Genomic DNA, 72,089 nt, shown 5'->3' on the forward strand with positions numbered 1-72,089 from the left:
AAAAAACACGCGACCACGGGGAGAGAAACACCGCAAATTCCAAATACACAGCAGGCGTCTGGGTCGGCATCGAGCCCACGACCTCCTGTCTACCAGGCGATGTAAAACATCTCGCGACCGTGACGTGGATGGCCGATCACCAGGCTACCAGCGGGCTACGTTGTCAGCCGAGGAAAGTAAATATATTTATCACAATCCATTGTACTGTACTTCCCCCCCTCCCTCCAACATCCATGACTCCCCCTGACTGCTTACACCGCCACTGACTATCCCTTGGTGAGAAATGAGAAAATTACCCCCGACCCCACCGCGATCCGAGCGGCGTGGAGAAGCCTTGTTAGGCAGTGGATTGATAGAGGTGGGCGGACGGACGGGTGGGTGGGTGGGTGGTGGCACGTGTATAGGGACAGACAAAGCCTCTCGTCAAGGGACATAAACCATCACGCGAACTCCGGCCATCCTCGCAGTGGCTGAGCCATCGAACAAAGACGGTGGCCGCTGCATCGCGCAGCGCTTTCAGTTGCGCTTCTGCGGCCGTCTGGAACGCTCTGCCTCCCGATATGAGGAAGCCACTGGAGCTACGCACTTTTAAATCGTCTAGATTGAAAGCTCATTTCTTTAGAACCGCTTTTTGTAGTTTAGTTTCTTGTCCTTCCCCCGCCACCTCCGATTCGCACGGTTGGCTACGTACGGTGCGAAAGAAGTTCAACACTGGTACACACATAAGCATCGCTTGATGCGATAGGCTCCTCTCTAGTAGCTACACTCATAGGCGTGCGTGGCGACTCGAGCTGTCCCACGCGTGACTAAATAATAATAATACGAGGGCAACGATTATAATTTAATAGCAATAATAATTATGTGTTGGTCATGGTGGGAGATGTTTGACCACTATGTGGGGAACAGCCGCGTAGCAGTTAGTGGCGATTATCTGAACCGGTCCTGGAGAAGTAAAAATGAGTTTAACACGTTAGGCTTTCGCGACCAATATTATTCGTAATAAAGGTTTTTTTGGGTTAGATCGCGTTATTTATAAATGTGTCGAAACCCTCCACCACCCGACACGGCCAATCAGCAAAATAAAGTGTCACGTTGACAAAAGACAATTAGTTCACTACTTTAGCCCACCGGTGTGTTGAAGAGTGAATCCACAATATTTACAGTTTGGATACGACGTTTCGCTGGTAATTACATCCAGCATCATCGGGCAATTCGAGTGAATCCACAATATTTACAGTTTGAAAACGACGTTTCGCTGGTAATTACATCCAGCATCATCGGGCAATTCGAGTGAATCCACAATATTTACAGTTCGAATACGACGTTTCGCTGGTAATTACATCCAGCATCATCGGGCAATTCGAGTGAATCCACAATATTTACAGTTTGAAAACGACGTTTCGCTGGTAATTACATCCAGCATCATCGGGCAATTAGAGTGAATCCACAATATTTACAGTTCGAATACGACGTTTCGCTGGTAATTACATCCAGCATCATCGGGCAATTCGCATCATCGGGCAATTCGCCCGATAATGCTGGATGTAATTACCAGCGAAACGTCGTATTCAAACTGTAAATATTGTGGATTCACTCTTCAACACACCGGTGGGCTAAAGTAGTGAACTATTTGTCTTTTGTCAACGTGACACTTTATTTTGCTGATTGGCCGTGTCGGGTGGTGGAAGGTTTCGACACAATTATAAATAACGCGATCTAACCCAAAAACCTTTATTATGAAGAAGTAAATGACTCGGATGCCTGTAGATTTAGAGTTTGTGTCTTTCTCTTTGCCCGTGGTCGCGTGGATTTTTTTCCGAGTGTTCCTGTTTTTCCCTCCACGTTTAGAATCAACGTCACGCGTTTAGAGTATTTGGCTGCAATACATTTCCTACGCGATGATAAGCCACTTTCGTTGAGCTATCATTTGTGGCCAGGTCGCTTCTGCAAAAGAGCTATTGTAGCTCAGTGAGCCTTACCTGGTAAAATGAATAAAAGTTTGTGTTAGTTTTAAATGAGTATCTGGTGCGATGTGTAGAACGTTGCCGCTAGGGAGACAAAGGCGGCCGGGCGTGGTGCTGACACACCCCACTCCCTCGCTTGCCGTGGCGGCTTTCAAAGGCGCTACTCGCTTCACAGCACTTTTCCCAACAGTCTGATAAGGCTATACGGGGGGATCTTTGTTTGACCATACTTCACCACTTTGACGGTCCAGCCAGAGGCACAGAGAGAGAGAGAGAGAGGAGGCACCACAAAGGAGTTGGAGCGCCGCGGTGCTCAGTCCCGTGCACCACACACGGGGAGTGATGATGTGAGAACGCCTCCCTATCGTCATCATCATCATTGTGCTGCTGGCACAAACCCCGACAATGTTTTTTTTTTTTAAATGCGTGGCGGCCACTCACACTGATGATGTCTTACCGGCGAAAGTGCCCCCCCCCCCTCCCCTCTGTAAATTAGTGAAGAAAACTGCCGAAGCGTAAGCACGAGAGGGTTGTGGGCAGGCCTTTAATCCAGCAGTGGATAAACCATGCCGTCCCCCCGCCCCCCTCCCCCGTTTATATAATGTATAAACAACATCGGAGCCATATCGGCGGTCGACGTGAAATGAGCAATTACGTCTGAGTGATAGCTTCATTACCCTCGCAGCTGACCAGTTATTTGGTGCCATCAATAAGTACAGCAATCATCATTAGCGCCTTGAAATTTAAAGTGCGAGGAATGCTCCTCCCGCCAAACCCGTTCCAGTTGGGTTATTTTTTTTTAGTGAACTTCGCAACGTTCACAAAACGACCTCTCGTCACCAGCCACTGGTCTACGCCGCTCTGGGGGTGATGCAACACGTGGCAGCTGACGACGATGAGCCGTGCTTGGACAGCGCTACGCACAAATACGTCTGCGTGAAATTGAAACGACAACAAAAGCTCGCGTTTCCAAAAAAAAATTAAAAAATTTCCGCCTTCAGTTTTTTTTCATGTTTTTAAAAGTTACGTTCCAATTGCGCTGCTATTTGGTGGCCACGTGATGAGACGGAGAATGCGTTCCCATCGAGAACTCGACTCGGGAGGGCAGTTACATCGGTGGCCGTGCTGCTGCACGTGGCTTGCCTGGAATCCAGCGCTGTGGAGGCAGCAGCGAGCGTTGAATGGATCACCGCACAGATGTCCCGCAATGCCCTTCCTTTCACCCGTGGGTGGTCGTGCTCCTTAACTGAGCTCGCCAGGAAGAAGGCAGTACGTTATTCCCTCGTTCTTCGCCAACTTGCTGTCCGCTGTGTTGGCTTTCCGCGAATCGCACCTGGAACGCTCTTACACGACCTGCATTGATGAGAGAGAATGTAATTTGAGAAAGTGGTGATATAAAGTGACGAGACATTTTTCATGTATTTAATAGCTTATTTTACGTATTCATTCAAGGTAATTCATGAAAAAGATGGGTGTTCGTAGGCCAATATCATTCACCGCGAAATGTACTATTCACGAGCATCTCGAGAACGTATCCCCTCGCGAATAACGGAGGGATGCCGTACAGCACAGACGTGTGGACTCCACGTGTTCCTCCTCTCAGCGCGTGGGGGTTTTCCCCACGTGCTGAGAGTATTCGTCTGCTCACAATGTCCACTCGATGAAGTCACTTCGCTGAGCTATATAGCTCAGTGGACCTTACCTGATTAAAAATATATATAGCAGTTAATTAATACCACGACGTTACGATTGACAGTCACTGGAGCCCTAAGGGCTGCTTTGTCTGAGTGCACGATCGCCACTGGGGGGGACACGTGGCAAGCCTCTCCTTCACGACTTGCGAGGGTTCACTCTGACAACAACACCCGACGCCTTTTTTTGTTCATATCGCTTCGCAAACCCGTGGGAAAGAGTGAAACAGCAGCAGTAGCAGCAGTTGCAGCAACAGAGGCAGTAGCAGCAGCATCAGGCGCAGCATCTGCACCTCGATTGACCCCACACTTTGGCGAGAGCGTCAGCACGGTACATTTCGCTGCTCTGACCTCTGAACTGGGCAGCCATCGTTGGCAATGGTCACGTGTTATAATTGAGTACGGTTCTCATATTTTGGAAACTTTATATTAGTATTGTCAAGGGGGGTCATCTCATTCCCACGAGTGTTCGTCTCCTTGAGCACATTCCCACATTCCTATTTACATCCCCTTGAGTGGTCCCGTATTTTATCAACCATGGAGAGAGTATGAGCTGCGTTATGCTCAGGTTGAAGGTCACAATCATCACAAACAACTGGATGAAGGCTTCCCTAAGCTGAGCATTTCTCGTGATTCTGTGTGACCATCTTTCATGGTCAATCCACTGCTGGATGAAGGCTACTGCCACCATCTCTCACGACCCTGCGATGTAATAAAAAGATTTCAACCCATACAGCCTTCCAATTGTGAGCGGGGCTATATAATTACGTGCATTTATGTGCGTGCTAACGGCCCGTTCAAGCCTTTACGTGGTTGAGAATACACCATCAGTGACGAGCGATAGAGTGAGACCAAAACAAGTCATGCGCCTTCCCTAGGTCGGCTCAGCCTTAAACAAGTAACCCACCGTGGTGTGTGCAAATCAGCATCGGAATCTCTACTTGGACTGGATGAATCCGATGAGCTGCGAAGCTCTTTTTGTTCACAGATGTCCAATAAATATCAGCACCGGGAGGGGGGGGAGACAAAGGTGACCGGGTGTGTATTTGCCCTCACCCCCCCCGCCCCGGCCTACATGTGCTGTTCCCACCTGAATGAGCCGCTCGCCCCAGCCCTCTGCGAGGGCCGCAACTGGGAGTGGATGTCTCTTCGTCTCACCGTGGCTTGGGGGAATCCCGAGCCGGAGCGCCGCTTTGTTCGGGGCCACGAGAGATGCCTCGGAGGACGCCTCGGAGGACGCCTGCGCGCGTGTGACAGCGGGCGGATTGAGACGCGGCACGCAGCTCCCTATTAAACGAAGGTTCCGTCTCTTCCCGTGCACAACGAAGCAGCTCGCACTGCCATATCGGGAATATCGGAGGCAGAAGCCAAATTAGACCTCCCCCCCCCCCCCTGATTCCCCTTCTCTCTCCACGCGACGAGCCCCCGGCCACACCGTCACGCCGCGGCCCCTCTGGGCCACCTCGGGTGCTCATTGAATAGAAATGAACTCTCGTGCCCGCGTGTGTCCGCGTGTGTCTGTGTGTGTCTGCATGTGTGTGGGCGTGTGTCCGTGTGTGTCTGTGTGTGTCTGCATGTGTGTCTGCGTGTGTGTGCGCGTGTGCCCGTGTGTGTCTGCGTGTGTGTCCGCGTGTGTCCGCGTGTGTCTGCGCGTGTGTCCGCGTGTGTCTGCGCGTGCGTCCGTGTGTGTCTGCGTATGTCTGCGCGTGTACGTGTGCGTCTGCGTGTGTGTCTGCGTGTGTGTCTGCGTGTGTCTGCGCGTGTGTCCGTGTGTGTCTGCGTGTGTCTGCGCGTGTATCCGTGTGTGTCTGCGTGTGTCTGCGCGTGTATCCGGGTGTGTCTGCGTGTGTCTGCGTGTGTGTCCGTGTGTGTCTGCGTGTGTGTGCGTGTGTGTCCGTGTGTGTCGGCTTGTGTCTGCGCGTGTGTCCGCGTGTGCCGTGTGTGTCTGCGTGTGTGTGCGCGCGTGCGTGGGGAGCGGTGGCGCAGCGGTTAGCGCGCTGCGCGACGAACCCTCAGCGACCCGAATTTGATGATTCCCGTCCACGGCCGCCACCAACGCCGGTGACGATCAAATATGAACTGGTCTTGGCTCTCCCCTAGGTCGACTCAGCCACAAATGAGCACCTGGTGCGGTGTGCAGTAAACATCGCCACTCGGGAGACAAAGGCGTTCGGGCGTGGTGCTGGTCATCCACCGGCTCGTGTACCGTTCCGGCCTTCACAGGTGCTCGCTAACAGCACTTGCCCCAACAGTTTGTTAAGTCTACACGGGGGATCGTTGTCTTTGTGTGTGTAGAGGTTAGCAAGCTGCGCCATGAACCCGGCGACCCGAGTTCGATTCCCGCTGACGACCAATAACAACGGCGACGATTTGCAACCGGTCCTGGGCCTTCAGCCACGAGGTCGACTCAGCCTCAAATGAGTACCCTGGCAACGATGCAGTAAACATCGCCACTCGGGAGACAAACGCGGACGTGCGGGCGTGGTGGCGGCCTTCTTCGTCGCGAGTCGGGGCCGTTCGTATTCCCCTGCTGCTAAGCCAGGAGTCGCGGAATCAGCGGATTTCATTAGCATCGACCCGCACTGGTTGACAAGGCGACACCCAGCAAGAAAAAGGGCAGTCGCACCACCGCCACCACCTCAAGATTAAACAGAAACCAAAGACGTCGGGAGAGGTGCGCGGGGGTGGAGGCACAAATAACCCAACCCCAACAACCACACAAAAACAATCCCCGCAGCCTCGCTAGAAGGAAATTCACTGAACCGCCACCCCACCACCTCCTCCTCCTCCAGGACCCACGCCCCCGCCATCACACCGCGTTTATTGAATTCCGAGCAGGGAGCCCGACGCGCGCGGACGGAATTGCATCGCGCGGCAGAGTTCCCGCGATAAGAGGGCAATTTCACAATCCTGGGCCCCCACACCGCGCACACCGTACACCCACCGCTCGCCCAACCCAGGCACAGGCATTTCCAATGATTCCAATTCGATTCTGACTGGGATCCCACCACCGGCACGAGCTCCACAAGAATCACCGCCGTGCATCTGTCCCTCCTCTATCGCTCCGTTGAGCTACCCCGGAAAGGAAGGTGGCATTTGGGCGTGCACCGGTACACGGGAGAAGACAAACGAGCGGCGAGCGATTCGCTCGCGGCTTCCTTTCAGCCTGGTCAGTGCGGGTCGGCATCCCGAGAAACGTGTCTCGTTGGGCACCCTGCACGCCACATCAAGTGTGCCTCTCGCTATCGGCTCTGGATGTTCATCACATGCCTACCCACTCCTTTTGCGCTAGCAACCCAGAACATATTTCCCCGTACCCTGCATACCACATCAAGTATACCTCTCGTTATTTCTATGGCTAGTTGCCGTTCACTTGCCTAGCGTGGTCGACATGAAAGCGACTCAGAAAACATTCAGTGGGAAATGAAGCTGTGTCGGGTAAGGGCATTGTGTGGCGCTCTGCTCTCCCCTCCATCTCCCTCCCTCCCTCTCTCCCTCTTGTTATCCTTCTCCCCAGCACCTCCGACTTGCACGGTTGGCTACGTAACGGTGCGAAAGTAATTCACCGTACGTACACAGATACACGCGTACATCTCTCCAGGTGCAAGATGGAGCACTGCGAGAAGTCATTGACCAGGATCTAATTGCAGCGGTGTTTACCTTTAATTAAATATTCCGCGAGTCAACGGCTCCGGTTCAGAGGATCGAACGCAGATACCGCGCGTGTGTGTGTGTGTGTAAATCGCGAACATTATTGGTCGTGAAATTGTGTAGAATAAACGAAACGTGATGGAAAGAGAAATGTTTTTACGTACATTTGCTTTGTTTTCATCTTTGCAATCGTTTTTTTTCCTTTCGGCGTGGCACAAGTGTGTAATTACGAAAAAAATTGACAAGATCGACGCAGCATTTTATCCCACATGAGACCCATCAGAACCCTTCCAGATGCATACAAATGCTAAACCCAGTCAGTTCCCAGGGAGCAATTGTCAATTATAAGCAGCATCATCCTTCAACCAATTTAGGTTTTTTTTGTAAGTGCCGAATAGAATCTCAGATGCGTACTACTGATGCAGTTTTAAAATATATATGAAGACATCACATGTCGGTTGTAGATTAAATTATAACTCTAAGACCCTGGTGGCGTGACCATCAACCGCATGAGAACGTCATCACCAGCAGACTGATGCGCACATCTCCAGCGTGAGTGGAAAATAAATTACGCGAGCCACAGTAGTGCGATTGTGGCCATGCAACGCGAACTATGGGCCACATAATAAACCCATGAAGATACACAGGAGACCCCGTAGAGATACATAGAGACCCATAGAGATACGTAGAGACTCATACAGTTACACAGTTACTCATAGAGATGCATGAAGACCCATAGAGATGCATTGACGACAAGCCACAGTAGTGCGATTGTGGCCATGAAACACAAAATATGAACCGCGTAGTAAAATCCAGTTGCAGTCTGTGCTCCTTTGGTGAAGTAGAAATAGCGTAACATCACGAACTCTCTCTCTCCCTCTCTTCTGAAGCCCTCTCGTTGTGGCATGCAGACCCTGGGATTGGCATTCGGCTCCTGAGCATATTGCTCCCATATGTAAGAGCAGAATTCAATTGCGATGTTGCTGCTTCATTGAGAGGAATCATTAAAAAGGACGCACAATCTTTCGAGAAAGAGACGCCTTTGCAAAGATTAAATTTGAACTCCGTAAGCATCATTGTCTCACGCCTCGCATGGCAAAAAAACACGCTTTGACCTTTTGACAAATGTCAAAACAAACCCAACATTACCATCTGCTATTTGATATGCCCCATACTTGCATGAGCTCGAGACTTGTCATTATTCTGAAACCTCCAGTAGATCTACAATTATACCATAACCCATATAGCACTTCGCACAGAATAGCGTTTATAAATAAAAGTAACATTACCCCAGGGCGATTAAAACTAAAATCCTTGAACATTCTAATTTTTTAAAAAGAGAGAAATAAATTACGGACGAACACCATAGCACTCTTCCTCCCCCACCCCCTCTCGCGGAGCTATCTGGGTCCACGACAGAGGCAGGGGTGGTGGTGGCGGTGGTGGCGCCGTCGAAACGACAGAGCCAACACCGCCCCCGAGAACGACGCTGCTCTTAAGCACGAGCACACGAGGATACCTTTGAACCCAATGGGCTCCCTGCTGGGGCCAAATCTCGTGGCACGAGTGGGATGATTGGCGGCGGCTCCTCGCGATGCTGCTGATGCTGCTGCTGCTGGGCAGAGTTGGTGATGGGTGATCGTTTTGGCCACGGAGATGGGCCCCCATACAAACACCGAGGAGTCTCATTACCCGCCTGCACCTGGACGCCTGCTGAGAATGATGTCTCCGCAATACAGTCCTGTGTGTATATATGTGTGTATATGTGTGTGTGTATATGTGTGTGTGTATATGTGTGTGTGTATATGTGTGTGTGTATATGTGTGTGTATATGTGTGTGTATATGTGTGTGTGTATATGTGTGTGTGTATATGTGTGTGTATATGTGTGTGTGTATATAACAAAACAACCCCCTACCTCCTCGCGGTGCCGGACGGGCAACTCTGTCGTGGACAGTGCTGTGGGGGGAGATCCAATTTTGATTGGCTCCTCCCCTCATGGCATATGTGTCCACCACAGGGGCTAAACGGGGGCTCTGGACGGGTGCGAGGGGCTGGTAACCCCTCCACCGTCAATTAATTACCACGAAACCACGAGTTAAACTTGGGTGTGGGTCTTCTTTTGAACAAATAAATGAAGGGGGCGTGGGAGCGTGGCGGTGAGGTGTGGGAAGCTGTAAGCCCCAGGCTACTTTGGGCTCGCCTTCCCATCAACCGGAGGCGAGGAATGGTGGTCGTGGTTACTTATGCCCCCACCGAAGATGAACATCCGTGGAGGGATGCAGGCAAAGCCGATGAGTCAGATGCCTTCTATGACCTCCTGTCACAGGTGCTGGCTAAAGTGGCCCCTCGGGATAGAGTCATCATGTTGGGTGACTTCAATGCCCGAGTTGGTCATGATACTGGCACCTGGTCTGGAGTGATTGGAGGGCATGGGCCAGATCAGCTCAATAACAACGGTAGGAGGCTGCTAGATTTTTGTGCAGCCCATGGGCTTGTAATTACCAACACGCTGTTCCGGTATCGGCGCATCCACACAACAACATGGATGCATGCCGGATCCAAGCAAGAACATCTGCTGGACTACATAGTGACGGACCAGCGAATGCGAGCCCATGTCCTTGAAACCAGGACCTACCGTGGAGCTGATCTGCCCTCTGACCATCGACTAGTCATCTGTAAGATGCGCCTGCCATTTTTCCACTCCGGTGGTGGGTGTACACCCAGGACCCCATCCCAACCTAAAGTGGCCTGGTCTCAGTTATCTGATTAAAGTTGCAAGCGAGAATTTCATCATCGCTTGCGGCTGGGATTGGCATCGTCCCCGACTCCTCCTGATGTCGAGGGTAAATGGGCGAGGTTTAGGACTGTGACTCATGCAGCTGCAATGGCTGCTTTGGGTACGCGGTCCAGACCTCCCCAGAGACCGTGGCTGACAGAGGCGGTGTTCAGGATGGTTGAGAAAAAGCGACAGGCCCACTGTCATCGGCTACAGAATTCCAACGTCAGAGAATGAGGAGGCTTACCGCAGCCTTCGCTCGGAGGTTCGGAGAGCTGTGAGGCGCTGCAAGGATGGGTGGTGGTCGCGGGTTGCTGAGGAGATGGAGTCTGCCTCAGTGGCCCGTGATCACAAATCTCTATTTAACTCCATCAAAAAAGTAACCTGCAGCGCCACACCTATTACCATCATTAAGGGAAAAAACGGTGATCCAATCTCCGACCCCCAGGAACAGGTTTGCAGATTTGCTGAGCATTTCTGTGAGGTCCTGGGGGAGGGAAAATCCCTCAGCCAGGAAAACATCGTGGCACAAAGTGAGGATGACCCTGCTGAGGCTGCGGTGCCTCAAATATTGGAAGAAGTCACCCCCTGTGAGTGGCTGGCTGAGGTGCCATCTGCTGAGGAAGTATTGAAGGTGATCCGGAGTCTGAGACTAGGAAAGGCAGCGGGCAGAGATGATCTCCCAAGCGAAATGCTGAGGGAGGGTGGCGTTTGTGCACAGACTGCCCTATATGACATCATAACAACAGTCTGGACCACTGGACGGGTTCCGCAGGATTGGCAGGATGCCCTGGTGGTCCCCCTTTTTAGGAAGGGGGACCGCACAGACTGTAACAACTACAGGGGCATCTCACTCCTCAGTGTGCCGGGAAAAGTCCTGGCAAGGATTATTCAGCATCGCCTTGCCAGGCACGCTGAGGAGAGGCTTGCGGAGCCCCAATGCGGTTTCAGGAAAGGGCGGTCCTGCACAGATGCCATATTTTCTGTCCGTCTGCTACAGCAGAGGTGTAGGGAATTCCAACAAGACCTACATCTCTGCTTTATTGACCTGGTCAAGGCCTATGATACCATCAGTAGGCCTGGGCTCTGGGTCGTTCTTCGTGCTTTTGGAGTACCTGACCCTCTGCTCATGATCATTAAGGACCTTCATGATGGTGAGCGGGCCCGGGTAAAACTACGTGGCCGGGAGTCAGAGCCATTCCCTGTACACCTTGGGGTGCGACAGGGATGTCCTCTGGCTCCCACATTATTTCACATCTATTTTGACCACGTAGTTCGTGAAGCCTTCAATAGCTGTACCGGGGGAATCTCCATATGGTACAGATATAATGGGAGGCTGATCGATGCCCGGGTGCGGTCAAGGGATGGCTCCCTATTGCTCAAACACGTTATGTATGCTGATGATTTGGTAATAGCTGCTCAGTCAGAGGAGGAGTTGGAGACGCTGCTGCTGAGACTGGAGCGTGCCACTAAGAGGTGGGGCTTTACCATCAGCCCCACCAAAACTAAGCACCTGCCTGGGTATTTTATACCATCGGACACTCCACCCCCACAACTCCCAATCGGTGATGGGGCAGTTGTGGAGAGAGTGGAGAGTTTCCCATACCTGGGCAGTGTGCTTATGACTGGCTCCAGTTTAACAGCAGAGGTCTCACTCCGAAACAGTCGAGCGGCAATATCTTTTCATCGGTTGCGTAACGCTGTGTGGAAGCTACCTGGTCTGTCGCTCCGCACTAAGCTTCAGGTTTTCTCGGCCACGATCATTCCCTCCCTTCTCTACGCTTGCGAAACGTGGACCCCCCTAATGGAACATCTTCGCTGGTTAGAAACACTTAGGCTGGCCTGCCTATGATCCATCCTGGGTTTAACCAGACTGGATTGTGTGAGGAGCTCACAAATCCTTGAAAGATCTGGGCAGGGTCCCATCGGTGAGCTCCTCCGGCAGGCAAGGCTGCGATGGCTGGGTCATGTAGCCCGCATGCCCAGCCACCGCATGCCGAAACAGCTTTTGTTTGGCCGGATTGAGGGGGCTAAGCGGGCGCGGCACGGGCTAGAGAAGAGATGGAGTGATGTGGTACAGGAGGACGTGGAGCTGAGTGGACTTGCCGATGACTGGTACCAGCGGTGTCAAGATCGGCCTCTGTGGAGGAGGCTCGTGAAGGATGCTACTGGGCAGTTGGAGGCAGTCGCCCTCCAACAACAACGGAGGGCGGAGGAGCGACGCTCAGAACAACGAGCGGAGCGCGGGTGGCTAAAGCACAGCAGGTTGACACAGTAGGGGGCACAGGTGGTGCATCAGCCAGTCATCTCAGTCAGTCGACCCGTGGCACCTGGGTCTGCCCCGTGACCTCCTGCCAGCGGGCGTTCGACACTTCACGTGGCCTCAGGGTGCACATAGCCTGGCACAAGCGTCGTGGTGACGTCACCGCCACTTAGTGGCGAATGGCGGTTGTTGTTGTTGTGTGTATATGTGTGTGTATATGTGTGTGTATATATGTGTGTGTGTATATATGTGTGTGTATATGTGTGTGTGTATATGTGTGTGTATATGTGTGTGTGTATATGTGTGTGTGTATATGTGTGTGTCTATATATGTGTGTGTATATGTGTGTGTGTGTATATATGTGTGTGTATATGTGTGTGTATATGTGTGTGTGTATATGTGTGTGTGCGTGCGTATTTGTATTGTTCTGCTGCCTTCCCATTTATAAGTGCTGTTGGCGAGCACCTACGAAGGCTTGCGCTGTGGCACACGAGGGGGTGGGTGGCCAACACCAGGCCCAGCCGCCTTTGTCTCCCCAGCGGCGTTGTTTAAACACACCGCGCCAGGTACTTATTTGAGGCTGAGTCGACCTAGGGGAGGCCCAGGATCGGTTCAGATAATCCGTCACTGGTGCTGGCCGTGAGCGGGAATCGAACTCTTGATGACTGGTGTAGGGTAGGGGGCGGCAAGGAAATGGTTTCCAGAGCTCAGCCCCGGACAGCTATACCTTAAATTACCCCCCGCCCCCCCCCCCCCGAGTATTAATATTGACGCACTCCTTCCAAATTCCATTAAGAAGAATGTGTGTAAAACTTCTTTCACACCGTACGCAGCCTACCGTGCTAATCGGAGGTGTGGGGGAAGGACAACAAATGAAATACAAAAAGCAGTTCTCACCAAATGAGTTTTCAATCAAGATGATGATTTAAAAGTGCAAAGCTCCAGTGGCTTCCTAATATTGGAAGGAAGAGCGTTCCAGACGGCCGCAGAAGCACATGGTGGCTTATGCTCCTGGACGAGATCAGCAATGTTTTTGTGGTTCAATTTGTCCCGCAGCAGACATTCACGTCGCATAGACGTGAAGGGATTCCCGTTCGGAACTCTGGAGCGAGTAGTGCATCCCCCTGCCGTATCTGAGAACGCCCCCAGAATTCAACGGCAGCCATTACTGAACCCTGACCCCTGCTTGCGAGGTCACATCAACAGGCCTCGGTATCCACACTAGGGGCACGCAGACCTTGCATTGCCCTGTCATTGCCCCTGAAAAGGTGGTCACAAGTCAAACCAATATTATACGTTATTATTATTTTCATAATTGTGTAGTGACATGCGACTTCACTTCTGTGTCGGGACAGTACGAGCGTAGGGACATATGATGCCACTACTGTGTTTTCTCGGTATGGATGCTGTAGGCGGGTGTCACGGAGGTCATGTCAGGCCGTGACACTCTGCATGAACCTAACAGGACACGTGACCAGACAAAGGGGGGGGGCTAGGGGCCCCAGGGGGGAGCTTGGGGGTCACGTGGTTGGGGGCCCATTACCTTCCCGAAGGATCGAGAAGGGGGGCGTGGCCTGGGGCGGAGCCGGCCACGCCACGGGAGTTATAAGCGGGGTGTGAACCGAGAGCTGGGCTGTTCTACTCCGGGATGAAGACGACATCAGCAGTCCTCGAGTCTCCGATCGTCGTTCGTGACCAGGCAGCCCGTCTCCTGCCTTGGTCACGCTGTGTAGTATTCCCCGGGTGTTAGTGAGATTAGGAACGGTGGTCACCACCCTGTATATAATGTTCATGTTGGTTGTTATGTGTTAATAAATAGCGTTTGCCTCCAAGTTGAGTGTGCGCCTCAATTGAACCCACTACATTTGTAAAAGCTGGAATTCAACCACATTACAACGCTATGCCAGAGAGCCCGGTCGAATCATTGACATCTCTGACATCCACATTGGAGGCCCAGGATCTCATTTTATTTCATGCCGTCATTCGGTGACGGGCGCTGAGACCGACCGATTACTCACAATGCTTGCAGAGAGCTCAGTTTGAACCACGGGGCGGTTGACATTCAGATTCAAACCCCAGGATCTCTGCGATGCTGGCTGGGGGCAACCCTGACTTCTATCCCACCCAGCCACCTCCTGGATTACTGTTTTTACGATTGGCAGCCACTGGTGCCCTGAGGGCGGGCTGGTTTGTCTGGACGCACGAGGCCTCGTCCGGCCACGTGGCAAGCCTCCATTTTCCCCCTCGCCCCGCCACGGTTTTGCACGACGGTCCGCTCTGCCGACACTCGCCGCGCCTTCACATCGCTCGCAAACTAATTTTGCAACCCGTGGGATGAGCAGCAGCAGCAGCAGTCGCAGGAGCAGCAGCACCTCTATTGGCCTGCTCCGTAACGTTTGTCCGTAGCTACCACACCTGTCCCGCGCCGTTGTTCCACGCTTGGTTATTCATATATATATAACTGATTTGTTATTGAATGCCCATTCCCCGTAGAAACAAGTTCCCTCTTTGCCTGCTGAAGGTGAAACGTGACCGGCACGAGAGAAACGCGAGGTACGTATCTACAGTGAGGGAAAAAAGAATTTGATCCCCTGCTGATTTTGTACGTTTGCCGACAGACAAAGAAATGATCAGTCTATAATTTTAATGGTAGGTTTATTTGAACAGTGAGAGACAGAATCACAACAAAAAAATCCAGAAAAACGCATGTAAAAAATGTTATAAATTGATTTGCATTTTAATGAGGGAAATAAGTATTTGACCCCCTCTCAATCAGAAAGATTTCTGGCTCCCAGGTGTTTTTTTTATACAGGTAACGAGCTGAGATTAGGAGCACACTCTTAAAGGGAGTGCTCCTAATCTCAGCTTGTTATCTGTATAAAAGGTACCTGTCCACAGAAGCAATCAATCAATCAGATTCCAAACTCTCCACCATGGCCAAGACCAAAGAGCTCTCAAAGGATGTCAGGGAGAAGATTGTAGACATACACAAGGCTAGAATTGGCTACAAGACCATTGCCAAGCAGCTTGGTGAGAAGGTGACAACAGTTGGTGCGATTATTCGCAAATGGAAGAAACACAAAATAACTGTCAATCTTCCTCAGCCTGGGGCTCCATGCAAGATCTCACCTCGTGGAGTTGCAATGATCATGAGAACGGTGAGGAATTAGCCCAGAACTACACGGGAGGATCGTGTCAATGATCTCAAGGCAGCTTGGACCATAATCACCAAGAAAACAATTGGTAACACACTACGCCGTGAAGGACTGAAATCCTGCAGCGCCCGCAAGGTCCCCCTGCTCAAGAAAACACATATACATGCCCATCTGAAGTTTGCCAATGAACATCTGAATGATTCAGAGGACAACTGGGTGAAAGTGTTGTGGTCAGATGAGACCAAAATGGAGCTCTTTGGCATCAACTCAACTCGCCGTGTTTGGAGGAGGAGGAATGCTGCCTATGACCCCAAGAACACCATCCCCACCGCCAAACATGGGGGTGGAAATATTATGCTTTGGGGGTGTTTTTCTGCTAAGGGGACAGGACAACTTCACCGCATCAAAGGGACGATGGACGGGGCCATGTACCGTCCAATCTTGGGTGAGAACCTCCTTCCCTCAGCCAGGGCATTGAAAATGGGTCGTGAATGGGTATTCCAGCATGACAATGACCCAAAACACACGGCCAAGGCAACAAAGGAGTGGCTCAAGAAGAAGCACATTAAGGTCCTGGAGTGGCCTAGCCAGTCTCCAGACCTTAATCCCATAGAAAATCTGTGGAGGGAGCTGAAGGTTTGAGTTGCCAAACGTCAGCCTCGAAACCTTAATGACTTGGAGAAGATCTGCAACGAGGAGTGGGACAAAATCCCTCCTGAGATGTGTGCAAACCTGCTGGCCAACTACAAGAAACGTCTGACCTCTGATTGCCAACAAGGGTTTTGCCACCAAGTACTAAGTCATGTTTTGCAGAGGGGTCAAATACTTATTTCCCTCATTAAAATGCAAATCAATTTATAACATTTTGACATGCGTTTTTCTGGATTTTTTGTCGTTGTTATTCTGCCTCTCACTGTTCAAATAAACCTACCATTAAAATTATATACTGATCATTTCTTTGTCAGTGGGCAAACGTACAAAATCAGCAGGGGATCAAATACTGTTTTCCCTCATTCTATGTATAACTTCTTTCGCACAGTACGTAGCCAATTGTGCTCATCGGAGGCGTGCTGAGATTGGCGCTTTCGTGCGGTGAGATCTCCGCACGGCTTCTGGAGCGTGGGAATTTCTGCAGTGGACGAGGTCACACGGGAGGACAGTCCAAGCAAACTCAAATACAATTCGTGGGTTCAATCCCAGGTCACTGGTCCAACCAGAAACAAAGAGTTATTCCAATATAGCAGGCCGCACTTCCTTTTGACGTGACCGCCCCTCCCGCTGTCCAGACAGACGGCCAGCCAGCGAGCAAAACGTGATTTTACTCATGTAGCGTAAAGTAGTATGATAAGTACGAGAGCGTGCGCGATACGTACGGTGCGAAAGAAGTTCAACAAACATACACGGCCGATGTGGAGGGTGGGAGGGGAACTCGCCACTGTGGGATGTGGGTGACGTCACAGCGCAGGTGCGCGCGCTGTGACGTCACAGCGCAGGTGCGTGCGCTGTGACGTCACAGCGCAGGTGTGTGCGCGGTGACGTCACTGCCGCGAACTTGGCCAGGCAAACATGAATCCAGTGAGGAAAACTGATTTTCTTTCTTTCTACTATCGCATAGGTAATGCGAATGCTAAAGCTCCGTAATTGTTTTTTTTTATTTCGATGTTAGCCTCTCGTAAATTAAACGCTCTTCGTCTATTATTAATAGCGATTACTGGGCGAAACATCAAAACGCATCGTTAATAAAACTCGTAATGAGTGGGTGTATGGATCACTGGGGAACTCTATGAGTAATTGGAGATGTAAACATGGTTAGCATTTTGATGATTGTTGTTAATTGTGTATGCATGTCCTTGCACACATCCGCTACCCGATAGAATTGTAATACAAGGCGGTTTGAGGTCAAGTTGACGATGCAGTGCGCAGCGGATCGTCGCTTCCTGCCACGCTCTTCTATTGTTAGTAGTAACATGCAGTGCCGGATCATCCTCGTAGCAAGAGTAGCTTCACGGCGACGGGCCCCGCACTTTCAAGAGCCACGCGCTAAATGCTTCCAAGCTATCAATCCCGGTTCAGTGATTGTGCACTTGCTCTATCATTATAGTACTATACCGCCTTCAACTTTTATGAACGACCGGGTGTTTAAGGTTAGCGATTTTTCGTATTATCTGGCTGTATAGCAAATGAAAAAAACATACAATAACTTTACTATGCAAGTTAAAAATGTGTTTTTATATTTACGTTTATTTTTATGTAGGGCCTCTTTATAACTTATGCTACAGGCCCCGCACTAGCTTCATCCGGCACTGGTACCATGGTTAAGGTTCACGTGACTTCACTCATTCATTCCTTCACCTATGTTGAGGACTCGGTGTGCCAGATATTGACTGTTTCGTATCATCCACACACTGCGTTCAACCACCACGCCTTCAAGGGAAAGCAACACTCACTCACTCACCCACTCACTCACCCACCCGCCCACTCACTCACTCACTTACTCACTCACTCACCCACTCACTCACCCACTCACTCACTCACCCACTCACTCACTCACCCACTCACTCACTCACCCACTCACTCACCTACTCACTCACTCACTCACCCACTCACTCACTCACTCACCTACTCACTCACCCACTCACTCACCCACTCACTCACCCACCCACTCACTCACCCACTCACTTACTCACTCACTCACTCACCCACTCACTCACCCACTCACTCACCCACTCACTCACCCACCCACCCACTCACTCACTCACCCAATCACTTACTCACTCACTCACTCACCCACTCACTCACTCACCCACTCACTCACTCACCTACTCACTCACTCACTCACCCACTCACTCACTCACCCACTCACTCACTCACTCACCCACTCACTCACTCACTCACCCACTCACTCACCCACTCACTCACCCACTCACCTACTCACTCACCCACTCACTCACCCACTCACTCACTCACCCACTCACTCACTCACCTACTCACTCACCCACTCACTCACCCACTCACTCACCCACTCACTCACTCACTGACTCACCCACTCACCTACTCACTCACCCACTCACTCACCCACTCACTCACCCACTCACTCACTCACCCACTCACTCACTCACCCACTCACTCACTCACTCACCCACTCACTCACTCACTCACCCACTCACCCACTCACCCACTCACTCACCCACTCACTCACCCACTCACTTACTCACTCACTCACTCACCCACTCACTCACTCACCCACTCACTCACCCACCCACTCACTCACCCACTCACTTACTCACTCACTCACTCACCCACTCACTCACCCACTCACTCACTCACCCACTCACTCACCCACTCACTCACTCACCCACTCACTCACTCACCCACTCACTCACTCACTCACCCACCCACTCACCCACTCACTCACCCACTCACTTACTCACTCACTCACTCATCCACTCACTCACCCACTCACTCACTCACCCACTCACCCACTCACTCACTCACTCATCCACTCACTCACCCACTCACTCACCCACCCACTTACTCACCACACTGCAGATCAAAACAACACTCACTTACCCACTCACTCACCCACCCACTCACCCACTCACTCACCCACTCACTCACCCACTCACTCACTCACTCACCCACCCACTCACCCACTCACTCACCCACTCACTCACTCACCCACTCACCCACTCACTCACTCACTCACCCACTCACTCACCCACCGACTCACTCACTCACCCACTCACTCACCCACTCACTCACTCACTCACCCACTCACCCACTCACTCACCCACTTACTCAACCACTCACAACACTGCAGGTCAAAACAACTCACTCACCCACTCATTCACCCACTCACTCACTCACTCACCCACTCACTCACTCACCCACTCACCCACTCACTCATCCACTCACTCACCCACTCACTCACCCACCCACTTACTCACCACACTGCAGATCAAAACAACACTCACTCACCCACTCACTCACCCACACACTCACCCACTCACTCACCCACTCACTCACTCACCCACTCACTCACCCACTCACTCACTCACCCACTCACTCACTCACCCACTCACTCACTCACCCACTTACTCAACCACTCACAACACTGCAGGTCAAAACAACACTCACTCACCCACTCACTCACCCACTCACTCACTCACCCACTCACTCACTCACCCACTCACTCATCGACTCACTCATCCACTCACTCACTCACTTACCCACTCACTCATCCACTCACTCACTCACTCACCCACTTACAACACTGCAGGTCAAAACAACACTCACTCACCCACTCACTCACCCACCCACTCACTCACCACACTGTAGGTCAAAACAACACTTACTCACCCACTCACTCACCCACCCACTCACTCACACACCCACTCACTCACCCACTCACCCACTCACTCACCCACTCACTCACTCACCCACTTACAACACTGCAGGTCAAAACAACACTCACTCACCCACTCACTCACCCACCCACTCGCCCACTCACTCACCCACTCGCTCACCCACTCACTCACTCACTCACCCACTCACTCACTCACTCACCCACTCACCCACTCACTCACCCACCCACTCACCCACCCACTTACTCACCCACTCACTTACCCACTCACTCACTCACCCACTCACTCACTCACCCACCCACTTATTCACCACACTGCAGGTCAAAACAACACTCACTCACCCACTCACTCACCCACTCACTCACCCACTCACTCACTCACTCACCCACTCACTCACTCACTCACCCACTCACTCACCCACTCACTCACTCACTCACCCACTCACCCACTCACTCACCCACCCACTCACCCACCCACTTACTCACCCACTCACTCACCCACTCACTCACTCACTCACCCACTCACTCACTCACCCACCCACTTATTCACCACACTGCAGGTCAAAACAACACTCACTCACCCACTCACTCACCCACTCACTCACCCACTCACTCACTCACTCACCCACTCACTCACTCACCCACTCACTCACCCACTCACTCACTCACCCACCCACTTATTCACCACACTGCAGGTCAAAACAACACTCACTCACCCACTCACTCACCCACTCACTCACCCACTCACTCACTCACTCACCCACTCACTCACTCATTCACCCACTCACTCACCCACTCACTCACTCACCCACTCACTCACTCACTCACCCACTCACTCACTCACTCACCCACTTACTCAACCACTCACAACACTGCAGGTCAAAACAACACTCACTCACCCACTCACTCACTCACCCACTCACTCACTCACTCACCCACTCACTCACTCACTCACCCACTCACTCATCAACTCTCTCACCCACTCACTCACTTACCCACTCACTCATCCACTCACTCACTCACTCACCCACTTACAACACTGCAGGTCAAAACAACACTCACTCACCCACTCACTCACTCACCCACCCACTCACTCACCACACTGTAGGTCAAAACAACACTCGCTCACCCACTCACTCACCCACCCACTCACTCACTCACTCACCCACTCACTCACCCACTCACCCACTCACTCACTCACTCACCCACTTACAACACTGCAGGTCAAAACAACACTCACTCACCCACTCACTCACCCACTCACCCACTCGCTCACCCACTCACTCACCCACTCACTCACTCACCCACTCACTCACCCACTCACTCACTCACCCACTCACCCACTCACCCACTCACCCACCCACTCACTCACCCACTCACTCACCCACTCACTCACCCACCCACTTATTCACCACACTGCAGGTCAAAACAACACTCACTCACCCACTCACTCACCCACTCACTCACTCACCCACTCACTCACCCACTCACTCACTCACCCACCCACTCACCACACTGCAGATCAAACAACACTCACTCACCCACCCACTTACTCATCCACTCACTCAACCACTCACCCGCTCACTCACTCACTCACCCACTCACTCAACCACTCACGACACTGCAGGTCAAAACAACACTCACTCACCCACTTACTCACCCACTCACTCAACCACTCACCCACTCACTCACTCACCCACTCACTCAACCACTCACGACCCTGCAGGTCTTCCCTCTCTCTGCTCGACTTCGGCAACCCCCCCCTCCCATCATAGTCTCTGTCCCCAATAATGACCTTGACTCAAAAAAGGCGTTCACTCCTCATCCATTACGACTTCGACGGCGCTGTTTGTTGCTGCCCGTCTCCCGTTGCGGGCCTCGCCCGCATGCGCTGCTCAAAAAACTGTTGGAACAAAAAACGGCGTGGTTGTGTCTGTTAATCCTCACGTATAAGGGGGCTGGGCGATGAAGGGGAGGTGTGGGTGCTCTTGGGGGAAATTGACGATTTAATGCGCCGCGATTTGAAATTCAGACGCGCGCGATCGAGACCCGTTCCTGGGAGTCCCCACAGACTCCGCAGCCCCCGTGTTTGCCCAATGTAGTTCCCACCGCCGTTTACCGCCGTCTCTTTATTTGATGCAGGGTGCCGCGTGTCTCCGTGCGTGCGCGTGCGTGTGTGCATTACTTTGCTGATGCTGCTGTTTATTGTTGTTGTTGTTGCTGTCCCTAAACCTACTCAGAGGGCACGCTCATTGAGCGCGTGCGGAAGCGCTCGCGCGCCTGCAATGGAATACGCGCGCTCTCGGTGTGCGTGTGTGCATCATCATCGTCGTCGTCATGGTCCTCGTCGTGGTCAGCGTCGAGAGCCACGTTCGATCCACTGCTGGACGAAGGCCTCTCTCTCTCTCTTTCTCCAAGACGCCGCAGCAGCTCGCCATCCTGCGATGTAATAATAATCGACGATCTCATGCTCCATCTCCCCTCGCGGACATCCTCTTGAGCGCGCTTCCTTCGACTTCGAACGACTTCGTACGACGTCCTTCGCGGAGCGGCAGGAAGAGGAATCGGATCCACGGATGAGGGAAGACGCCGAGGTGCGTGCGCGTTCGCTTAGCTCCAGGGGTCGGCAACATGAAATTACCACCGAGAGGAGTAATTTTTCTGTTAGGATTCGGTACACAGAAAAAACTCAACATTTCAAGAGCCGCAATGCACGTAAATGCAGTGCGTACGTACATTACGTCACGAAGCAGGCGGTGAACTGGATGGACTTCCACGTTCAGGGGGTCGGCATCCGAAACGACACAAGAAGAGCCGCGCGTGGCTCAGGAGTCGCAGGTGTGCCGCCCGGTCCGGGCTCATCTCGAGCGCTTCCTCCGTGCCTTTAATTCCACATCTAAACTATCGCGAGTGGTCGCTCCACTGCTGGACGAGTGCCTCTGCCACGCCGTGCGGGAACTTAAGGATCATTTGACCGTGGCTCACCGCGGCAGTCACTGCGGGATTGGTAAAAAAATTTAAAAAAATAAAAATCGGAGGATAGATGCGCGTTACTGCCTCGCCCACCATTGTTCATCGCAGGCCTCCAATCCTGTGGCGACCTGTTGGTGCGTGGCAGTCGCCCCCAATGAGAGCACCTCCAGCTAGCACGGTTGGCTACGTGCGGTGCGCACGAAGTTCAGCGCACGTGCTTGCCGACGAGATATAATGAGGCAAGACGCATTAAAGGGGTCATTGGGTCATAGGCACAATTTACTCGGGCATCGGAAGCCGCCAATACGCATGGTCCCAAGAGTAAATGCTGCATCCCTTCAGCAACAATGCCCCCCAACATAACGTGGATTCAGATGGTATATCTATTGCACGTTTAAGTAGAAACCAGGCGTGTTATTGCTTGGACATTATGAATGTAAACGATTTGAACAGACCATACAGTACTTCGGAATCTCTATAGCACGTGTATTGCTGAATGTTACGTGTATATTTAGGGGTTCGGGGGGGGGGGGGGGAGGATTCCCTTTATATATTTATTTTATTTTCTCCACGTTATCCGTGTCGCGCTGCGCAGGGCCGTGAAAAGACTGTGGTGGCGACGGATGGAGGAGGCCTTCACCCAGCAGTGGATTGATCATTCGCCAATCAAGACGATACGTTGTGCGTCACACAGATTACAACGTGTCTTTATTATTATTATTGCTGCATATTCACGAAATTATTTGAAACCAAAAAAATTCTGACAATCAACTCTCTGTACATAGGTAAATAATGTCGATAATTTACCTGCATTGGCTTCCGGTCGCCAAACGAATTCAATTGTAAGGCCGCGATCATTACACACGCAAAGTGCTCGCCACCAATGAACCGCCAATAAGCCTGCGGATCTCGTCAAGAAGCATAAACTATCACGCGAACTGCGCTCATCCTCCCAGCAGGTATTGTCAAGCCATCGGACAAAAACCGCCACTGATATCGCGCAGCGCTTTCGTACGCGCTTCTGCGGCCGTCTGGAACGCTCTTCCGTCCGATATTTGTAAGCCACTGGAGCTACGCACTTTTAAATCGTCTAGATTGAAAACTAATTTTTTTAGAACTGTGTTTCGTTTGTTGTCCTTCCCCCGCCACCTTCAATTAGCACGGTTGGCTACGTACGGTGCAAAAGAAGTTCAACAGGCGTATACATACATAGATGCGTTATTTATAATAATAATACGTCCCCAAAAAAGCCACAAAAACATTCTGCCCGACGTGACACGCACAGCGATCAATCTCGCCGACTCGTCTTCTGTTTGCAGCCTTCACGCAGTGCCCCCACCCCCCACCGCCCCCTCCTCCCACCGCCCCCCCCCCCCTCCCACCGCCCACGTGTCTAGCTGTGTCCGAGTCGGCGACATTTGGACTCCACCACATCCACGGACGCACGCGGCACCGTGGATTTAGCCCATGGATCCGCTGATGCACATTCACCGTGGCAACGCGATTTGGTTAAAGCTCAAAAAGCTGGGCTCGATCCCGACCCTGACGCCTGCTGCATTTTGCATTTTGCGGTCTCTCTCTCTCTCCCCCTGTAGTCGCGTCGATTTCTCTCCGGCTCCTACGGTGTTCCCCTCTACATTTAGAATCAACAACACGCGCTTAGAGTATTTGGCTGCTTTACGTTTCAACGTGATAAGCCACTTCGTTAAGCTATCGCTCGAAACCAGGTCGTTTCTGAAAAAGAGCTATATATTTCGATTTAAAGCTTTCGTGACTGCAAGGATTCATCTTCTTTGGTTCTTTCGGTAAAGTCACGTAGAAGGGAAATAATACAATAATGAAATAAAACATAAAAAAAACGTATGTTATTTTTTTTATTATTTCCCTTCTACGTGACTTTTACCGAAACAACCAAGAAGAAGAAAAAAAGTTTAAATCGTTTAAAAAGCAGGCAGCAGGATAGCGCATGGAGCTTTCAATATCCAGCACCTGTCGTGGACTACTTGCGTGGGCATACCCAGGAGTGCGCACATCTCTCCGGGCAGTTAAGCAAAGTAAGTTTTGTAGTTTCGGGGCAGGGCACTCGAATGGTTAGCGACCCATCGTCACGAAGGGCGCTGGTGGAAGCGGACAAGGGGATGTCCCCCAGAAGAGATTGAGCCATGAGAGTCAGCTCGTGTGCAACTGCTTCGGTCGGATTATTGCATCAACGGGGTGGCGAGGGAGAGTGATGGATGGGAGGGGTGGGGCTACGGGGCTGGGGGGGCGGCTTTCAATCCAGCAGTGGATTGACCATGGCTGCTGATTTCACCACAGACCCCCCCCTCCCTCCCAACGCTGATATTCTGAGCTTATGCCAAAATCAAAGGTTCTCAAGCGATTAAAGGCGTAATTACGCATAAACCAACGTGATCACTTTATGCATTTACGGATTAATCTCACAATACACGGATTCCGTGCCAGAGTCGGCGCTATTCGAGTCGTGCGCGCCGCGTGTGATGGGGCTCACGTGACCCCCCGCAGCCACTCGAGGCCCCTACAACTCGCAGCAATGTAAATACAAATGCGTTAAAAATTAGACAATCGATTCTCGGACGAAAGCGCGACGAATTAACCGAAATTATTAATCGAAAAAATGCAATCGAAATCATTAAATCGAGAGAACTAGTCGCTATTTAGAAACCAGCCTCGCAAAAACGGTGGTGTCAGCCTGGTCCCCAATGTATTCTGTGCACAAAAAAACACACACGAGAGCAAACGAAGCAGACTTTAAAGTCATGCAGAGATCCAGCAGCGTTTGTGTGGGCAAAACCTCTGTACCGGGGTTTTTTTTTTTTACTTGAGAGTCAGATTCAGTTCAAACAAATCCTCTGCCACGTTTTCCACGTTTGCACAATCATCACTTTGCTGCCCTTTCATCACGGGCGTGTCATATAATTAGATACAATAAAATATAACATCCAGGGCACTCCATTCATAGACACACCACTGAAATAATCGGGATAGGTGAAAGATTATACAATGTTTGAACTTCAAAGCCCTCTCCCACACATCTCCCGCCAATCTCAATCAACTCGTTAAACCCTTTTTCCACCACCCCGTCCTGTTCTGTTAACAGACGGAGTCACCGCTGGAGACATTATTCAATCACCTGTTGTGAAGTAAAGAGGTACATTTGCAATCAAGCGCGTGCGTCACCTATAAATGCATCTCAGAGACTGCCGGCAGCGTCCCTGTGATGTACGACCCGGTAAATACTCCAGCGACTCAATGCCCGATTCGCAAACACGACGATGAGCCACTCAATCCAACCGCGGATTGACCGTGGCGATGGGTCACCTATACAAGTGTAATCGCGGTTATGAAGGGGGGCGTGTCTTGGGTTTAAGGTGAAAGGCGGAGTCAGTAGGGAAGCTCCGGGTAACCTGCTCGAAGGTTCTGGAAGGGGGCGTGGCCGGAGGCGGGGCTTGGCCGTGCCGGAGTGTATATAAGGGGGACCCGAAGCAGAGGTTCGGTGCTCTTGCGGGGTCCTGGCTCCTGGCTGCGTCGCTGCTCGCCGTCATCTCTCTTCGTCGTCCGGGCCACGTGGACGATCTACAGCAAGGCTCTCATCGCCGCCGTCGCTGGGCTCGTCAGACAGCTGCGTCGTTGGACACCGACGACGGGGGTTGCGTAGAAGGGTCGGCTATGTGCAGCTACGTCGAGCGCCACATCGATGTATCGCCCAGTGTTGTAATTAAAGTGTGAGAATAAATAAGGAGCCTTCTCTCGGAAGTCGCCCACTACACATGGATCACCTTGCACTTGTATAGAGTGCCGGTAGTGTCTCTGTGATGTAGGACCCGGTGACTGCTCCAGTGACTCAACGCCCGAGTCACGCCACTCCAGCTGCTGCAGATGCACTGCTCTCGCTGAGGCGCAACAATCCACCCACCAGCTCAGTTGATCACTCCGCCTTTTTCTGAGAGGCATCTGCCCCCCCCCCCCCGTCCCCCCCGTTTGGCTGCTTCCGCCCGCTCTTCGTGACCAAACAGCTTCGGTGTAAACACGATGGTCCTTTGCTCTCTATCCACACACCGGCCCGTCTGAAAGGAGGAGACTCCCAGAGGACCCCCATGTGTCAGAATCAGAGTCTTTAATCGTCCCGGAGAAATAAAAAAAAACCGACGGAACGTGAAGCTTTTTTTGCTGCTTTTTTTTGCATCGACAATCATCCTCACAAACGTTTTGCGAACAGCCGCGCACTTATCGACCATCGATGAACCCGCCATCGATTTGAATGGTGACGCTTGTCATACGGGCAATCCAATCGTTCATCGAAGCACCAATTATGTACAATGTACCCCCCCACACCAAAAAAAAATATATACACGGTACGTATCTGTTGAATTCAAGGTAATATGATTTATGGAGGAAGAACTACCGTGCAGACACTGCTATGCCTCGCATCAAGTCGCCGTGAAGGTGTCCGATCTGGTCACATCTCACAAGATTTGGGCCGATGAGTGACCGCCGCTGGGGCTTGCCATGTGTTGTATTGAGCGCGGAGCGCCACAAATGAGGCGGTAGTTGCTGAGTGTGCGCGTGCCGTGAAGTCTGTGACCGCGTTGCTCAAACAATCCCAGCGTGGCGATGACAACGGATGGATGGATGCTATGGTTACTGAAAGGTGATGCCGTTGCTTACAGAAGTTGATTAATACCGGAATCGTTGACCGCCTTTTACTCATTCATCCTTACGAGACCAGCCGGAGGTTAATCACCTTAGACTACCTGATTATTAGCAAGATGCCGGGGGAGTGAGCGAGAGAGGAATAACAAATCAGCGTTGGCAATGGAAATCACGAGATTGTTACAATGGTCAAACGACGACATTTACAGCCGCGATACGAATCACAAATTCTGGAATGGTAAAAAAAAACCCACACACAAACGCGGACACCGAGACTCGTGACTACTGCCCGGGTCAAGATGCGTCAACGCGAGCGTCCGTCACGACCCCCGCCGCCCATCCTCGTCTCGATCCCCCACCCCACCAACCATTACCCCCGCGGAGACCACGGCAGCCGAGGTAACGGCGAGTACTGAATCTCTGTCGACGCGAGACGGGGCTACGGCGTTAATCCCCCGCGAGTTAATCACGCGCACTCGCTGAGCGCGGCGCGCGTCGACAAATTAATGGAACTAATTAATCAACCGCGGTAATTTCGCACGCGCTGGCGCACCCCCCCCCCCCCACCTTTACACCCGCGACCACAATTTTGGAACGCGACGCTGGGAGGAGAGGGTGGGGTGGTTGGGGTGGGTTGGGGTGGGTTGGGGTGGGTTGGGTGGTTGGAGGTGGGTGGAGTGGATGGGGTGGTTGGGGGTGGTTAGGGTGGGTGGGGAGATTGGGGTGGGTGGGGTGGGCGGGGTGCTGGGGGTGGGTGGGTAAGAAGGGAAGCGAATGGAACCCATAGTTCAGCGACCCCGTCTCCGCTTGTGATAAATACATAAAAACAAACACGTGTCTTGGGTCTCCACGAGGCTTTTTAAGATTTAAAACGGAAGAAAAAAAACACGATTGTCGCTCTACTAAGTGGACTCCCTCCCAACAGCAGCAGCAGCACTCTTTGCTGATGCGAGTAGGGCCAGACGAAAAAATAGTTGCGATTGCTTGTGTTGCGATCGAAATATCTACGTTGCTTTACCGAAAGACCCAAAGAATATGTGCGTATGTTTTTTTCCACCTCTGCACGAGACACGGCAAAAACAAACACAAATACGTCCCGTGAACAATCGCGACGTACTTATTTTTTTTCCATTGCGCTCAGCACGGCAGCGAGTTCAGAAGCGAGTAATTCAAATAAATAATGACATCGACAAAATCAGGACTTCGTTTCTGATGGGATAATTTGTTTCCAGAGACCCCTGAACATATCATTTCCAGAGCATCATTCCCCAACAGCTCCAGTTGACATTAAGCCCCTTATCATCATCATCGTGATCATCATCGTGATCATCATCGTGATCATCATCGTGATCATCATCGTGATCATCATCGTGATCATCATCGTAATCATGGAGTGCCGCGGTGATGAGATGGCTAACTCCCTCGCCTGATATACAGGAGGGCATGGGTTCGATCCCGACCATGGCACCTGCATATTTGGAGTTTGCGTGTCTCTCTCTCTTCCTGTGGTCGCGTGGATTTTTCTCCGGGTCTTCCGGTTTTTCTCTCAACATTTAGAATCTACAATACGCGTTTAGAGTATTTGTCTGCTATAAATGTCGACGTGATAAGCTACTTGGTCGAGCTCTCATTTGTAGCCAGGCCGCTTTTGAAACTTGAGCTGTGTAGCTCAGGGGGCATTAGCTGGTAAAATAAAAAGTGTGTGTTTCGTTAGTCTGTGTCCAACATAAACAGAGCTCCTCCGGCGCGTTGGAAAAGAGGGCGAGCGAGTGAGCGAGTAAGCGAGCGACTCGCAATCGGAAGGGTTGCGAGTTTAACTCCCGGTTGAGTCGAGGGGTTGACTTCATCCCATCTCGGCCCATCCATCATCCCGCCCTCTGGGGTGGGATGATGGAAATCAATAAAACAAAAACTCCACATGATAAGCCACGCTCACATTTGTGCGAGCCACGTCGCTTCTGAAAAAAAGGGCTACACAGCTCAGTGGGCCTTACCTGGTAAAATGAAAAAAAAATATTTTAAAAAAATAGTGCAACAGTTTATTACAGTTATCATGAATCTGGCTGAGCGGTCACCCCTACAGCACCGTGTGCTCAAAGAGCACAACTTGGGGCCCGTCCTCCTCGCACAGCCTCAGGAGCAGCGCGCGGTCCAGCTCTACGGTGCTGATGGGCATCGCGGGGGGCGCCGGCGGCGAACGGGGCCGCGCCGTGGGCTCGGAGGGCCCGCACGAGGGTCGGTATCGCGGAGGCAGCGACCTCGTCGAGCAGCGCGACGACTCCACGATGCCGCCGCCGTCTCCGTCGCGCGTCCTCAGCCGCCTCCACAGCCGCGACGCGGCCACGCCGGACGCGGCGCTGACGCAGAGCGACACGATGAGCAGGCCGAGCACCGCGTTGAAGGCCGCGTCGGCCTCCGCGGCGCGGCCGTCGCAGGGAGGCCCCGGCCGAGGCGAGCGCCCCCCCGGCTCCGCCTGGGATCCCGTGGCCGCCGACAACCCGGACGCGGCGCCGTCAGAGCTGCGCTTTGAGGCGTACGACGTCGGGACGCGTCGCCCCTCGACGCGGCCGCGTGGATGTTTCCGTGCGAGCGCGCTGACGTTTCTCGAGCGAAGCCGCGGCGCCACGCTGGCGTGGAGAAGGGGCGAGGCGGGCGACTGCGAACGCGCCTCCTCCACCAGCTCCTCCTCCACCTCCTCCACCACCTCCTCCTCCTCCACCGCCTCCTCCTCTTCGCCCTCGGACGTGTGAGAGCCCCGGACGTGGCAGTGGCCCAGCGACTCCCGCGGGACTCTGTCCAGGCGCTGGCCCCGCAGCCGCTCGGGGAACTGGCAGCGGACGTCGACGTGGGCCACCGCCGCCGCCGCCGTCGCCATCCAGAGCCAGAGGGGCAGCGCGCCGCAGTCGCAGAGCAGGGGGTTGCCGCCGAGCTGGAGTCGAGCGAGCGACGCGGAGGAGACGAACGGCTCGGGGGAGACGCGGGACAGCCGATTCGATGCGAGCACGAGCACGCGCAAGGAGGCGGATGGGCCGGCGAGCAAGTCGTCGGCCAGCGCGGTCAGCGAGTTCCCGTCGAGGTGGAGCTCCTCGAGTTTCACGAGGGGCCTGAGGACGTCGGCGCTGAGGGCCTTCAGGTGGTTCCTTCTCAGGTACAGGCGCTCGGTGTTGCCCAGTCCGGCGAAGCCGTTCTCAGCTATCGCCAGCAACTGCATGTCGTCGAGAATGAGGTGTACCAGCTTGGCAAGTCCTCTGAAAGCGAAGGGATGGATCCGCGAGATGCGGTTGCCAGAGACGACCAGCCGGTCGAGGTTCTTGAGCCTCGCGAGGGCGCTCGATGGAATCTGAGTCAGGTTGTTATTGGCCAGGGAGAGACTGCGGAGTTCCGAACGCATGGCGAAGGCCGCGTGCGAGACGCTCGCGATGTCATTGTCGTCCAGGATGAGCGTCGACATCCTCCGCACGCCCGCAAAGAGCCCGTCCCTCACGCCCTGCAGCAGGTTGTTCTGCAGCTGCAGGCGACGCAGCGAGGTCAACTCCAGAAAAGCATTCCTGGGCAGCACGTCGATGAGGTTATCGTGCAGCCGCAGGTCCTGGAGGTTGGCCAGCCCGCCGAACGCGCCGACTTCCAGCCTGCGCAGGCCGTTGCCGCCGAGCGAGAGGCGACGCAGGCCGCCGAGGCTGGAGAACGCCTCGGACCGGAGGCGCGAGAGGCCGCAGTTGTCCAGCAGCAGCGCGGAGAGCCGGGACAGCGCGCGGACGTCGGACGGCAGCACGCGCCGGAGCAGGCGGTTGCCGCTCAGCTGCAGCGCGGTGGTTGAGCGGGGCAAGTGCCTGGGGAAGGTGACGAGGCCCGCGTCCTGGCAGGAGACGAGGCCTCCGCGGCAGCGGTGGCACGGCGCGGGGCACGGCTGGGCGGCGGCACCCCGGAGGGTGGCGAAGAGGACCATGAGGATGAGCGGCCGGAGGAGGAGGAGGAAGGAGCTAGACGCGGTCATGGTGCGCGCCGGATAAATATTCGCCCCGAGTTCACGATGGGATTCGTGGGGCAATCACGCGAGAGTGGAACGCATCTTGAACGGACGTATCGCCAGCAACACGTGACAGTACTGAAATGTTTAAGTGTTGTGGGTTTTACTCTCCCAACACACCGGTGTGACGAACGAGCAACTAATCGACACGTTTTGTTCACCAGACAAACCTTTGCTAACTGGCTGCGTCGTGTGACGGCGGGTTAACGACACGTTTATATTTACGCGATCTAACCCAACACACACACAAAAAACGTTAATATGGATATGTATATACGTACGACTTCTTTCGCACCGTACGTAGCCAGGCGCGCTAATCGGAGTCTCGAAGTGAAGAGTATTCTTCTCACCGTAGCGTTGAGCCTGTGGGTGCCTTTTCGTCGTCTGTCGGCAAGCGATGCGTCGAGAGGTGTCCAGTTCGCTCACTACATCGGGAGCCTTCTTCACTCCTCCAACGGAACGCACGCGACCAGTCAATAATGGTGATGATGGCGATGATGATATTCACAAACGCATTGCGTGTTCTAGGAAATGCAGAACCCAAGCGCCAAGGTACGCGCGTCCATGAGCTGCAGCGAGGCGCGCTTATTGTGGGAAAAAAACAAGCTTTGCGTGAAGAGAAAATAATAAAAAAAACAATTCCCTGCCATGTAAAAAAAATATATAAAGTTTTACGAGCAGCATCCTGCCGGAATTTCCTCTGCAAAAGGGAAGCTCTGACGCTCATCCGAAGTGGAACGTCGAGATCCTCTTGCATTCTGGGTAGAACATCTCCCCCAGACCCCCCCCCCCCCCCAACTCGCGTTCCATCTTCAGCGACCGCGCCACGGATGCCCTTGCCTGGGACGGGGTCACAAAGCCGCCGGGCGTGCGACCCCGACGGAAACGACTTTTTTTTTACTGCTCCAGCAATGCCGCTCGGCGAGCGTCTTCGTCCCGTCGGCCTGCTCGCCCTGGGCGCGTCGTCGTTTAACTTTTCATCCGAACGCAATTTGGATTTACACAGCTAGCGTCGTGCGTTCGCTCTTCCTCTACGCCAGGCGGAGGTGGGGGCAAACAAAACAACAAGAAGAGCCATTTATGTTTCGAATTCGGTATAAAAAAAAATGAGAATCCGGATTTCAAAAGCCGCAATGCGTGTGGTGAATATGAGACCGTTGGTTGCCTAATAAAGAACTGTCATGAAGACAGAGTCCTTGAAGAGACGCGTGTGGCTCCGCAGCCACAGGCTGACGACCCCTGTCCTTGGTGCACTGAACTTCCATGGTAAACTCGACTTGTGAACTGGACTTCCATGGTGAACTCGACTTGTGAACTGGACTTCCATGGTGAACTGGACTTCCATGGTGAACTCGACTTGTGAACTGGACTTCCATGGTAAACTGGACTTCCATGGTGAACTGAACTTCCACGGTGAACTTGACTTTCATGGTGAACTGAACTTCCATGGTAAATTGGACTTCTATGGACTTCCATGGTAAACTGGACTTCCATGGTGAACTGAACTTCCACGGTGAACTTGACTTTCATGGTGAACTGAACTTCCATGGTAAACTGGACTTCCATGGTGAACTGAACTTCCATGGTGAACTTGACTTTCATGGTGAACTGAACTTCCATGGTAAACTGGACTTCCATGGACTTCCATGATAAACTGGACTTCCATGGTGAACTGGACTTGTGAACTGGACTTCCATGGTGAACTGGACTTGTGAACTGGACTTCCATGGTGAACTGGACTTCCATGGTGAACTCGACTTGTGAACTGGACTTCCATGGTGAACTGGACTTGTGAACTGGACTTCCATGGTGAACTGGACTTCCATGGTGAACTCGACTTGTGAACTGGACTTCCATGGTAAACTGGACTTCCATGGTGAACTGAACTTCCATGGTGAACTTGATTTTCATGGTGAACTGAACTTCCATGGTAAACTGGACTTCCATGGACTTCCATGGTAAACTGGACTTCCATGGTGAACTGAACTTCCACGGTGAACTTGACTTTCATGGTGAACTGAACTTCCATGGTAAACTGGACTTCCATGGACTTCCATGATAAACTGGACTTCCATGGTGAACTGGACTTTCATGGTAAACTGGACTTCCATAGTAAACTGGACTTTCATGGTGAACTGGACTTCCATGGTCAACTGAACTTCCATGGTAAACTGGACTTCCGTGGACTTCCATGCTAAACTGGACTTCCATGGTGAACTGGACTTCCATGGTGAACTCTCTGTTCCCGAAGCGGTACGGAACCAGTGGGAGTGTTCACTCTGCAGAGAGACGGACCCGGTCAGTCATAGCCAGAGGATAACAAAAGAACGGCCTGGAGTCTGAACTTGAACATGGCCGGTCGTTTATGTGTGTGTGTTTGTTCCTAGGAGAAGAAGGCCATAACTTCATCGAAGGTTCAAACGCTTGGGTTAGGTGCACTTTGAGGCCACGTGAAATGTATGTTGATGCGTGGTTGAACTTCTTTCGCACCGTACGTAGCCAACCGTGCTCATCGGAGGTGCGAACGGGTTTTTGAAATATTAAAGAGCTTTTGGCAGGATATCTACAGGCCCATGTGTTGTGGGTTAACTGAGCGTCATACAAAAATCCACCGTATAGCCTTCAGCATAATGTTGGGGCAAGTGCTGTTATCAAGCACACACACACAGTATGTGAAATCACAATGGGGTTTTCTTCGCTTAAGGGGAAGGAAAAGTGGTGGTGGCTGGGGAGTTAGAGAAGCTGGTTTATGGGGGTGGTTTAGTAAATAAATACAAAGGACCTTTAACTTTTTGTTCAAATCGAAGGGAAGGAAGTATGCCTTCCTGCGGCGAGGCTTGGCTGCTTAACACAATGACACCCACGCCCATTTCGTTTGGCAGCTGTGCCGTGTGACGAACGATAGCTTAAAAAAAAAACTACGAATGCAGGTCCTTTGTCAATCCACTGCTGGATGAATGTAATTGCCACCGTGCCGTGTGGCTTTTATTAGGTCAACTTGAGCAGACCTCACCACAACGCTCGATTGCGGGTCGATGAAGGGACAACCGGGACCGGTTTCAGGCCACCTTTGTCTCGCCTGTGTTGTTGATATTTATACCTGAAGGCATTGGAGCGCCACGGTAGCGAGATGTTAACTACCTCGCCTGGTATGCAGGAGGTCGTGGGTTCCATCACGACCCCGACGCTTGCTGCTCTATATTTGGAGTTTGTGGTGTCTCTTTCCTCCCGTGGTCGCTTGGATTCTTTCTCCAGGTTCTCCCCTTTTTCCCTCCACATTGAGAATCAAGATCACGCGTTTAGAGTATTTGGCTGCTTTAAACATCCACATGGTAAGCCGCTTCGTTGAGCTATCATTCGTGATGGCCAGGTCGCTTCTAAAAAAAAAAGAGCTAGATAGCTCAATGGGCTTTTCCGGGTAAAATCCGAATCCAGGGTGTTGACATCAACTTTCTGGGGCCATTCTCGGACACAGTTGCAATGCGCGCTCGCTAGCTGCAACAATCCCAAGGTAGAAATGTCCTCATCTGACAACACGACCACGGCTCCTCTCTTGAGTGCACATCTGGAATATAACTGGGAATATGAAACAACAACACTACAAGACAAACCGATGTTGACCAGCCGAGTTCGGTTCCCGCTCACGGCCAACACCGGTGACGATTATATGAATCGGTCCAGGGGCCTCCCCTAGGTCGACTCAGCCACAAATGAGCAACTGGTGCGGCGTGTAAAAATCACCGTCACTGGGGAGACAGAGGCGGTCGGGCGTAGTTTTAGTTATCCTGTACCGTGCCGGCCTTCATAGGTGCTCGCTAACAGCACTTGCCAAAACCGTCTACCTTTGCCTTTGTTTGTATGTTGATTTTTTTTTCGCACCGTACGTAGCCAACCGCGGTGCTAATCGGAAGGTGCCGGGGAAGGGCAAGAAACCGAACACAAAAGGCAGTTCTCAAGAAATGAGTTTTACGTAACTCAGAGAGAGGATGGAGATGATGACGCGCTTTGTGATAACGACGCCAAAGAGTGCGAGGACCAATCTCACCGCCTCTCTTCTTATCTCCACCCACCATTCTCCCCCTCTCCCCCCCCCCCCCCGGCTCCATCTTTCATTCGGGAGACTCTAGACACATCGCAAACGAGACGCCCATTACCGCCAATGACGCTTCGTCCGCGACAATCAGCGCAAAGCGAATTCCTCGCAAAGGAACGTGAAGGGGTTTTGAATGGCGGTGGCGTGGCGGGGTGGGTAGGCGGGGAGTCGGCACGTGCACGCGAGCCCCCGAGCGAGCGCGCGCGTGCACGTGTGTGTTTGGGGAGTGGTGGCGCTGCAGTGAGCGCACCGCGCTATGAAACCAGCCAGCAACGGCCCGAGTTCAACTCCCGCTCACGACCGACTCACGGTGACGGTCCTGGGCCCTCCCCTGCCTCTCCCCCTGACACTGGTGGGCAGTGTCATGAGGGGAGGGCTAATTTAGATTTTTGGCCTTTCCCATCATGGCGTTTGTAACCACCACAGCGGCCAAATGGGGACTCTGGACGGGTGCGAGGGGCTGGTAACCCCTCCACCTTCAATTAATTACCACAAAACCACGTCTAAAATATCTAATTAAAAAGCTTGTGCCGGAGGCCCTGGGGGGACAGGCGTCTATGACGTCTCCTGGCTAAACTCCATTTGACGGAGCCAGGAGATTGAATCTTTATCCTCGGGGCTCCTCCAGAAACAATAAAAAATCACTGAGGGTGGCCACGTGGAATGTTCGAACACTCACTGCGAAGCAGAGGCTGCCACTCATCTGTTGGGAGCTGGACCAGTACTGCCTGGATCTCTGTGGTATTCATGAGGTCCGGTGGACCGGTTCTGGCTCATGCCACCATGAAGGGTGGACAGTCCTCTCTCGGGGCAGGATACTGCCAAACAACAGGGAGTGGCTCTTCTTCTGAACAAAAGAATGAAGGGGGCGTGGGAGCGTGGCAGTGACGTGTGGGAAGCAGTAAGCCCCAGACTACTTTGGGCTCGCCTTCCCATCAACTGGAGGCGAGGATCGGTGGTCGTGGTTAATTATGCCCCGACCGAAGACGAATATCCGTGGAGGGATGCAGGCAAGGCCGATGAGTCAGATGGCTTCAATGACCTCCTGTCACAGGTGCTAGCTGAAGTGGCCCCACGGGATAGAGTCACCCTGTTGGGCGACTTCAGTGCCCGAGTTGGTCATGATGCTGGCACCTGGTCTGGAGTGATTGGAAGGCATGGGCCAGATCAGCTCAATAACAACGGTAGGAGGCTGCTAGATTTTTGTGCAGCCCATGGGCTTGTAATTACCAATACGCAGTTCCGGCATCGGCGCATCCACACAACATCATGGATGCATGCCAGGTCCAAGCAAGAACATCTGCTGGACTACTCGTGACAAAACAGCAGATGCGGGCCCATGTCCTTGACACCAGGACCTACCGTGGAGCTGATCTGCCCACTGACCATCGACTTGTCATTTGTAAGATGCGCCTGCCATTCTTTCACTCCGGTGGTGGGTGTACACCCAGGACCCCATTCAAACCCAAGGTGGCCTGGTCTCAGCTAGCTGATGAAAGTTGCAAGCGAGAATTTAATCGGCTGGGGTTGGCATCGTCCCCCACTCCTCCAAATGTTGAGGGGAAATGGGCAAGGTTTAGGACTGTGGCTCATGCAGCTGCAATGGCTGCTTTGGGTACATGGTCCAGACCTTCCTAGAAACCCTGGCTGACAGAGGAGGTGTTCAAGCTGGCTGAGAAAAAGCGACAGATCCACTCTCATCGTCTACAGCATCCCACGTCAGAAAATGAGGAGGCTGATCGCAGCCTTCAGTCGGAGGTTCGGAGAGCCGTGAGGTGCTGCAAGGATGGGTGGTGGTCGCGGGTTGCTGAGGAGATGGAGTCTGCCTCAATGGTCCGCGATCACAAATCTCTATTTAACTCCATAAAAAAGTAACCTGCAGCACCACACCTGTTGCCATCATTAGGGAAAAAACAGTAACCCAATCTCTGACCCCCAGGAACAGGTTTGCAGATTTGCAGAGCATTTATGCGAAGTCCTAGGTTAACGAAAATCCCTCGGCATGGAAAACATCGTCGGACAAAGTGAGGATGACCCTGCTGAGGCTGGGGTGTCTCAAATATTGGAAGAAGAAGTCACCCCCTGCGAGTGGCTGGCTGAGGTGCCATCTGTTTCAGGAAGTACTAAAGGCGATCCAGAGCCTGAGACCAGGAAAGGCACCGGGCAGAGATGATCCGCAGGATTGGAAGGATGCCCTGGTGGTTCCCCTCTTTAAGAAGGGGGACCGCACAGACTGTAATAACTACAGGGGCATCTCACTCCTCAGTGTGCCGGGAAAGGTCCTGGCGAGGATTATTCATCATCGCCTTGTCAGGCACGCTGAAAGAGAGGCTTGCGAAGCCCCAATGTGGTTTCAGGAAAGGGCGGTCCTGCACAGATGCCATATTTTCTGTCCGTATGCTACAGCAGAGGTGTAGGGAATTCCAACAAGACCAACATCTCTGCTTTATTGATCTGGTCAAGGCCTGTGATACCATCAGTAGGCCTGGGCTCTGGGGTGTTCTTCATGGTTTCGAAGTCCCTTACCTGCTGCTTACGATCATTAAGGACCTCCGTGATGGTGAGCGGGCCCGGGTAAAACTACGTGGCCAGGAGTCGGAGCCATTCCCTGTCACGTTTGGGTACGATAGGAATGTCCTCTGGCTCACACATTATTTAACATCTATTTCCACCACGTAGTTCGTGATGCCTTCAATAGCTATACTAGAGGAATTTCCATCTGGTACAGATATAATGGGAGGCTGATCGATTCCCGGGTGCGGAAAAGGGATGGCTCCCTATTGCTCAACCATGTTATGTATGCCGATGATCTGGTAATTGCTGCTTACTCAGATGAGGAGTTGGAGGCGGTTCTGCTGAATCTGGAGCTTGCCACTAAGAGGTGGGGACTAAGCAAAAACTAAGCACCTGCCTGAGTATTTGTTCCATCGGACACTCCACACCCACAACTCCCAATTGGTGATAGGGCAGTTGTGGAGAGAGTGGAGAGTTTCCCATACCTGGGCTGTGTGCTTATGACTGGCTCCAGTTTAACAGCAGACGTCTCACTCCGAATCAGTCGAGCGGCATTATATTTTCATCGGTTGCATAACGCTGTGTGGAAGCTACCTGGTCTGTCGCTCCGCACGAAGCTTCAGGTCTTTGCGGCCACAGTTATTCCCTCCCTTCTCTACGGTTGCAAAACGTGGACCCCCCCTAATGGAACATTTTCGCCGGTTAGAAACATTTGAGCTGGCCTTCCTACGATCCATCTTGTATTTAATCAGGCTGGATTGTGTGAGGAGCTCACATATCCATGAAAGATCTGGACAAAGTCCCATCGGTGAGCTCCTCCGGCAGGTAAGGCTGTGTTGGCTAGATCATGTAGCCTGCATGCCCAGCCATCGCATGCCTAAACAGCTTTTGTTCGGCCGGATCAAGGGGGCTAAACGGGCGTGGCACGGGCTAGAGAAGAGATGGAGTGATTTGGTACAGGAGGATGTGGAGCTGAATGGACTTGCCGATGACTGGTACCAGCGGTGTCAAGATCGGTCTCTGTGGAGGAGGCTCGTGAGGGACGCTACTGGGCAGTTGGAGGCAGTCGCCCTCCAACAACAACGGGGGGGGGGGGGGAGCGACGCTCACAACAACGAGCGGAGCGCCGGGTGGCTAAAGCACAGCAAGTTGGCACAGTAGGGGGCACGGGTGGTGCATCAGCCAGTCATCTTAGTCGACCCGTGGCACCTGGGTCTGCCCCGTAACCTCCTGCCAGCGGGCGTTCGACACTTCACGTGGCCTCAACGTGCACATAGCTTGGCACAAGCGTCGTGGTGACGTCACCGCCACTTAGTGGGGAATGGCGGTTGTTGTTGGTTGTATGTGTGTGTGTATGTTAGCAGTGTGTTGAACTTCTTTCGCACCCTACGTAGCCCAACTGTGGTAATCGGAGGTACGGGGGAAGGACAGCAAACTAAGCACAACAAAGTTGTTTTCTAAAGAGTTTGGTTTTTAATATTAATTTAAAAGTGCATCGCTCCAGTGGCTTCCTAATATGGGAATGGAGAGCTTTCCAGACGGCCGCAAGCGCGCCTGAAAGCGCGCGAAACAGTGTACGTCTTTCAATATAGAGAAACATAGATGGCCTGAAAACTCTTCCTTCGGTACGCGTGTGTGTGTGTCCATGCGCCTATATTCACTCCTGCAACAAGGGCACTAAGTGCACAGGTTCAAATCCCTTTCTGTGCAGGCCTTTGTATGTTCTCCCATGCTCCATGTTTTTTTTGTCCAGATCTGTTTTCCTTCTATCGCAAAACCAAACACATTAGCCAGACATTAGCCAGACATCCCAATGCTGAAAAGTGTCCTGCAAATTACTCAAAGGGGGTTACACAGGTAGCAGCAGCAGCAGCATCGCACCTCTCGACTGCGGAAAATTGGCAGGACCGCTCCTGAAAAAAGAGTCTTGAGACTCGGTGAGGCTTTCCTGGGTAAACACGTGGAATAATAATAATAATAATCATCATCATCATCTAATTCACAATTATGAATGCAGTTTGCAATTGCAATTGAATTCCAATAGCCATCATCCCACAGACCATCACAATCATCCCCCCACTCAACCCTGCAATTGTCCAATTCTTACAATCAATCTTCCCCCTGTGCATGAATACATTAATAAAGGCGTTATCTTTATTTTACCAGGTAAGGCCCACTGAGCTGTGTAGCTCTTATTCAGAAGCGACCTGGCCACAATTGATAGCTCAACGAAGTGTCTTATCACATGGAAATGTATAGCAGCCAAATACTCTAAACGCGTGGCGATGTTGATTCCAAACGTGGAGGGGAAACCCGAAGGACGCGGAGAAAAATCCACGCGACCACGGGCAAAGAGGAAGACGCAAACTCTAAATCTACAGGCTTCCGAGTCATTTACTCATCCAGGACCGGTTCAGATAATCGCCACTGGTGTTGGCCGTGAGCGGAAATCGAGTTCGGGCCGCTGGGTCTGCAGCGCAGTGCGCGAATCGCTACACAGCTGCTCCCCACACAGTGGTCAAACACCTCCCACCATGACCAACACAGCAGTGGATTGACAAAGAGCAGTAGATTATCGTTGCTATTACATTAGAAGCCTTGCCATAATTACGTAGTATTATTCTTCAGTCACGCGTGGGACAGCTCGAGACGCTGCACACGCCTACGACGACAACAGACGTCAAGGTTGGGCTCGAACCCACAACCTCCAGCACGCCGGGCAAGGGAGTTAACATCGCGCCAAAGCGGAGCCCTGATGACCTGATTTCATTGCTCCATCTCCACAGTCGTCGCCCTCCCCCTCCCCCGGATGTATTATAACCCAAACAACACCGAAAACCCCCACGCACACACAGACAAACACACACACACGTAAACATAAAAACACAACACTAATTAATGATTTCATTCGGAATGAGTCATTAATTGGCCAATAGCACCTTCATATATAGAGGACCGCAGAGCTTGGGCAATTATAAGAGTTGGTTTTGATACTGGAAAGAGAGGTCACATGATGTGGCTTGGGCAATTGTTGGCAGCGGCTCACCGTGTGGCTGCTGCCGTTCCGCTCGTGTGCGTGGTTCACCCTCGCGACTCTCTCTCGTCCTCGCCCCTCGAAAGTGAGCGAACGCTGGTGCGGCGGGTTAAAAGTTGATTTTTTTTTCATTATTCCCTCAATTCAATGACGTGAGTGGCATCGTGAGGCCGCCAGAGCCCAGGAAGGAAGAATCCTCAATGACTCACGCTCCACGGAGGAACGCCCATGGCATGAGGTAGTGGGTGGTAGTGGTGGTGGAGGCGGGGTGGTTGTGGTGATGGTGGTGATGGTAGTTGCGGGGTGGTAGTGGCGGGGTGGTGATGATGGTGGTGATGGTAGTTGCGGGGTGGTAGTGGAGGGGTGGTGATGGTGGTGGTGGGGTGGTGGTGGTGTGGTTGTCGTGGCGGTGTGGTGGTGGCATTGGTGGTGGTGGTGGCTGAGTGGTGGTGGCAGGGTGGTGGTGGTAGTAGTGGCGGGGTGGTGATGGTGGTGGCTGGGTGGTTTTGGTGGTAGTGGCCACACCCGGCGCCATCAGTCGCGCTCCTCTCCCAACCGAAGCACATTTGTCAAAATTATCACCGCGTAGCCTGGACATTAAGCTCCCAAATCATGGCGCAATTGCATTAACCACATCAGAGGTTTGCGTCATGTCACGCGAAATTCATTGAAACTGTTGCGTCACGAGTTGTGATAAATCAACGGTTAGCGACGTGGCCGGCCGGGTGGGTTGGGGTCAACCACGAACAACCCCGATTCAAACCCAGGTCTTCGCGGTGCTGTGGCTCCAATTCGTCTCCTGAGCCACCCAAGGGCCACCGCCTCCGTCGCAGATCGCTCTCATTTCAACCGCGAGATGTCCAGGAGACGATGGGCCAACGTCGGAGTCTGCGAGCCACGACGAGAGGGCTTCGGGAGACAGTTCGCGTCGTGTGTTATATTCCTCCCTTGAAGGAGCGCAGACTACTGGGATATATTTATGAACGTAGGCTCCCTCCGAAATTCTTCATTGCAGCAACGTTCACGATCACCCCAAGACACGCGTCTCGTTCCTCTGTCGCGGATTCTGGGTATGGCCGATGAAATAAATCCACCCGCAGCGCTGTCAACGCTCGCCCAACACAATACAAGTCGACCAATGACTTTCAGCCCTACCTGGAATGAAAAAAAATTGCCGGGTCAAAAATCCCACTCTCCACCGCGGAGCGCGCGGTATATCAGCGCTCGTGGATTTCATCATCGCGGTGGCGGTGGTGGAGGGAGAGAAGGAGGCGATGATGATGATGATGATACTCTCCCAACCTTCAACGTTTTTATTTGGCCTCCAAGGGCAGCAAAGTGAAAGCGCATTAGCCTCGGGAGAAAGTGCGTGCCAATCACAATGCGATCTGGTTAGAGGCGAGGGAGTGGGGGGGGGTAGCGACACGGGCTTGAGTGCACATCGCAAGAGTCGCTACAGCTGACGCTTCTGCTGGGACTGCTGCGGCTACTGCCGCTGCTTGAATCGATCCCCCCCCCCCGCCCCACCTTGGCTCGCTGCGTAGGCAGCCTCTGGAATAAACGAGGTGCAATCAAAGGGGTCATGAACTGGGTAAATTGGCTCCCGGTCCGGTGCGTTATTACGGGGTGGGGGGGGGGAGCTGGCGCCGTGCCATGCGGCGCCGAGGCGCTCGCTAATTACGACTCGGCCTGGGAGCCCGGCTCAGCGAGGCGAGACGACCACTCCGGCCCAGAGAGCCCCCCCCCCCCCATCTCCCCCCCCCTCCAACCCTCCCTCTCCCCCCACCGGCTTCAGGAGAAAGAGAGAGAGAGAAAGAGAGAAAGAGTTCGTGCCGTTTTGCTGTTCTTCCTCCTCCGTTGAACGGACATTCGACGCGCTATTGAAATTCTCTTCTAGTCTCGCGCATTGTGGAAATATCAGGAGCTCCATGCCAATGTCGAGGTCCTGCTGCTGCTGGCCACGACGAGAGGGCTTCATCAGAGAGAGTTCGTGTCGTGTCGTTGCTCCTCCTCCTCCTCCTCCGTTGAATGAGCGAAGACCACAGCGGGGTGACTGTGCGGGCCATGGTTTGGGCTGCGTGGCCACAGGTCCCACCACTGTGGCTCGCGTCTTTCATTTTCCCATTCACGAAGGAGACGCGGCGCAGCATCGGTCTGCCGGTGTCGATGCGCTGACGCGGTTCACCGTGACACGGCCGGTGTCCCCGAGGAGGAGACGTGAACGCCAGGTGGTGTGCGACTGTTTGAGTCTCGACTGATTCATCTCAGCGACGACAACAAAGGCAAAAAGGGGTTTTCAGCGTCGCCACAAGTCAGCAACGGTGATTGCTCCCGCCACGCCTTACGCTCCATCCGCATTTCACAGCCCACACCGACCAGCGTGGTGAAGTATGGTCAAATAACCAACCCCCACCCACCCACCGCATAACCTGCACAGCGCTGGGGAGGCCTTCAGTATCCAGAAGTGGATTGCCAAAAGGGACTGCTTGTTCAGCTCATGAAACCGTCTTCGAAGAGACAGACTCGTCCCTGCGATGGAGCCGCAGAGGAGTAAAACCACAGAGGCACACAGAGCCACGTGACAGCCTCGTGGCTCAGCACGTGCAGGAGGAGGAGGAGGCTGCCACGTGGCTATGTGGCGACGTGGGGCCGACCTCGACTCACACGTAAAACATTGACGTGCTACTCATGTATTCATTCGTTTTTTTCTGGTGCTCTGAACTGTTTAACAACAACAACAAAAAAGCATTGGATAAATGCATCTAAATCCCTGCTCTAGAAATGTGGAATTTCCAACGGTGTCTCAGTTTGGCTGCGGTTTGAGCGGAGGCGCTGGCAATGTGTTTTTGTTTCTTCTTTGTGGGTCACCTGGGTGGGATGATGGTCGCAGGTTGTTGTGTTCTCTCTGAAGCACTTACTTTGATTTACCTCTGGTGTGCAAAATGTGTCGGCTTGTGAGGACATTTTTGTTGTTGTTATTTAAATGTCTCCTCCCGCGCCACTTCCATTATTCCGAGGTCCCTCTCGCGATATACAAAGCGTTGCTGCTGACCCGCTGACCCTCGCCCATGCTGAACATTGTGAAAAAGGAGCTTCGCAGCCCATTGGATTCCTCCTCCAGTCTAAATCAAGAGTCCGATGGTGATTGTGTTCGCATTCTCTCTCTTCCAGTGGCTTTGGCTGCCTCCAATCGGCACATTGAACAAGATGGATAATTCCTCTTGGCACTTCTGCCTACTTCCTAAAAGCTAGTCAAACCCGTGAAATATTCCATGCCGGTAATTATTAAGTAATGCATTTTCAACTCAATATAGACATGAATATAAATGCGGCAATTTCACCAGCGGGTCAGCGTTGTTGTTGAGATGCACGCGTTTAGACTATTTAGAATATTTTGCTGCCATAAATGTCCCAATGATAAGCCACTTTTGTTGAGGTAGTGTTTGTGGCCAGGTCGCTTTTGAAAACAAGTGAATACCTCAGTGGGCTTTTGTCCGGTAGGATGGGGATGTTTGGGTGTTGTATTTGTCTGTGTTTGGGTGATTTGTTGATCTATCTTGCACTTTGCACTCGGATCCTGTTCTTGTACTGTTTGTTGTCGTAGCGTCCTTACCCGGCCCTACTGGGAACCTGTGAAAAAGAGCTTTATAGCTCATCAGATTCCTCAAGTATAAATAAATTTTCTGATTCTGATTTTTTTAAAATACCAGTGAACATTAATGCATCAGGTTTTTTTTATTAAATGAAAAAAAATAACAGAGAAACGATCATATTTTCAGGACTGAAATAAAAGTTAAATGTCTGTGTGGGTCCACATGCTGACGAAGCCTGCTCGGCCAAACATTTTTAAAGGCCGCAATGAAAGAAGCAAATCGATCAAATAGTTCGCCTTGTGAATGGAACAATTTTTTTGAGTCGCAACTTCAGGAACAAAAAAAAAACTCTCGCGTTGAAAACAGCGCAATGTTGGATGTGGCGAACATTCGGTTTTGTGGTAAAAGAGACAATAGGAGGTGTGGGAGGGGTGTGTGGGGGGTGGGAGGGGGTGTGTGGGAGGAGAGGTGGGAGGGGGGTGTGTGGGAGGAGGGGTGGGAGGGGGGTGTGTGGGAGGGGTATGTGGGAGGGGGGGTGTGTGGGAGGGGGGGGGTGTGGGAGGGGGGTGTGTGGGAGGGGGGGGGTGTATGGGAGGGGTGTATGGGAGGAGGGGTGTGTGGGAGGGGGGTGTGTGGGAGGGGGCGGGAGGGGGGGTGTGGGAGGGGGGGTGCGTGGGAGGAGTGTATGGGAGGGGGGTTTGGGAAGGGGGTGTGTGGGAGGGGGCGGGAGGGGAGGGGGCGGGAGGGGGGGTGTGTGAGAGGGGGGTGTGTGAGAGGGAGGTGGGAGGGGGGTGTGTGGGAGGGGTGTGTGGGAGGGGTGTGTGGGAGGGGGTGTGTGGGAGGGGTGTGTGGGAGGGGTGTGTGGGAGGGGTGTGTGGGAGGGGTGTGTGGGAGGGGTGTGTGGGAGGGGTGTGTGGGAGGGGTGTGTGGGAAGGGGTTCAATCCCGACCCTGACGCCTGCTGCTGCTGCTGTATATTTGGAGTTTGTCTCTCTCTCTCCTCGTTGTCGCGTGGTTTTGTCTCTGGGTCCTCTCGTTTTCCCCTCCACATTTATCATCAACATCACCACGCGTTTTGAGTATTTGGCTGCGATACATTTCCACGTGATAAGCCACTTCTTTGAGCTATCATTTGTGGCCAAGTGGCTTCTGAAAAAATCAACATACAGCTCAGTGGGCCTTACCTGGTCAAATAAAGACAATTCCTTTATTTATATATTCATGCACAGGAGCAAGATTGGTTGGAAGGATTAAATCATTCAAACTTAATTTTTTTATTTTTAGATTATTGCATGGATGAGTGGGGGATGATTGTGATTTTTTATAGGGGTTGTTGTTGTTGTTGTTGTTTCTAGCACTGTGAATAAATAGTTGTCGGGATCGATTATTGATTCCGAAAGTTATGGTAACCACTCCAGCGCTGTTCTCGGGACAGTCCGCTCCCATCACCTGATGAAGACCGCTTGTGTTGTAGCCGAAACGTCGTGATTTTTGTTGTTTTATTTTTTACCTACGTGATTTTACCGAATAGAACCAAAGAGTATGGATCCTTGCAGTCACGAAAGCTTTAAATTTAGAACCACAATCGAATTCGGTTCGTTCTGAGCAACAAAAACCCGATCGGCGCGCGAACATTCAAACCGGCTCCGAGGTCAACGCGTCGTGGTTTGTACCAAACAAAGACAAAGATCCCCCGTGTAGCCTCAACAGACTGTAGGGGCAAGTGCTGTTAGCGAGTAGCACCTATGAAGGCCGCCACGGCACACGAGGGGGTGGGGGTGGGCAGCACCACGCCCGGCCGCCTTTGTCTCCCCAGTGGCGATGTTTACACATCGCACTGGGTACTAATTTTGAGGCTGAGTCGACTTCGGGGAGGCCCAGGACCGGTTCAGATAATCGTCACCGGTGGTGGCCGTGAGCGGGAATCGAACCCGGGTCGCCGGGTTCGTAGCGCAGCGTAGCGCTAACCTGCTACACTACCGCGCCCCACCACGGACACAAAGACACACAGGACAGGAGTTTCCCTGTGCTGTACATTGTAATTGTTATACATTTAATTATTTAGATATGTGCGCCAAACCAAAGCTGTGATTATTTTCAGCGTGTGTTGTTCTTTTTGGAATGCGATTAATTGACAACACTCCTGGAGGTCGGAAGCCCTGCAGGATAACGTCTCAGCCAGACACATCGAGCCCTGGACCTCAAGGGGACTTAGCCTCTTCTGTATTATTGTTTGAGTTTTATTGTCCCTTAAACGAAGATGAGTGACGCTGTGGTTAGAGTGATTGAGCCACAGTCGGAAGGTTACGATTGTTAAAATGCTGTTTTCGTGTGAACTGCGTTCGTGAAGAATCATCATCCCCACTCTCACGAGAGCCTCGCAAATAGCCGCACTAGCTAAGCGAGCACACACACACGCGCGCACACGCACACACACGCACACACACGCACACACACACACACGTACTAATTCAGACCTTAGTCAAGATATAGCCCGACTCGAGCCACACCTCGAATTCTAACTGACCCACACTCGCCCAGCTAAGCGGCAGCACGACCCCTGACCATTACAGAACGAGTCAAGCATCACGCAGGTCTCATCCCCTTCCTCCATAACACCTAAAATACCCCATCAGACATTCATCATCTTTCATCACGATCACCGTTGTGCTTTCCCCGCACCTCCAATTTGCACGGTTGGCTACGTACGGTGCGAAAGAAGTTCAACAGTACATCACCACCACTAGCATTACCCTGGTCATCATCGTGATCCTCATCACCATCATCATCAATCATCATTATCGTCACCACCACCATGGGCCCAGGCTAATGAAGTGAATGAGTTATCAGGATGTGGGACAGTCAGCAGTGTCTTGTCCTACGAATGGACTGGCTCCCGCCACGGTAACGTGGAATGCCGTCAACTGGCTTCACGAGGGTCGATGTCGCCTCTGCTGGTGGCGAAAGGCCAGCGACCTTGCGAGCTCCGCGTTAAAGGTTGTTTCACTGTGTCATGCATTGAAGCTTTCGTGACTGCAGGAATCCATACTCGTTGGTTCATTCGGTAAAGTCACGTGGTGGGTAGAAAAATAAAATAAAACTTAAAATAATATGTTGTTTTATTTTATTAAAATAATTATTATTATTTGTTTTATTTTTCTACCTACGTGACTTTACCGAAAGAACCAAAGAGTATGCCATGTATTATTAATTATTATTGGAACAGGGAGGAAGTTTGACATATTACTTGATTATTTTCATTATCACATTCACATCATATATTAGAATGTGCGCAGCACAACATTGAAAAGGCCGAAACATTTGATTCCTTGCGGCAATGTTTCACTTAATTTCTAATTTAAAATCAACCCCCCACCCCCACTGAAATTAAGCAGAGGCAATTTAAAAGCAAAATGTGTTTCCAATTAATTAAATGCGATTTAATAGTTGGCAATCAGTTTCCGCAGTTTAAAAAAGGTACATTTTGTGGGGGGGGGTGGGCAACGGGGGGGATTTCCCCCTCCCCTCACCTCCTTCGTTCTTATCCCATTCACTCGGCACCCGCGATTGAAGGGGAAACTTCAAATCGCCAGTTTTGATCGGCGGGCCAGATTCGCGGACAAACAAATAAACTCCTTAAAAACATTTGTTTAAACGTGTTTGTTTTAAAGTGCACAAAAAAGTAAATAACTCGATTGGACAAGGGGAGGTGGACGACATCTTGATCACAAGAGACACGTGGGCGCCTGAGACACGTGGGCGCCTGAGACACGTGGGCGCCTGAGACACGTGGGCGCCTGAGACACGTGGGCGCCTGAGACACGTGGGCGCCTGAGACACGTGGGCGCCTGAGACACGTGGGCGCCTGAGACACGTGGCAGCCTGAGACACGTGGCGCCTGAGACACGTGGCGCCTGCTTCTTGGACGAGGCGATTCCAGAGTTTAGGGACCTTCCCAAATAAATATTAAAATAATAAGCCGTCCATACAAAAAGTTAATTGCTTTCAAAGAGAAACTTAATTGATGGCGATGTTGATACAGGCATGCAGTGTCATCGGATCTGAGCGCGTGTGCAAAATTTGGAATTGATTGGCCAACAGGAAGTCGACTAACTTTTGATTACAAGATTTGACCACGATAAAAATAGGAGTCAAGTAAAGTAAAATCATACTCTTTGGTTCTTTCGGTAAAGTCACCACGTAGAAGGGAAACAATAAAATATAAAACAATAACATTCCGACGACGTTTCGACTGCAACACAAGCAATCATCAGGTGTGAAAACCACAGCAGACAGAGATAAGCAAACTCCAAATATACAGCAGCAGGCGTCAGGGTAGCCTTCTTCAGCAGTATTTTCTTGCTGTGGTTTTCATACCTGATAATGATTGCTTGTGTTGCAGTCGAAACGTCGTGATAATTTTATTGTTTTAAATTTTTATTATTTTATTGTTTCCCTTCTATGTTACTTTACTGAAAGAACCAATAATATGAATCCCTGCAGTCACGAAAGCTTTAAATCAAAATTTAAAGCCATACTCTTTGGTTCTTTCGGTAAAGTCACGTAGGTAGTAAAATGATAGATCGCGACGTTTCGATTGCAACACAAGCAATCATCATCAGGTGGGACAACTACAGCAAGGAACAACTGCTGAAGTAGGCTACCCTGACGCCTACTCTGTCTGTCATCATCACGGTAGCTAGGAGATGTTAACCACCTCGCCTGGTATACAAGGAGGTCATGGGTTCAATCCCACCCCTGATGCCTGCTGCTGTATATTTCGAGTTTGTGTGTCACTGAGCTCATCGGATTTCTCCGGAATAAGTATTCCAAATCAACAAAATATCTCATGATGATGGTGAAAACGCCGCGCGTGTATGTACGTACTGTAAACCTTCGCTAGGTGCGAGCTCTGGTTTCACGAGTTTCACATATTCGCGCGAGTTTCGAAATGTAAACTCATTCCCTATCCCTGACACCAACCGCCAGTTTCGCGAGAGCACATAGTGCCAGAACCACCGACAAAATGTTAACTACATTTGAAACTGATATGAAGATTAGGCACGCCCGCTCGGCTACCCGCTTTGTCCTCAGTCTCGCAGTAACCCCGCTCTGAACTCGCTGTTGTGCGTTTTTACTTCATGCATACTCGCTTGTTAATTGCCCTTAATCATGGATCCCAAACGTCCAATGAGAGAGGAAAGTGCATCTGCTCGAAATAAAGGCAGAAGTGATGAGTTTCAGTGAAAAGGTACAAGGGTTGATAGGCTAAATACTGGTGAGAGTGCGTCTGCGGTAGGCCGACCGGTAATGCATATTCATTGTAATGTAAATGCTTATATTAACACCCCCCCCCCCGCCCCCTGGCACTTGCACCTGATTGGCTCACAAGTGACAACATCACGTTTATACCTCGCTCTATTTAAGACCAAAACCGGAGTAGGATTTCTCCACGCTGTCACCTGATGATGCTGGTTGTTGTAATCACTGGCGAAACGTCGTACTCGAATTGTAAATGTCATGGGTTTACTCTCCAACACACTAGCGGTGTGCTGTACAAATGTAGTGTCGTGCGTCTCTTCCTCGTCCTCGCTCGAGGCTTGTGTGTGTGTGTGGGTGGCGCGCGTCGCCCACACACAGGCCCCGACCCCCTCTCTCTCTCACGACCACGCTGCGGTACAGCCCGGCCTAGACACGACCCTGCCCGCGTTGCATCGACGCCGTCGACCGGGACAGCCAACCGCTGTCCGGCCGCGTCAATGCCCGGGCGAAGGCGGCAGCGACGAGGGTGGCGACGACGACACCGACGATGAGACGAGTCCAACCCCAGCACCGGCAGCTCGCAGCTCTCGCTCTCCGCTGCTTTTATTCCCCTCCGCGCGGATTGACTCCGCCCTTGCCGCGCCTCCCATCTCGAACCCACCAGAGGGTTCCAGGGGCCTCCCTATGAGGTTTGCCGTGACCCTTGCCCCAGTTTCTCCGCCTTGCCGGCACACACACACACACACACCGTGTACATGCGCGTGCGCTAAGTGTGCACCTGCAGTTGCAGCTGCTGTAGAACAGTCAGCGCTATGTCACTACACAAGTGTAGTGGGCTGTATGGAGACGGGGTCTTCTTAGGAGGCAACACGTATTTATTAAACGACTAACACAGAAGGTCCCTAACACGAAGGGGTAATGGCCCCTTCTACCCAACAACCTAAGGAGGTACAGCCTCCGGGGCTAACGTGCCCTAGCCACTGGGAACAAACACTCTCAGCCCTCCGGCTAACGGGACCTAGGGGAGGCTGACCCGACCCAGCCAAGGTCCTCGGATCTCGACCACTGGCCCACTCGGTCCCGGCACTGAGAAGGACGTCGGGTCCAGGGATCTTCAGAGTCCTAGCCTCTCTGAGCTCCGGCCCTTAGAAGGACGGCGGAGCTTGGGGTCCAGGGTGCTATCTTCAGGCGAGCTGTTGGGTCTTCGGCTTGACGCCGACTGCCTGAGCTGCTCTGGGGTCCGGCTTTTGTGGAGCTCCCAGGGTCACTGCGCCCCTGGCCACGCCCACTCTCTGGAACCTTCTGGAGGGACCTAGGTTGTTGCGCAATCCCCCAGCCCCCACTAGGGGCCTGGGGTGTCCCCTCTGGTTCCTAACCGTCCCCCCAGGTTGCCTGACCCACGAGTCCGACTTAGTTCGGACCGGACCCGCTATTGCCCTCTGTTGGGCCCTGACTGGAGGTACATGTTTAACCGTAGTGGTGGCGGTGGATTACGCCCGACAATTACCCACCACACAAGTAACGAATTGGCACGTTCTGTTTCAGTGACAAACCTTACTAATCAGCTGTGTCGGGTGGTGGCCGGTTTAACGACACATATATATTTACGCGATCTAAACCAAAATCCCTCTGTTATGGATTGCGAATGCAGCAATCAGGGAAAGTTATTGCGGGGCAGCGCTGCCCAGAGTGACAACAGCCGTGCGGAGTTGTTATCAAACACCTGCATCTCCAAAGGAGTCCTCCTCCTGGATTCCTCACCATCTCCACCACCTCCGTTGTCGTCAAAATAATCAACATCATCAAAGGTAAAAAAAAAAACATTGTTCCTATTAATGAATTATGTATTTATTGTATTCCAGTGGCCGGAAGCTGGTTGATCGCGGGGGGCTCTGAGATAGTCCACGGCCGGTCACCACTCGGTAGGGCCACCGTGCACTGGCCTCATCGTCCGCGGCGAGGTGTGAAGCATCACCGGGGCTCCCGGGGTGGAGCCCCGTTTCTCCGCTCGCGCCAACTCCGAATTACGTGACACGTGCATCTGTGCGCTTATTTTTGTTATTATTAATCAATGACAATTACACCTACAAATTAAATATAGCATCATTATCATCGTCATCCACTATCCACCGTTGGATGCTATGAGCACATTAAACACGCGTTAAGGTCTTTCACAGCGAAGATTATCGGGGAAGATTCCAAAGGTAAGGGCGCATGCCATCGACGAATTGCCTCCCTGTCCGTAATGCGACCAGTGGAGCAGCGAGGTGGGCGAGGCTCGGCAGCACGGAGCGATTCGTTGCGCCGATGAAGACGCGCGCGAGCCTCACGCAAAAAAAAACATCGCCACCGCCCACGACACTTTTGGGGCCCAAACAGTGGAAGCAGCTCCTTTCAAACGCCGGTGGGCTCTGCTCGCCATCCCCCCCTCCCTCCCTATTCGCCGTAGCTCGGCTCAGTCGCTCTCTGACTCACCCACTCACTGCTGGAATTGCTCGGGCTTTTGGTAACGAGTGTAAAATTGAGTTCAGAGGTCGACCACATGTCACGCAGTCTGTGCACGCGCGGCCAAGGCACGTGAGGCTCGGTCGCGCACGCACACACACACAGAGAGAGTGAGAGAGAGAGAGAGGCCGGGACGACAGCACCAACGCGGTCGTCTCTGGGCCCCTCGTAAATTAAAGCAGTTTGGCCTCGCTACTCGCGACTGGCGAGTCAGCTGCCCACAGTTCATCAACGCTGTCTCGCCGTCGCCGTCTGCGCGAGGAATGACACGGTGCATCAGCCACGGAGTACGTTGTGGGTGACGCTGCGCGTTCAAATCGGACAAGTCTAATGAATGATTCGTGAATATTTATCATTGGGTTCGATCGCGTAAGCGACAAAATGTGTGTCGTTGAACCCTTACTCCACCCGACTGTGGGACTCTCTGGGCCTTCCGTGGTACCTGGACTGTGGAACTCTGCCAAAGGCCGTCAGGGAGTTCGGTTCGGTTGGGATTTTCAAGTCCCTCAGGCAAACATTTCTCTTGCAGAAGGAATTTCCTGTTTTAACTCGGCCACTTATAACGCAACCCCACCACCATTTTCACTGATGTTAAGCGCCTTGAGATTCTAATGACGAATGGCGCAATATAAGCCGCTATTATTGTGGTTATTTATAACTAGAGCAGGGGTCCACAACCTGGGGCACCCAAACCGCATTCGGCCCTTTAAGGACCGCTTCAGGCACCACGATCAAGTATTCACGTGGCGTTGAAGCATTGAGGAGGGGGGGTTTCCATACTCTTTGGTCCTTTCGGTAAAGTCACGTAGGTACGAAATAAAATAAATCACGACGTTTCGGGCGCAACACAAGCGTCCGTCATGGCTCTGCTTGTGTTCGCCGACCCCTGAACTAGAGGTATGAAAATGGTCCCTCTCAATAATCGATGTACCACGATTGTGGGTTCTTACCCGGCATCCGAACGAGCGTAGGGGACGCGCACGCGCGGATACGGCCCGCGGTGACGGCGGCGGTGACAGAGCCGACGGCCCAAGTGGGTGGACAAACCGCCCGGCAAAAAGTGCTAACATTTACGATTTAGGCCTCTGGCGTTATTATTATTATTAACCGATCCCCGATGGCCCATTGAATGAAGAGCGCGTGCCGGAGAGCGGATTTGCCGGATAGGAGGGACAGCAGAACGATTACGAGTCTATTACAGGTCAATTTTACGGTCGGCCAACGGGTGATCTATCGACTCAGAAATTGGTGTAATTTTTTTTAACACTGTTTTAATGGCACGGGGGTGGGTGGGGTGGGTGGGGTGGGTGGGATGAATGTACGGGGAGAGCTTGGACGAGCGCAATAAGCTCGCCCTTGGTGCATGATGGAGCCACAAAATCCGTGGCATTGTCGTACAACATCGCCGGTGGCGTGCGTGCACGCCGGTCTTGATCATTCTAACGAACATCGCTCGGGAGCGCTTGCCAAAAGTAAATTCATTTTATTTATTTGGCTGCTATCGTTGTGGCGATCTCCATCAATTTCGCGAAGTCGGACATCTGTCATTCTTATCAGCCCCCCACGTGATGCAAACAATCAAGAGTCTTACATTATTCTCATCCGCTTCTCTGTTTACGTGCCGTGAAGAAGGGCCATTGCCCGAAACGTCGCCTATTATTTCTTGTCCTTTTTCAAGGCACTGTGTTATTGGCACAGCGGTGCTTAAGCACCACTGCCGATGCAGTAGCATCGTCACTGAAAACGACCTCATCTGTTCTCTGTTAATCCGTCAGCTTTCTTGATCTCCCTGTGTGGTGAGCCACCAACCCCCACTGCCTCCACACAGTGCTGCATGACAGGCCACGTGTGTAGCCACCGACGCGTTAATTAAATAAACACAACACTTTATATGTGTGTTAAACGACAAGGCAACGGTTGCAATTTCAGCAGAATATTGTGGCAAGAATGCTGCGATTGTCCAAAGTAGAACGATACCAATGTGAAATTGACAAAATAATTTCGGGGCAAACATTTCTGTAAGTCACAACTTTTCCTGTCTGGAAGTTAATTTTATTTCTTACCCCCCCCCCTGCCCACCCCCCCGATATGCTAACACCGGTACTGCGTATTCTGTTTCGTAACCGCACCGGCGTAGCCCATCAATTTGCTCCCCAAGAAAATGTAACAACCAATGTCTGGAGAGGTCAAAGCTCCCAGCCGCCGTTGGGCACCACGGGATTTAGAGACGCGGAGGAGCGGCCCGATTCCCCTCCTCCTGCCCCTGACTCCTGCTCCCCCGTTTCTTCAACCCCGATATAAATTAACGACGCTGCTGCTGCTGCTGTAATTGATCGCCGGGTCTGCCTTGCACACTCTTCTGCTTTGTCTGACTTGCACAAGATTAAGGGGTCAAAGTGCCTTCGCTTCTTGCCATCGGCCCAGAATCCCAGTTATGGAAATGCCACATTCCCATGGCGCGTGCCGGTGCATCCATATGAAAGCCACCGGCGACTACTAACAAAGTGGTGTGCGGGGTTGGTGATGAGAGTATGACGATGGTATAATGAGAGTAAGATTATCATGATGATACAAACTACACCAGGTAAGGCCCGTTGAGCTAAATAGCTATTTCTCAGAAGCGACCTGGCCACAAATGATAGTTCAACAAAATACCTTATCACCTGGAATTAAATAGCAGCCAAATACTCTAAACGCGTCATGTTTATAAATGTGGAGGGAAGAAAACAGAGAACACGGAGAAAAATCGACGTAACCACGGGGAGAGAGAGAGAGACACACACAAAAACTCCAAATATGCAGCAGGCTTCAGGGTCGGGGTCGAACCCACAACCTCCTGCATACCAGGCGAGGGAGTTAACATCTCGCCAACTCACAATCGCTGAGAAACCACAGGTAGACCTCTCGCTGCGGCGAATTCACTGCACCCAATTGGACGGCATCATCCACACACCGAGAGGCGGCACCATCCCATAGTCACCCGTGGTGATGTTTGTTAAAGGCCCAGTGGCCACCACCGCCGCCACCACCACTACCACCGCCGCCACCACCACCGCCACCACCACCACCACCGCCGCCACCACCACCACCGCCGCCACCATCGCCGCCACCATCACCACCGCCGCCACCGCCACCACCACCGCCACCACCGCCGTCACCGCCACCGCTACCATTGCCGCCACTGCCACCACCGCCGCCACCGCCACCACCACCGCCACCACCGCCACCACCCCCACCGCACTCGTGGTCCGTGTAAAGCGGGCCCTCTCTCCGGGCAGCCCCGTGTAACTCCATCCGAGCATCCGGGCGGATGATTAATATCGCCTCCGGCTAATGGCGGTGTCAGTGAGAAAGCCCCTCGCTGACTCGTGCGGCGAAACCTCCCTGAGCCAGGAGTAATTGAGCCTTGTTACCGATGGAACACCACGCATCGCTCAGACACTTGTGCGCGTGCGTGTGTGTCTATGTGTGTGTCTATGTGTGTGTCTATGTGTGTGTCTACGTGTGTGTCTATGTGTGTGTCTATGTGTCCAGGGAGCGGTAGTGTAGCGGTTAGTGCGCTGCGCTACAAACCCGGCGACCCGCGTTCGATTCCCGCTCACGGCCACGAACACCAGTGACGATTATCTGCACCGGTCCTGGGCCTCCCCTAGGTCGACTCAGCCTCAAATGAGTACCTGGTGCGGTGTGTAAACATCGCCACTGGGGAGACAAAGGCGACCGGGCGTGGTGTTGGCCACCCACACCCCCCTCGTGTGCCACAGTGCCGGCCTTAATAGGTGCTCGCTAACAGCACTTGCCTCAGCAGTTTATTAAGGCTACACGGGGGATTTCTATCTTTGGAGCAGTAGCGTAGCCAGTACCGGTGATGATTATCTGAAATGATTCTGGGCCTCCCCTAGGTCGATTCAGCCATAAAATTTGAATCCAGATATGATCAGCGGAGCTCAAATGCCAAAGGAGGCCACGCGAAGGGCCAGAAACATTGACACGAACCCTCTGCCGAAGCTCCTTCACACACTGATGATGTCTTCTCCGCGAAACTGCACCACCCCGCCGACCCTCTTACCCCTCTGAAGTGTAGTGAAGACCCTCTGATGTGTAGTGAAGACCCTCTCAAATGTAGTGATATTTAGTGAAGACCCTCTGAAGTGTAGTGAAGACCCTCTGAAGTGTAGTGAAGAACATCTCAAATGTAGTGAAATTTAGTGAAGACCCTCTGAAGTGTAGTGAAGACCCTCTGAAGTGTAGTGAAATTTAGTGAAGACCCTCTGATGTGTAGTGAAGAACCACCGCTACTATGTTCCTGACCCGTGTCTGCCACCATCGTGTGGCAGAAATGGAATTGTCCCCTCCGCGGGACAAAGATGGCTTAATCTATCACCGCTTGGCTAATCTGTCCTCGCCCAAGACGCGAGCCGAGATGTTTGGTAGCGCGCGAGCGTCCCAGCGGCGGCGGGATGGGCGACTTCCCGGGGGCTCGTTGCCCTGTTGTTTGCCCTGTCGTGATTGGAGACACAGATTAATGATGTCCCCCCGTCCCCCCCTCCGTGTGTGCGTGCTCTCTGTAGCGGTGGTGTAGCGGTTAGTTCGATTCCCGCTCACGATTATTTGAGTACCTGGTGCGGTGTGTAAACACCTGGGCAGACAAAGGCGGCCGGGCGTGGTGTTGGCCACCCACCCCCTCGCCTGTTCAGGCTACACGGGGGATCTTTGTCTTTGCTGAGCTCCAAGTGGGGAGTGGTGCCCCAGCGGTTCCACATCCGAGTTTGGTTCCCAGTGACGATTATCTGAACCGATCCTGGGACTCCCCTAGGTCGACTCAGCCTCAATTGAGTACCTGCTACGACAAAGGCGGTCGGGAGCGATGCTGGTCACCTCGCCACCCATCGTGTGCCTTGCCGGCCTTAATCGGTCTTCGCTAACAGCACTTCATTTCAGTTTCATTTATTAGGTACTAGCTGTACTACGCGGCTTCGCCCGGGACTTGGATTCACCACACCCGGCCGCCTTTGTCTCCCCAGTGGCGATGTTCACACACCACAACAGTTACTCGTTTGAGGCTGAGTCGACCTAGGGGAGGCCCAGGACCGGTTCAAATAATCGTCACCGGTGGTGGCCGTGAGCGGGAATCGAACTCGGGTCGCCGGGTTCGTAGCGCAGCGCGCTAACCACTACACTACAATGCGTTACGCTTCCACACACACACAGATTACACACACATACAGACACACAGATTACACACACACAGAGATTACACACACACAGCACCCTAACCACTACACTACAATGCGTTACGCTTCCATATGCGAGGGTCACGTGACAGATTTGACGTCACAGCTCACTTGCCGTGCAAAAAACAAATGCATTATTGAGCTCCCCCCCCCCCCCCCCTAAAAAAAAAGTGTATTTTTATAATTTTTTCATGGTGTACAGTCTGGAAAGTACCCACATGGCAAATTAAAAGTTTGTTGCATGTCGGGAAGTACGCTAAACATTTTGAACAGTCACACATAATCACAACTTTGCCTTTTATATATATGGACATAGCCCTGTGGGCCATGCGGCTCTTGACTCGGGTGCAACCGCAACAACAGAACAAAAACACGAACGGGGAAATCGTCTTAAAGTGACTACGCGCAACAGAAAAATCCAGGAAAATTTACAGCAAAGTCTTCCGGAAAAAAAAAAAACACCGTGCTTCAACTTGCCCCCAACAGTCTGTTAGAGGCTATGCGGGGCACCTTTGTCTTCACCTCGTTATCTCCCGCGTGGAGTGCTGCAGCGCCTCTCACCTGGGGCCCACACACCTGTGTGTCCGTGTGGACTGATTTGGCAGGGAACGGGACGGGGGTCGTGTGGCGGGCGTTGAGTCATTATATTTATCACCGTGTAATAAAAACATTTTTTTTTTGTCCCTGGGTAGTAAGTGTTATTTTTCGAATTGCGTATGTCTCAATTGTACGATAATGGATATTTATCCCCCAGAAACTTTGCTTTTGTGACCAGGACTGTGATATTTTGAAATGTACATATGTTCAATGAGAAAACGTGGTGAGCATTTGTGTCATTCCTTCACCTAAAGTCCTGGTCACAAAAGCAAAGTTTGTGGGGAATAATAGCAATCTTCTATACTGTTTGAGGCATAGGCAATTAGAAAATAACACTTAATACCCAGGAACAAAAACCGTGTTACAGAGTGACTTGTCAACCGCCAGCTGAGCTAATCAGAGCAGTCACACAATCGGGGGGGGGGGTGTAAAGTTACAACAACAAACAGCACAAACACACGCTACTGTTAGGAAAAGTAAACAAATCACTTACAAAATATTTAGCAATCAAAGGATTTTTTTTTAATCTCACCAGGTAAAGCCCACTGAGGTATTCACTTATTTATCAGAAGCAACCTGGCCACAAATGGGAGCTCAACAAAGTGGATTTTTTTTTCCACGTGGAAATTTATCTCAGAAAAATGTATCCAAAAGTTGGGGAGCTCCCGCGGCGTTACCCCGTTGAGTTACCCTGTGGAGTTACCCCGTGGAGTTACCCTGTGGCGTTACCCCGTGGAGTTACCCCGTGGAGTTACCCCTCGGAGTTACCCCGTGGCGTTACCCCGTTTAGTTACCCCGTGGCATTACTCCGTGGGGTTACCCCGTGGAGTTAGTTCATAGTTCATAGTTTATTTATTTTGGTATAGCCCTGTGAGCCATTCGACTCTTGAATCGGGTGCAACCGCAACAAACAAAAACACAAACAAGAAAAACATCTTAAAGTGACTATGTGACTGTGCAAACAGAAAATCCAGGAAAAAAATATCAAAATATTCCTGAAATAGCACCGTACACTAACGCTGTGTGCAAAAATCCCAGTCGGATGCAAGTCAAATAACAACAACCACAAGACAACTAAGATTAAAGCCATCAGTTTAACTCCGTACTACAATAAACAAAAACATGGCCAAAACAAAAAAAACTTTTCGAAATCACCAAAATAAAAGCCATAAATCCAATGTAACAGTGATCATAGGGACTGTCACCGAATTTTTAACAATAAACTACATAAATAAATTATAACACCAAAATCTAGAGCCATATTTTAGGCCACTGAATAGCAGTGGCAGCTAGGGTTGTACAACTCCTCTAGAGCAGTTACCCCGTGGAGTTACCCCGTGACGTTACCCCGTGACGTTACCCCGTGACGTTACCCCGTGGAGTTACCCCGTGGAGTTACCCCGTGACGTTACCCCGTGACGTTACCCCGTGACGTTACCCCGTGGAGTTACCCCGTGGAGTTACCCCGTGACGTTACCCCGTGACGTTACCCGGTGGAGTTACCCGGTGGAGTTACCCCGTGGAGTTACCCCGTGACGTTGCCCTGTGACGTTACCCCGTGACGTTACCCCGTGACGTTACCCCGTGACGTTACCCCGTAGAGTTACCCTGTGGAGTTACCCCGTGGAGTTACCCCGTGGAGTTACCCCGTGGAGTTACCCCGTGGAGTTACCCCGTGACGTTACCCCGTGGAGTTACCCCGTGGATACTCGCGCGTGCGCAGGGTAGACGAGTTGGGCAGAGAGACGCGCACCGTCCGCGGTCTTTGTCGACCGCCGCGCTGGGGAATCGACCGTTCGGGACCTTTCTGGGATTTGCGAACCCGCCGAGAGCGATGGCCACCGTCGTTATTGTTGTGAACAATCCCTGCGGCGGCGTGCGTAGACAAACCAAGGGGGATATGTTAACAATCCCTCTGCTCGAAATCACCGCGACTTATTCCCCCCGACCGCTGTCGCGTCTAGCGGAAGCGAAGCAGAGGGGTTGAGCCTGGACAGACCTCGGATGTGTATGATGATGATGATGATGGGGATGATGGTGGTGGTGGTGATGATGATGATGATGGTGGTGATGATGATGATGGTGGTGGTGATGATGATGATGATGGTGGTGATGATGATGATGGTGGTGGTGATGATGATGATTCTAGTGCTGGAGGTAGTTGAACTTATTTCGCACCGCACGTGGCCTACCGTGGCAATCGGCTGCTCCGTGATGGGCACTGAGACGGCACTGCGGTGACGTCCCTTGCTGCGCCATGCCTACCCCAAGCTGCACTGACCAGCAGGGTGAAGTATGGTCCAACACCCCCCCCCCTCCCCCCCGTCCCCATGGCCCGCCCGCACGCGACGAGGGAGGCGCTACCCCAGCAGTGGGATTGACAGACGCGGCTGCACTCGACACGTGGTGCAATGTGGCTGCGATATTGACGCTTTTGCCTCGTGTGTTGTTGCTGTTGTTGTGCTGACGCAGTGCCACGGGTCTCCCGTGTAAAATATCTGGCTAAAACGGGATCGTCCGTGTAATACATCAAATGCACTCAAACTCAATTCAATACAAACGGCTTGAACGAGCCAGATACAACCTATCAGGCGAGCTTTCGCTTGGTAATAGGTTTTTCCTCTTTTTTTCTGGCAACAAAACAGCTGTGTTAAGATGTTTAAACACCAAACTGAAACCTTTAACAAGGAATCATGCCTGCATTGTGACCACAATGCTTGTGGCCACAATGCTTGTGGTCACAAGCAAATAAAAAAAACATACTCTGATAATATATTGGCATTGTCCTTGAAACTGATTGGTCCACACCAGAGACAGCTTTCTTTTGAGCCTCGTCTCGAACGGTGTTAGTCCAGGGGACGCCAAAAGGCGTACGCTTCTCAAAAGGCGTATGCTTCTCAAGAAGCATACGCCTTTTGAGAAGTGCTTTTTTGAGTTTAGTTCGTTGCATCCCCATCCCCCACCTCCGACTAGCACGGTCGGCTACCTACGATGCGAAAGAAGTTCGACGTACATACGGTACGCACATGCATCTGGGAATGTTCTCTAATCCACGCAATCGTCGCTGTGTCTCTGCGTGGCATCATTAAAAATTTGCAGAAAGTGGACCAAGGCGAGGGCACATCGCAAGATGGGTGGTAAGGTGGTGACATACTAACTACCTCGCCCGGTATACAAGAGGTCGTGGGTTCGATCCCGACACTGACGATGCCTACTGTATATTTGGAGTTTGCGTGTCTCTCTCTCTCCCAGTGGAGATGTGAACTGCCTCGCCTGGTACACAAAATGTCGTAGGTTCGATCCCGACACTGACAATGCCTGCGGTGTCTCTCTCCACGTGGTCGCTTCGATTTTTCTCCGTGTCCTCCTTTGTGTTTGCCTCCGCATTTAGAAACACGTGTTCAGAGTATTTGTTTGCTCCAAATGTCCACATAACAGGCCACTTCGTTGAGCTATCATTCGTGATGGCCAGGTTGCGTCTGTAAACAAAACAAAAAAAAGCTCTCTAGCTCATTATATAAAAAAAAAATAAGTTGATAGTTTTACAGTTTGTGGACGATGGTCAAGAATAACAACGGAGCGGCAGCCAAGGATCGGAACGCTGCCGATTTGCAACGGCACATCCCATGACTCCATCGCTGATCGGCGAACCCACCTCGGGTGCAGGAGGTCGCAGCCGTGCCGAATTATCCCCGATCACGAATTGCACAACAAAATAAAATACCGAAATGACGGGGCGAGGCTGCCGCGCTTGATGCGGCGACGAGGCGCGAGTGGCGTGGCACGCAACCGCGCACGGCAGTGGAATTCCGCGGCGACCTGTGCCAAAGGAAGATGAATGCAATTGTTGCCAACATTTGGTGGGTTACTCCATGGCAACAGGTAGCACGGGATGAGTCGCTCAGCTCCCTCTCCCGCACAGCTGCGCGCTCTCTCTCGCCCCTCTCGCTCTCTCTCCGTCTCCACGGGATGAAAAACATTCCAGCTATTCAGCCAGACCGCAAAATATATAAATATCTCGCAAATATATTAAATTAGTGGTGGGGGGGGGGGTTTGCGTGTGTAGTTTAGATATGTAATAATAATATAATGTCACTGTATGACAAAGGAGATGCTGCTGGCAATTCCATATCGAGGCATGAGCGCTCTACCGCACGTCCGCCGAGCACATGGAGACAGCTGGGGGGGGGGGGGGGGTAGAGAGATTCATCCAGCAGTGGATTGATCATGGCTGACAACGATGGTGATGATGATAACGACGATGACAAAAAAAGACGTGAAATATAACAACAACAACAACAACAGCAACAACAACAGCAGCAACAGCAGCAACAACAACAGCAGCATCAACAACAACAGCAGCAACAACAACAGCAGCAACAACAACAGCAGCAGCAAAAACAGCAGCAGCAGCAACAGCAGCAGCAATAACAGCAGCAGCAATAACAGCAACAACAGCAACAGCATCAACAGCAGCAACAACAATAGCAGCAACAACAGCAGCAACAATAACAGCAATAACAGCAGCAGCAGCAACAACAGCAGCAGCAGCAACAACAACAGCAGCAGAAGTGTAGAGGTGCTAACTACGCACTGTTCAGTAACCTGCATTGCCACTAGGTATCAAAGGGGCAGTGCAGCGTTACCTCTCTGTGTGAAACGGTTGGGGTCAGATGAGGTGAAGTGGATCGTAGCCACAGTTTGGTAAGAACCAATCAGACGGTTCCACGTGGGAATGTGGGATTGGTTAGACCTGGCCACAAACGGGTATAAGAAGGGTGAGCGCGCAGAGCGCGGGGAGTTCTCTCCTTACACGAAGACCGAAGCCCAGGCTGAAGACAGACAGGACCCTGGACCCTGGACCAGCCTTCCAGCCCTTCTGAGGGTTAAGGCTCGGCGTATCTAGTGGTCAAGACCCGCCGGGCCAGCGGTGGGTCAGATAGCCTCCCCTAGGTCCCAGCCGGAGGACTCTAGGATAGCGGTAGACGTGTAAGCCCCGCCAAGATAGGAGGCTGTGCCGCCTCAGGTTAGCAAGAGACCTGTGTGTAGGTCCCGCTAAGTCCAGAGGCTGTACCTTCTTAGCGTATCGGGTGAGGGGACCGTATACCCCTCTGTGTGTTAAGGACTGTGTAAGAGAAGAATTACCATAAACAGAGTGTGCCTCATAAGACGTTTATTCGTCATTATAAACACTACAGAAGCAGCAGCAGTAACAACAGCAGTAGCAACAATCCTTTTAGGCGTGATACGGCCATTTTCGCTCGCACAGTTGGCCACGTACGGTGCGAAAGAAGTTCAACATAGCGTACACAAGACAAATATCCCCCGTATAGCCTGTAACAGACTGTTGGGGCAAGTGCTGTTAGCGAGCGCCTACTAAGGCCAGCACGGCACACGGGGGGGGGGGGGGGGCGGGTGTCCATAACTACGCCCTGCTGCCTTTGTCTCCCCAGTGGTGATGTTTACACACCACACTAGGTACTCATTTGAGACTGAGTCGACCTAGGGGAGGCCCAGGACCGGCTCAGATAATCACCGGTGTTGGTGGCGGTGAGCGGGAATCAAACTCGGGTCGCCGGGCAGCGCAGCGCGCTAACCGCTGCACCACCGCTCCCCACAAACAAAAAATGTACACACGCGCGTGCACATCTCTACATAGATACACACACATCTCTACATACACACACATCTCTACATACACATCTCTACATAGATACACACATCTCTACATACACACACGTCTCTACATACACATCTCTACATAGATACACACACATCTCTACATAGATACACATCTCTACATAGATACACACATCTCTACATAGATACACACATCTCTACATAGATACATACACATCTCTACATACACACACATCTTTACATAGATACACACACATCTCTACATAGATACACACACATCTATACATAGATACACATCTCTACATAGATACACACACGTCTCTACATACACACACATCTTTACATAGATACACACACATCTCTACATAGATACACACACATCTCTACATAGATACACATCTCTACATAGATACACACACATCTCTACATAGATACACACATCTCTACATACACACACATCTCTACATACACACACATCTCTACATACACACACATCTCTACATAGATACACACATCTCTACATAGATACACACATTTCGACGTAGATACACACACATCTCTACGTAGATACACACACATCTCTACATAGACACACATCTCTACATACACACACATCTCTACATACACACACATCTCTACATAGATACACAAACACATCTCTACATAGATACATACACATCTAGACATAGATACACACATCTCTACGTAGATACACACATCTTTACATAGATACATACACATCTCTACATAGATACACACATCTCTACATAGATACATACACATCTAAACATAGATACACACACATCTCTACATAGATACACACATCTCTACATAGACACACACACATCTCTACATAGATACACACATCTCTACATAGGTACATACACATGTAGACATAGATACACACACATCTCTACATAGACACACACATCTCTACATACACACATCTCTACACACACACACACATCTCGACATACACACATCTCTATATAGACACACACATCTCGACATACACACATCTCTACATAGACACACACATCTCGACATACACACACATCTCTACATAGACACACACACATCTCTACATACACACATCTCTACATACACACACATCTCGACATACACACATCTCTACATAGACACACACATCTCGACATACACACATCTCTACATAGACACACACATCTCGACATACACACACATCTCTACATAGACACACATCTCGACATACACACATCTCTACATAGACACACACATCTCGACATACACACATCTCTACATAGACACACACACACATCTCTACATACACATATCTCTACATACACACATCTCTACATACACACACAATAATAACTCTTTGCGACTCCGTTCGACGCACGCGCGGTGACGAATGGGCTCACGTGACCCTTCTTTGTCGTTGTCGCAAGGTCGTTGTTCACCTCCGTTAAAGTTAAAGCACAGGGCGCGCCTCCCAGGACTTCACCAGTTCGCGAAGACCGATTACGGCCAGGAGGGGAGGTGTCCAACACCGCGCCCTGCCGCCTTTGTCTCCCCAGTGGCGACGTGTACGCGACGCGCCAGGCACTCATGCATGAGGATGAGTCGACCTATGGGGGGTGGGGGGACGGGTCGAGGTATTCGACACCGGCGTTGGTGGTGGCCGTGAGCGGGGAGTGCAACTCGGATCGTCGGGGCGGGGTGGTGGCGGTGTTGCGCTAAACCGCTACGCTACCGCTGCCCTGCACACACGACACGCGCTGCCCTCTCGCTCCCCTCTCGCTGCCCTCTCGCTCCCCTCTCGCTGCCCTCTCGCTCCCCTCTCGCTGCCCTCTCGCTGCCCTCTCGCTCCCCTCTCGCTGCCCTCTCGCTCCCCTCTCGCTGCCCTCTCGCTCCCCTCTCGCTGCCCTCTCGCTGCCCTCTCGCTCCCCTCTCGCTGCCCTCTCGCTCCCCTCTCGCTCCCCTCTCGCTGCCCTCTCGCTCCCCTCTCGCTCCCCTCTCGCTGCCCTCTCGCTGCCCTCTCGCTCCCCTCTCGCTCCCCTCTCGCTCCCCTCTCGCTCCCCTCTCGCTCCCATCTCGCTCCCCTCTCGCTGCCCTCTCGCTCCCATCTCGCTCCCCTCTCGCTGCCCTCTCGCTCCCCTCTCGCTCCCCTCTCGCTCCCCTCTCGCTCCCATCTCGCTCCCCTCTCGCTCCCCTCTCGCTCCCCTCTCGCTGCCCTCTCGCTCCCATCTCGCTCCCATCTCGCTGCCCTCTCGCTCCCCTCTCGCTCCCCTCTCGCTGCCCTCTCGCTGCCCTCTCGCTGCCCTCTCGCTCCCCTCTCGCTGCCCTCTCGCTCCCCTCTCGCTCCCCTCTCGCTGCCCTCTCGCTCCCCTCTCGCTCCCCTCTCGCTCCCCTCTCGCTCCCCTCTCGCTGCCCTCTCGCTCCCCTCTCGCTCCCCTCTCACTCCCATCTCGCTCCCATCTCGCTGCCCTCTCGCTCCCCTCTCGCTCCCCTCTCGCTCCCCTCTCGCTGCCCTCTCGCTCCCATCTCGCTCCCATCTCGCTCCCATCTCGCTGCCCTCTCGCTGCCCTCTCGCTGCCCTCTCGCTCCCCTCTCGCTCCCCTCTCGCTGCCCTCTCGCTCCCCTCTCGCTCCCCTCTCGCTGCCCTCTCGCTGCCCTCTCGATCCCCTCTCGCTCCCCTCTCGCTGCCCTCTCGCTCCCCTCTCGCTGCCCTCTCGCTGCCCTCTCGCTCCCCTCTCGCTCCCCTCTCGCTGCCCACTCGCTGCGCGCTGCCCCCGCGGCTGCTTCGAGTCGCCGCCGTTCGAGGGGCTTCCCGCGTGCCGTGACGGCGAGAGTTGGCAACAGCTTGAGGGGGGGAGGGTGGGGGGAGGGAGAGAGGGGAGATGGGGATGGAGGTAGGGAGAGAAGGGAGGTAGGAGGGAGGGAGGGGAGGGGAGGGAGGGGCGGCAGGGAGGCTTCCTCAAGAGCGCGGACCACTCTGAGCATGTGAAACGCGGTACTCAAATAATTGACCCCCCCACCACTACCCCCCCTCCAGCCCCCCACCAACACCCCCCCTCCTCCACCCCCCGCCGGACCTCCCACCCAGCAGGGAGGGTTGACGGGTTGGGCTAAGATGGGATGACAAGCAAATTCGTGAAGCGTTCAATATTTTTATTTATGAGCTACCCGTCGGAGGCCGTTTGACTGTGAGGAGGGCTGTGTGCCAATGCAGCACTTGTCGTAGTTATAGAAAACAAAGAGAGAGAGCGACATGGAGTAGGAAGAGGGGGGTAGAGAGAGAGGGGTAGAGAGAGAGAGGGGGGGCAGAGAGGGGGGTAGAGAGAAAGAGGGAATGGGTAAGGAGAGCAGTGCGAGAAATATTTTGTTAAATCTTTAATTTAAAAAGGGGGGGGGGGGGGGGTGTTACATAAAGCAAAGCATTAAAAAACCGAAATGATGAACGAAGCAAAGTGCCGACTACACCGAGCATCTTCTTGTTTCCTCTGACCGTAAAATAAAACCAGAAATGGGCTGCAGTAAAACCCCTCGGGGTCAAGCGGGAGCTGAACTCTCTTCCCGCCATCGCTGAGGCGCGCCCCCTGCGGGCAACACGGCGCGCGTGGACGTTCCGGCCGATGCCCTCAAAGAGCATCGACAATGCCGAGAAGGCGTGGCCCTGCTCCAAAGTCACCCGTCAAAGTTCCCTCGCCGTCATACATCGGAGAATCCGAGATCGTCGACGGCCACGGAGCTAGGGGGCAATTGTCGTCAAGCTCACCGGAAGCCTCAACAAGTGTGGAGTCATCAGCACCAGGGTCCTCGATGTTGCACATCAAGGACCTTGGGAAGTGGTCGAACAACCTCCTGCCCCTCCAGACAGTTTGGCTGCATTGTGCTGACCACGTCTGCTGGCATCATGGATCATCATCATGAGGAGGAGGAGGAGGAGGCAAGGCGCAAACACACAGGAGACAATGCTGGGCTTCTTCTTCTCCTTCTGAGCCGTCCGTGCACTGTGTGGAACAGAATAAACGTCACCATTTACAACGCTGAAAACAAATAAACCACTCGCGACCTTTGACGCCCCCCACCCCCCCCCCCCGCTGTATCACCGGGCCGGGTGGAAGGAGCTCGGTTGTTGTTGTTGTTGTCGTTGTTGTTGTCGTCATTGTCGTCATTGTCGTTGTTGTTGTCGTCATCGTCGTTGTCGTCATCGTCGTTGTCGTCATTGTAGTTGTTGTCGTCGTCATTGTAGTTGTTGTCGTCGTCATTGTCGTTGTTGTCGTCGTCATCGTCGTTGTTGTCGTCATCGTCGTTGTTGTTGTCATTGTCGTTGTTGTCGTCATCGTCGTTGTTGTTGTCGTCATCGTCGTTGTCGTTGTCGTCATCGTCGTTGTTGTTGTCATTGTCGTTGTTGTCGTCATCGTCGTTGTTGTTGTCATTGTCGTTGTTGTCGTCATCGTCGTTGTTGTCGTCATCGTCGTTGTTGTTGTCGTCATTGTCGTTGTTGTTGTCGTCATCGTCGTTGTTGTTGTCATTGTTGTTGTCGTCATCGTCGTTGTTGTTGTCATTGTTGTTGTCGTCATCGTCGTTGTTGTCGTCATTGTCGTTGTTGTCGTCATCGTCGTTGTTGTTGTCATTGTCGTTGTTGTCGTCATCGTCGTTGTTGTTGTCGTCATCGTCGTTGTCGTTGTTGTCGTCATCGTCGTTGTTGTTGTCATTGTCGTTGTTGTCGTCATCGTCGTTGTTGTTGTCATTGTCGTTGTTGTCGTCATCGTCGTTGTTGTCGTCATCGTCGTTGTTGTTGTCGTCATTGTCGTTGTTGTTGTCATCATCGTCGTTGTTGTTGTCATTGTTGTTGTCGTCATCGTCGTTGTTGTCGTCATTGTCGTTGTTGTCGTCATCGTCGTTGTTGTTGTCGTCATTGTCGTCATCGTCATTGTCGTTGTTGTCGTCATCGTCGTCATTGTCGTTATTGTCGTCATCGTCGTGTTGTCGTCATTGTCGTTGTTGTCGTCGTCATTGTCGTTGTTGTCGTCATCGTCGTTGTTGTCGTCATCGTCGTTGTTGTCGTCGATGTTGTCGTCATCGTCGTTGTTGTTGTCATTGTCGTTGTTGTCGTCATCGTCGTTGTTGTTGTCATCGTCGTTGTCGTTGTTGTCGTCATCGTCGTTGTTGTCGTCATCGTCGTTGTTGTTGTCATTGTCGTTGTTGTCGTCATCGTCGTTGTTGTTGTCGTCATCGTCGTTGTCGTCATCGTCGTTGTTGTCGTCATCGTCGTTGTTGTTGTCATTGTCGTTGTTGTCGTCATCGTCGTTGTTGTTGTCATTGTCGTTGTTGTCGTCATCGTCGTTGTTGTCGTCATCGTCGTTGTTGTTGTCGTCATTGTCGTTGTTGTTGTCGTCATCGTCGTTGTTGTCATTGTTGTTGTCGTCATCGTCGTTGTTGTCGTCATTGTCGTTGTTGTCGTCATCGTCGTTGTTGTTGTCGTCATTGTCGTCATCGTCATTGTCGTTGTTGTCGTCATCGTCGTCATTGTCGTTATTGTCGTCATCGTCGTGTTGTCGTCATTGTCGTTGTTGTCGTCGTCATTGTCGTTGTTGTCGTCATTGTCGTTGTTGTTGTCGTCATTGTCGTCATCGTCATTGTCGTTGTTGTCGTCATCGTCGTCATTGTCGTTATTGTCGTCATCGTCGTGTTGTCGTCATTGTCGTTGTTGTCGTCGTCATTGTCGTTGTTGTCGTCATTGTCGTTGTTGTTGTCATTGTTGTTGTCGTCATCGTCGTTGTTGTCGTCATCGTCGTTGTTGTTGTCATTGTTGTTGTCGTCATCGTCGTTGTTGTCGTCATTGTCGTTGTTGTCGTCATCGTCGTTGTTGTTGTCGTCATTGTCGTCATCGTCATTGTCGTTGTTGTCGTCATTGTCGTTATTGTCGTCATCGTCGTGTTGTCGTCATTGTCGTCATTGTCGTTGTTGTCGTTGTTGTCGTCATTGTCGTCGTCGTTGTTGTCGTCATCGTCATTGTCGTCATCGTTCTTGTTGTCGTCATCGTCATTGTCGTTGTTGTTGGACACAGACACCGAGCGGGACTCGGTGAATGGGAATTTTATTTTTATTTTAAATCCATAATTAATGCAATCAGCCATGAAACGCTTTTATAAAGCAACGAGGCTTTCCAAACTTTCCTTATATGAACATTTCCATGGATGTGTTCTCAGTCTGATTTGATGGAGCCTCAGTTTTAAACTAAAACTTTTTTTATTTTACCAGGTCAGCCCCACGGAGCTGTGTATGCTCTTATTCAGAAGCGACCTGGCCACAAATGATAGCTCGACTAAGAGGCTTATCATCACGTGCAAATGCACATCAGCCAAGGACTCTAAACGCGTGGTGGTGTTGATTCTAAACGTGGAGGGGAAAAAAACCCGGAAAAATCGGAGAAAATTCCACGTGACCACGCAGAGAGAGACACCCCAAACTCCAAATATACAGCAGCAGCAGCAGCAGGTGTCAGGGTCGGGATGGAAATCCACGACCTCCTGCATACCATGCGAGGTAGTTAACATCTCGTAACCCGCACAGCGCCCCACACAACAAACGGGATTCAGTGAATGTCATTTGGCAAAAAAACCATAACAATTGCAATCATCCATAAATGGCTACATAGAGCAAGCAGCTTTTTTTTTACAATTCCTTACATGAACATTTCCATTGGTGTTTTCTCAATCTGATTTGATGGAGCCGCGGGGGGGGGGGGGGGGGTGACTTTTAATTTCCAAAGCAACGAAGCGCAAGTCGTGTGGCTGTGTTCCTCGATGGGGCCTCCGATTGCCGGCACAGAAACACGCCAAGAAAAGGACGAATTGTTTTTAAAAATCCAGAATAACTTCCTCTGCCATTCACGATACCCGAGCTTCAAAGGCAAAGATCCCCCGTATAGCCTGCAACAGACTGTTGGGGCAAGTGCTGTTAGCGAATAGCACCTATGAAGGCCGGCACGGCACACGAGGGGGTGGGTGGCCAGCACCACGCCCGACCGCCTTTGTCTCCCCAGTGGCAATGTTTACACACCGCACCAGGTACTCGGCTGAGGTTTAGTCGACCTCCGGCAGGTCCAGGACCGTTTCAGATATTCGTCACTGCTGTTTGTTGGGAATCGAACTCGGGTAGCCGGGTTCGTAGTGCAGCGCAGCGCTATAACCGCTACACTACCGTTCCCCACTGTTTACACACGGACAGACACACACACAAAGACACACACACAACAAAAACAACCGCCATTCGCCACTAAGTGGCGGTGACTTCATCACGGCGCTTGTGCCAGGCGATGTGCACGTTGAGGCCACGTGCAGTGTCGAACGCCCCCTGGCAGGAGGTGACGGGGCAGACCCAGGTGCCACGGTTCGACACACACAGACACACACACAGAGACAGACACACAGAGATAGACACAGACAGACACACACAGAGACAGACAGACACAGACACACACACAGAGACAGACACACAGACACACACAGACACACAGACATACACACACAGACACACACAGAGACAGACACATAGAAAAACACAGAGACAGACACACAGACAGACACAGAGACAGACACAGAGACAGACACACACACAGACACACACAGAGACACACACACAGACACACACAGAGACAGACACACAGACACACACAGAGACAGACACACAGACACACACAGACAGACACACAGACAGACACACAGACAGACACACACAGACATACACACACAGACACACACAGAGACAGACACACAGACAGACACACACACAGAGACAGACACACAGACAGACAGAGACAGACACACACAGAGACAGACACACACAGAGACAGTCACACAGACAGACACACACAGAGACAGACACACAGACAGACAACAACAACAACCGCCATTCGCCACTAAGTGGCGGTGACGTCACCACGACGCTTGTGCCAGGCCATGTGCACCCTGAGGCCACGTGAAGTGTCGAACGTCTGCTGGCAGGAGGTCACGGGGCAGACCCAGGTGCCACGGGTCGACTGACTGAGATAACTGGCTGGTGCACCACCTGTGCCCCCTACTGTGCCAACCT

General features: G+C 52.1%; 1 protein-coding gene across 1 annotated transcript; it reads right to left on the minus strand.

Moving 5' to 3' along the window:
- Positions 1 to 25,242: 25,242 nt before the first annotated feature.
- LRRC70 (leucine rich repeat containing 70) lies at positions 25,243 to 31,888 on the minus strand. The gene has a single exon (XM_032953624.2). The coding sequence runs from the start codon at positions 31,501 to 31,503 to the stop codon at positions 29,587 to 29,589; it is 1,917 nt and encodes a 638-aa protein (XP_032809515.2). The 5' UTR covers positions 31,504 to 31,888; the 3' UTR covers positions 25,243 to 29,586.
- Positions 31,889 to 72,089: the final 40,201 nt, after the last annotated feature.

The sequence above is a fragment of the Petromyzon marinus genome, chromosome 13 (genome assembly GCF_048934315.1).
Source record: "Petromyzon marinus isolate PM22_M1 ecotype Great Lakes invasive population chromosome 13, UKy_Petmar_22M1.pri1.0, whole genome shotgun sequence".
NCBI lineage: Eukaryota > Metazoa > Chordata > Hyperoartia > Petromyzontiformes > Petromyzontidae > Petromyzon > Petromyzon marinus.

What these genes read in the sequence shown, in the direction of transcription:
- LRRC70 (XM_032953624.2), bottom strand. Translation starts at nt 31,503, where the DNA reads ATGACCGCGTCTAGCTCCTTCCTCCTCCTCCTCCGGCCGCTCATCCTC.